The 51,844-nt window shown below is 37.4% G+C and overlaps 5 protein-coding genes across 8 annotated transcripts; 4 read left to right on the forward strand and 1 right to left on the reverse strand.

The window, feature by feature from the left end:
* The first annotated feature begins 9,756 nt into the window (after window positions 1-9,756).
* LOC122078336 (probable beta-1,4-xylosyltransferase IRX10L) lies at window positions 9,757-15,363 on the forward strand. The gene is made up of 4 exons (XM_042644278.1): window positions 9,757-10,393; window positions 12,516-12,904; window positions 13,050-13,291; window positions 14,531-15,363. Exons 1-4 carry the CDS (start codon window positions 10,252-10,254, stop codon window positions 15,042-15,044), a joined length of 1,287 nt encoding a protein of 428 aa, XP_042500212.1. The 5' UTR covers window positions 9,757-10,251; the 3' UTR covers window positions 15,045-15,363.
* Window positions 15,364-17,430: 2,067 nt separating this feature from the next.
* Window positions 17,431-21,511, forward strand: LOC122080105 (transaldolase-like). The gene is made up of 7 exons (XM_042646989.1): window positions 17,431-17,821; window positions 18,562-18,733; window positions 18,821-18,870; window positions 19,628-19,928; window positions 20,510-20,698; window positions 20,796-20,978; window positions 21,095-21,511. Exons 1-7 carry the CDS (start codon window positions 17,643-17,645, stop codon window positions 21,338-21,340), a joined length of 1,320 nt encoding a protein of 439 aa, XP_042502923.1. The 5' UTR covers window positions 17,431-17,642; the 3' UTR covers window positions 21,341-21,511.
* A 600-nt stretch (window positions 21,512-22,111) lies between these two features.
* LOC122078554 (peptidyl-prolyl cis-trans isomerase FKBP19, chloroplastic) lies at window positions 22,112-26,350 on the forward strand. Of its 3 annotated transcripts, none has more exons than XM_042644581.1 (11): window positions 22,112-22,417; window positions 22,538-22,593; window positions 23,340-23,471; window positions 24,045-24,130; window positions 24,227-24,277; window positions 24,377-24,457; window positions 24,596-24,640; window positions 24,936-24,991; window positions 25,520-25,595; window positions 25,690-25,831; window positions 25,928-26,350. In XM_042644581.1, the coding sequence occupies exons 1-10, from the start codon at window positions 22,221-22,223 to the stop codon at window positions 25,783-25,785; spliced, it is 876 nt and encodes a 291-aa protein (XP_042500515.1). In that variant the 5' UTR covers window positions 22,112-22,220; the 3' UTR covers window positions 25,786-25,831; window positions 25,928-26,350. The 3 variants fall into 3 exon arrangements, with proteins under 3 accessions (XP_042500515.1, XP_042500516.1, XP_042500517.1); XM_042644582.1 differs by having other exon boundaries at window positions 23,400-23,471; XM_042644583.1 differs by lacking the exon at window positions 23,340-23,471.
* A 762-nt stretch (window positions 26,351-27,112) lies between these two features.
* Window positions 27,113-32,859, reverse strand: LOC122080328 (chromophore lyase CRL, chloroplastic-like). Its single transcript, XM_042647276.1, has 9 exons — window positions 32,182-32,859; window positions 32,028-32,077; window positions 31,556-31,613; window positions 31,431-31,466; window positions 30,112-30,162; window positions 29,524-29,616; window positions 27,669-27,773; window positions 27,459-27,551; window positions 27,113-27,350 (listed from the first exon to the last, which is right to left on the reverse strand). Exons 1-9 carry the CDS (start codon window positions 32,344-32,346, stop codon window positions 27,207-27,209), a joined length of 795 nt encoding a protein of 264 aa, XP_042503210.1. The 5' UTR covers window positions 32,347-32,859; the 3' UTR covers window positions 27,113-27,206.
* Window positions 32,860-36,881: 4,022 nt separating this feature from the next.
* LOC122079562 lies at window positions 36,882-48,511 on the forward strand. Of its 2 annotated transcripts, XM_042646139.1 has the most exons (10): window positions 36,882-37,266; window positions 38,093-38,193; window positions 41,424-41,865; window positions 41,958-42,094; window positions 42,510-42,623; window positions 42,726-42,809; window positions 44,939-45,083; window positions 45,798-45,958; window positions 46,431-46,560; window positions 46,685-48,511. In XM_042646139.1, exons 3-10 carry the CDS (start codon window positions 41,545-41,547, stop codon window positions 48,014-48,016), a joined length of 2,424 nt encoding a protein of 807 aa, XP_042502073.1. In that variant the 5' UTR covers window positions 36,882-37,266; window positions 38,093-38,193; window positions 41,424-41,544; the 3' UTR covers window positions 48,017-48,511. The 2 variants fall into 2 exon arrangements, with proteins under 2 accessions (XP_042502073.1, XP_042502074.1); XM_042646140.1 differs by lacking the exons at window positions 36,882-37,266; window positions 38,093-38,193 and adding an exon at window positions 40,963-41,160.
* The last annotated feature ends 3,333 nt before the right edge of the window (window positions 48,512-51,844 follow it).

Consider the following 51,844-nt stretch of genomic DNA (forward strand, 5'->3'; position numbering starts at 1 on the left):
GTTTTAATTCTTTGAGGTTCTTATTTAAAAAAAAAAAAAAAAAAAAAAAAAAAAAAAAAAAAAAAAAAAAAAAGAGAGGAAAGAAGGGTAGTTATTGGTGTCCTGATTGTCTATGACACTTTTCATTTTCATTGTTTTCTCCATCTAAAATTGGAAGAATATACACTAACAAATAGAGTATTGGTACTCATACACAGACATACATTGGATATGTGCCAATAAATAAGGCAGTATTTGATTGAATTAGACTCTATTATTTGATACACGACTTATCTAGACCATTTTCTCTCTTTTTAATGGTTGAAGTTGACACAATATCCATCCACATGACAGAATAATTGTTGTGAGGTATGAAAAATAATAAAACCTTTTGACAATATTATTTCATCAAAATTTATTTTAATAATTTTCAAAGGACATTTGTTGTAAAAGCATACATAGAGGACATTTTCCAATGGTTGAGGACCTTCGCAGCTTTCATCCTTCATTCTTGATAGGTACTTTCTACCCAAAAAAAAAAAAATTGTAATAGGTACTTCTCTACCTAAAATAGGAAAGAAAAAAAAAACACATACCAAATATATATAATATCTAAAAATAACAAGGAAAAAAGAACAGTGTCTAATTGCATTTCTCTAGACCCAAACATAAACATGGTGAAAAAAACACTGCACTACCTCCCACCCCAATTGGCTAGCATACTAATTGCTATCGCATTGGCCATGCAAACGGATATGGTTCTCTTTTAGCTTAATCTTAATCTTGGCCGCACTCAGACTTCCACCAGTACGCATGAAATTAGCATTTTCTTGCAATTTCATGGTTTACTACTGAAGCGTGTGAAATCTTGATGCAAATTACAATGACTATGTTTATGATAACTTGCAATCTTCCATCACACAAACTTCTTGCTTAACCCAATAACTGTGAGAAGAAGATCAAATGTCTCCTATTATCTTAACCTGACAGATTGACCAAAGATCTTTGAGAAACGATGATTTTGATCCATGACAGAACAGAAAGAGGGGGAGAGAGGATAAACAAACAATCCAACTATATCTAATATAAATCATAGCGAGTGAAAAGACACATAGAAAAGGAGAAAGAGAAGGAAAGAGCAAGGCTATGTTTAAATGAGAAGAAAAGAAAAGATAAACATAATAGAAGAAAGAAATCATGATAGAAGTAACAATTTCTTTATGTGTTTTTTATCTTTCTTAGATTTTTTCTTTTCTTTTCTCGGCTTCCTAATAGCCTATATTAAACAGGGGAGAAACCGAATTAAGAGGTTTATTTTTTTATTTTGTAGGGGTGGTAAAAACTGAAATACAGAGAAGATGAGAAGGGAAAAAGAGAAGTTCAAAGTATAAAACCTTAGCAGAGGAGACTTTTTTTTTTTTCAGCAAAATTTCTCATGAGACCCCCACTTTGTTGCATTCACTCATTGCTTTCTTTGCAGAACCCATTTCAGAGCTGCGGAGAGGGCAGACGGGAGCTGAATTTGGGAGCTTCGGAGTGTTTGGTTTGGTAAATCAAATGGTGTATGTATCGGATATGAATGTCAATTTTTTGATAGACATTCTTCTGAATTATGTTTCTTTCTAGAAAATAGTTTGGTTGCCTTAAGGCTAGTGCATGTTTCTCACGGGTTGAAATATTGGCTTTCGTAGAGAACATCTTTCTGCTTTCTCCTTTTATACTAGGTGGTAAAAAGGTTATTCAAATCTGAGTTTAAGTGTTGAGGTGAACTCAAATTTGGAATACATCATTTGTAATATGGTCATCCTAGTAGAACCAAACAACTCCAAAAATTAAGAATTATCATTCTAAAGAATGTCATCCAAAAAATTTACCGAGCCAAACACCCCCTCAAACTCTCAAATCTCTCTTTCTCTCTATGTGGTGGTTTCCTATCAAAAATGAAAAATAATACGAAGGCGGGGCCGGCGCCAATCACGACTCAAAACGAAGATTTTTGATCTCTGACGAAGCCTGACGATATGATCGCTTCCACCATTCAACCAGCTTTTGAGAGAGAGAGAGAGAGAGAGAGAGAGAGAGAGAGTATAAAATCGTCAATTGGGAAATTTTTAGGAATAAAAAAAAAATTAAACAGAGGATATGAAATTGTCAACGTATATATAAAGTTCCAATTCATATTCACAGATTATAAATTATTTATATAAAATATGCGTAAGTGATGGGGTTGGAAGTTGGAAATTGGAAGTTCATTCTTAATAGTCGTAAAGATTTTTTCAAACACTCTTTCTTGACTTTAGAAGAATCTGAAATGGATTCTTATTATTCGAAAATATGCTTCCACTTGGTCATCTAATGATACTAATGGCCATAGACAAGAAATCTTTGAGGTTTTAATTAAAAAATTGTAATTAAAGATATCACGACTGTTTATAATGCTTTCATAAATCACAAGACAGATTTGAGTCATCCCTTGTCATGCTTTTTCTCATACAAACGTGGTTCTTACTCAAACTTAGAAGTGTACAATTACAGCTGATGTATTGGTACTCCATAACATGATCCATGCCAATAGACAGTGGGACAGACTTGGCATGTGATTTATCAAGACCATATTCTCTCCATCCAATGGTTGAAATTGACGTATCATTTTCGCATGTGACAAAAAGGTGTCTTTGTCAGGTTTAAAAAATAATCATCCTTATGAGAATAATATTTCGGCAAAAATTCTTATTCTTAATAATGTTATGAGAGAGTTTGTCATGTTGCCAATTTTGAGAGGAATCTATAGCCATCGTCTTCCAGCTTCCGTCATTCATTCCTTCCCTACTTCGGCTCTCTTTGGTATTATTTCTTTTTGTATTTATTAACTATTTTAAAAAAATTATTTGTGATAATAAATTATGGACCACAAATAGTATTCGTTTGGTTACTATTTATAAAATATATTATATAATGAGAAAATAGGTTTCAGTTTTCAATTTCAGCTTTGACATTTGAGCTTCGAGCAAGAGAGATGATAGGATTTAGGGTTTTTAATTGAAAAAGTATAAAGCATACTGAAGTTACATATTTACCATTAATTTTCAGTAGTTTAGCACACGTGCTAATTTAAGGTAGTAAAAATCAACATAAATGATTTGTTGTCACAAATCACAAATAGCTTGAGAGTAATTTGTGGTTTGTGATTTATTCTAATTTATTATAAATAGAAATAAGTGTTATAAATTATACCAAACACTTGTAAAAATAGAAATAAGTCAAATAAATACAAATATAAATCAAACCAAAGAGAGCCTTCATTAACTCATAAGTACTTTGAATGACCCAACATCACATGTCAAGTATATCTAAGTCACTTTCTTTACCTTTCTAATACTACTACTACTACTACTACTACTAATAATAATAATAATAATTAGTAGTAGTAGTAGTATTATCAATGTTGCTTAATCTTGTGCTTGGACGCAACTCAAGCTTCTTCCAATACACATGAAAGTAGCATTCTCATGCAGTTTCATGGTTTATAACTGAAGCCATGAGATATTGATGCAAATTGCAATAACCAAGATTATATAACTCCCAACCTTCCTCCTGACTATGCTTTCAAGAAAAGACAAGATCTTCTACCAAAAAAAGAAAAAGAAAAGACAAGATCTTCAACTGGCTGGTTTGTCCAACTAGGTAACTTCTTCACGGTTTTAGGTATTGATATCAGATTGACTGTACCAACTGATTAATATGTTCTCATCTAATATGGTATTGACTTTTTTTTTTTTTTTTTATCCTATATCGGCCTGATACGACCGATACATATTGGTCTCGATATCATAGGCGACCAATATCAGTGCTAATAGGGTGAACTAAATCCTTGAACCCTTTCTTCTTTTACTACTTCTTGTTTGATTCATAAATTATTTGAATGAAAACAACTTCTTCTCACCAAACTGGGGAAATAAGTTATAATCTTCTTTCAATCACCCTTTATCATTTTCTCAAAAGTTATTTAATGCATGAGTAAAAGAAAATTCAAAATTTTGTAAGCTATTTAATATATTTTTTTATGTGAAATGATAAGATTTTACCTTCATTGAAAGAAAAAGAAAAAAAAAATATTATACTAAAAGGACAAAAATATAAGATTACAATTTTATTCTAATCAACCTTGGTTACAACAAGATTTTGGCTATTCTAATTTAGGGAAAAGGGTGTCCAGCGGCTCCACCCTCTATCACTCTCTCTTCCTTCCTTTCGGAAACTACCTTCATACCCTTTCCATCCCAACCCGACAACCCCCAAAAAACGCTAGGGGCCTGCCTGTTCCTTTCTATTAATTTATTTGCACAAGGGTGATACTTAATAATCTCTAATCTTTATGCTTATAACAAATGGGCCTATTATTTCTTGGGCTTCATTTTAAGCTCAGCCCATAGGAAAGGAATGAGAATGTGCAACTAGAGATGGCTTGGTTTGGCAATGTATTTTGAATGAGAGAAAAAGGTTATCTAAATCATTGGGCATGGTATGCTAGTAGTTCCTTGTTTATCTTTCTTCTCTTCAAATTAAATGATTTTGCTACTCTTCCATATACAATATCATTTTGTTGCATCATATTAACGGGCTCTCTTTTTGTCAGCTTCCTATATGCTTTTTGAATGATCTAGGAATCATCCAATAAAAGCTCAACCTACAGCCTTAAGCCACCATTAAATTATCTTTAAGTATGGACAAAAGACAAAAAGGAAAAAATGATTTGAATATTTGATCCAGTAGTTTCTAATGATTTTATAATCAGGCTAATAAAAAAAAATTGAAAATGATCTTTGAGCGGCTCAGGAAGACCTACCTATGTGGACTTGGGCCCACCTTCATTATATACCTTAGAGAGATAATGTGGTTATCCCGATTATTAGATGGAAAGGGTGTGATTTGGATTAGTCAAATGTCAAATTTTAGAATATATTTTGATAAAATAAACTCAATGCATGGCATGATATTCATGCAGTATTAGGTAAAGTCTTCCAGGATCTCGAGGGCTCTTAATTTTAGGTTCTTTCCAAAAGAAAAAAATTAGTGCACATGGGGGTTGGGGGTTGGGGGTTGGGGGTTGGGGTGGTGGGGGACCTTTTACATTCATGCACATTTAAAGGTATTCCAACAACTAATGTTTAGTCTTGAGCCTGGAGGTAAAGAGAAGATGTTATATCTTTTAAAGTTCTATTTTGCTACATGATTATCTCTTCTTGTATTGAAGTGTGAAATATGAGAAGAAGAGATCGAGGTCTATCTATCCACAATATTTGGGTTCCAATTGAACTATCACATGACAAATATTTGGATCTCTTAGGGAGGCGTTTCAATATGGTAATAAAAGAAATGTGGCCAAAATTAAAGAAATTGCATTTAAATGTAGGGTAATTTACAATGTCACCCCTGGAGACTACCACTATTAGATAGACACTCTTGCATAATTCCAAATTACGCTCACACCCTCTACCGTCAGTCTCTGTTAAGTGAGGATTAAAAATGATGGTTTTACCCTTTTAACTTAAACACATGACCCTAAATCCTATCATCTTCTTCTTTGCCACACAAAGATTACTGATGAACAACTTAACCCTTCCTTGCCCTTAGCTCCGCCATTGCAAAATCTTTCGCCCCATTCACTATTGCTGCAACTATAGATAAATACAAATTGGTATTAAATAGGTGTTAACATATATGAAGAAATGATCAAAACACCCTAATTTCCTATATTAACCATTTAACAACATCGTCAACCAATATATTGTGCTTGGCTCCAGTATCTATCATAGCCCGCACAACATATCTATCACTTTGAATAGATGGAGGTCTATCTGTCCACAATATTTGGGTTCCACTTGAACTATCACATGACAAATATTTGGATCTCTCAGGAAGGCATTTCAATATGGTAATAAAAGAAATGTAGCCTAAATTAAGGAAGTTGAATTTAAATGTAGGGCAATTTACAACGTCACCCCCTAGAGACTACCACTATTAGAGAGACATTATTGTATAATTCCAAATTACGCTCACACCCCCTATCGTCAGTCTCTGTTAAGTGATGACTAAAAATGACGATTTTACCCTTTTGACTTAAACACATGACCCTAAATCCTATCATCTTCTTCTTCTTCGCCACACAAAGACTACTGATGAACAACTTAACCCTTCCTTGCCCTCAGCTCCGCCATTGCAAAATCTTTTGCGTCATTCACTATTGTTGCAACTATAGACAAGTACAAATTGGTATTAAATAGGTGTCAACATATATGATGAAATGATCAAAATGCCCTGATTTCCTATATAAACCATTTAACAACATGTCAGCCAATATATTGTGCTTGCCTCTAGTATCTATCATAGCCCGCACAACATATCTATCACTTTGTTCTAAAGATTCTAATTATAAGGATATGATTCAACAACATATATTTTTTTTTTTACCTTTGATTTGAATCATAATAGTTTGTATAACATTTTTATATTATGAGAAACATCATGGTATATTACAATTTTATTCAAAATCAAACCATTAATACTTCAAAAAAATTATAAAAAATTGGTAAAGATCCAATATGATTTTTTAAAACCATGCATACAATGCATCGGACTAATAGGGAAAAATGTATGTGGGGAAGTGTGATCCTTGCATCAGACATATTAGAGAGTAAAATGATCGGCCTGCCCCTCATAAAATGGAAATGACATACATGTGGAACCAGATCCTCTCAAGTATGCCTATCTTCACTTGAATCTCCTCCTCCAAACAAAGGATAAGGTCGTATTTTTCATAGAGATGAGGAGAAAGATAGACAAATAGGAACGTTGATGTAGGCCATGCTCACAATCACCACACCAAAGCAGAGATCAATCAATAGAGACACACAAGCATCCAACCGGGGGTAACCACCTCTTGTGTCTGGGCGTTGGAGGCTTTCCTATGTTCCGTTTATTGATTGATTCATCAAAGATTCAAAGATGAGGAATAGTTTTTGCTCTGTGGGGGATCAGTTTGCCTCGCTGGAAATCTGATTCTCTTCATTAACAAATTATTGATGGATTTTATCAACACACGATGCTGTCCCTATCTGACTAATCACTTCTAACTACCGTCATCACATCAAACAAACAAATAAAAATTTGAAAATTAACAAATTTTAAGAAAGGAAACTGCACGGAAGTTGGTATTTTTAATTGTAATTGAATTATCTATTAATTATAGGATTAATTTAACTTAACACTGAATTAATTTATATTATAATCCAAAGCTTTGGAGGTGGACATGGTCTTTGGAAGGCTTCATTGTGATCGTTGCTCACTTTATCGACATTTCACCGCAAAAATTCTATCAAAATTAGTGGAATTTTGAGAGGATTGAAGTGAGAGATATATGAAGCCGATAATAAATTATTTTCTTTTTTTCACTATGCACATTTCTTCACCCCAAACATCCACGTAATCTCATTTCTTACACTCTAGGAAAAAATTTCAAACTTTCTCGCAGTGTAACATCTCATCCCACCAATTTCTTGATATCCACGTGGGCCTTCTTTACGACAAACATATTTTTTTATTCCCACAATATAACAAACTTTCACCATTATTATCTCCATGGTTAGAAAACTTTTTTTTTATTTTTTTATTTTTTTTATGGGGAGTTGGTTGCATCGTGTTTTTTTTTCAGAGGCGATGCTTCGATCAAACAAGGTACACTACACCTTTTCACATTGTATTTCTTGTTTCAAAGTCATTGTTTCTCTCTCTATAAAACAATTAATATAATACTGAACGTGAGGAGGCTCTGTGTACACCTTAGGCTCAAGGAGCCTTTTTCCTTATCCATTATTAATGTTTTCATTCTTCTCCTTTTCTGAGTGATGAGGGATTGAGATTATGACTGCTTCATAAGAGAGAAAAAATAAATGGGCTAATACTAAAGACAAACAAACAAAAATTTTATAGTATAATTTAATTATAAAACAAACATGTGGTTTATAAATAATGTATGACCTAATAAAAAAATTAAAAAGAGATTTTGTGAATTTCACATGATTCATGGGCTTGAACTTGATAAGGTCGTTTCTAAAACTAGAATTCATGCTTTTTTACTCGACATACTTGCTTGAGTTAAAACTTGTTTTTCCAATTATACTTGTACTTTAATTTTTTTAATGCACATATTACCTAACAATGGTTAATTTTCATCATTTATTCTTCTCTTTTAAATATATCTTATAAGTATTTATTGACAAAACCCAAGTGCATAATTATTAATGTTGCATTAATCCTTTAATATTATATAGAACTCTAATGGTCACATAGATACCTTCAATCATATAGTGCATTTATTTAAAATTCTATCACTAAATTAGTGATTAATTAAAGGCTTAAAGGATTAAAGTACACCAATTTTTTTTTTAAATCTAATGTGTTGTTAGGCTAAATTAATATGTACATAAAAAAAATGCTATAAAATTGCATCACATTCATCAAATATCATACTTGTTTGACTGAATTGACCATAAGGTTGGTATAATGGAATGCAAAATAAAAAAGATATTATAATATTAAAAATTACATAATATGTTGTTAGGTCATCTAATACTTACTTTATAAGGTACATTTAAAAAAGGAATTAAAAAAATTATGAAAATATACCATCGAGGGATTATCTTGGTTTTTTAAAATGCTAGGGATAATGAGAAGTAAAAGTTGGTTGGGAAAATTACTTGATTACCCACTTATGGATTTCCCTTTACAAAATTACCCATAAAAAGTTTCAGTTAACAAAAATACCCAAAATTAGGTTTTCCTCTACAAAATTTCCCACTTAAAGTTTAAGTTAACAAAAATACTCGAAATTGAGTTTGGGTTTACAAAACTACCCACACAAAGTTTCAGTAATAAAAAAATACATGATTATATGTGGAAGATGAAGACTCACTATTTTGGGTAGTTTTGTAAACCCAAACCTGATTTGGGTATTTTTGTTAATTGAAACTTTGGGTGAGTAGTTTTGTAAATCCAAACCCAATTTTGGGTATTTTTGTTAACCAAAACTTTTTGTGGGTAATTTTGTAAAAGAAAACCCAAAAGTGGGTAATCATGTAATTTTTCCAAGTTGGTTATATTAAGGGGCACAAAAGTTAGGGTGTGGGGTAAATTATAGGAAAATGTAATTATTTGTCAAGAAATTAATAGAAAATAAATGAATAATACAATAAAAAATAAAAAAGAATTCAGTGAAAGATATGGACACATAAATCAATCGTTTTAAAAATTAAAACTGAATCGATTGAATCAATCCGTTAAGATCAAAATCGGTTGTAATTGATACTAATTCCGATCGGCTGTCTGAATCAACTAATAGACTTAGGATAAACAAACAATTATTCTACTAAGAAAATTGTTCCACATAAAGTCCCTCAAAGGAATTATGTCTAAAATCAAAACATGCACCAACAGAATAATTTAACCAAACACCTTAGAATTGTTGGATTTTCAGATCCGAGTGTCGGTTTTAGGTTTTTTTGGGTATCGATTCTATCGGATCGGAATCAACCAATATGACCCGATATTCGATTCCTTTAATCCTTGCATAAATCTGAACCGTTCATTTCCAACACTGGTAGCCGGGTCATCGTCCCCCACTCCCCCCTTCTCTCGTCAGAGATTCAAAAAGGATTAAAAGAATGATAAAAAAAATTCCCAGAGGAGCAGAACCCGCTGAACGCCAACCTTGAATTGATAGTTATATAATAACTAATGAGGCTTCAAATTAAAAATTAAAGAAAGGGTGAGAAAGAAGAGAAACTGAGAAAGATTGAAGGCTTAAGGTTTAACATCTCAACAGCTTTGTTGGTATAATGAGATGGACTGCTCATCAAACTCGATTACTTGGTGAAACAAATGGAGCTTTCAGAAACCAGCCCAGATTTCACCATTTCCCATGGAAAACCATAGCCAGACTGGATTTTAAATCTCTTCTCTATTTCTTAAACCCATTTCAATCTCTGTATTTTGTCCATCAAATATGTTAATCTCTACCTGTAAAGTCTCCAACATTTCTTATTCCTTAATTCTCTCCTCCAAACCCAATAAATAAGAAAACTTTCAACCACTCCTCATACGACATCCCAACAATTTCGTTTCCACAAATAAAGTCTCATTCTGCTCTCTGAGACCCATCTCCCATTTCCTTTTCCTGGGTTATTCTCCCCCACAACCCACCCCTTTTGATTATCTATGATCATTGATTGGGTTGGGTTCTCCAGGACGAATATGAAGGTTTCGACTTGTGCTTTCGTTCTTCTTCTTGCTTATGCTTCTATTTTGAGGATTGGTGCCGACGAGCTCCAAAAGAATCAGCTGACGGAGCGAATTTCAGGTGGGTTTCTCATACTTCTCTTTATCTTTCTTCAAAAGTTGGAATCATAAGCAACTTCTCTTTGAATTCTTTTGCCTCTAATTCCATTTTCGTTAGTTGAGCTTAAAGCTTATGTGGGTATCCTTTTGGTCTCCGGCCTGCCGCTTTAGCTTCCATTTGCTGCCCTTAGGTGATCAGATGTACGTTTTTCTTTAGTTCTGTACTCGAAATTTGTGGCCTTTTGAGGATCGTCTGGACTGGGTACTGTTTCATACTAGAACTGATAGAACACTGAAATTCAGAACATTATTTTGCTGAATTTCAGCATTGTGCTGGTTTTTGTAAATTGTTATTTTGAAGTCCTCCTGTTAGAACTGCAGAATTTTTTCCCTTGGGGGTTTGTACTTAATTTTGCTCAAAGTTGAAACATGGAGACTTTGGGTCCGGTGAACTTTCTTCTCTTCCCATATAAATATCTGATTTTTCATCAAGAGAGAAGGCTTGTTTCTGTGAGTTTGACTGCTTCCACATTTTCTTTTGCTCATATATCAATTAAGAGCTTATGCATATGGGGAATTCGTGGGGGCACATTTTGGGTTGTCTTTATTAATTCAGGAAGAATTGCATACTTTTAATATTGTCTATTTATATCATATATATCATCTGTTTAAACCATCGGGTCTTTATCTTAGTTCTCTAAAGGTGTCACTGGAGTTTAGAATCTTATTTTGGTATCCAATCAATTCTGATCAAGATGGGTAATGATCCATTATGATTGGTGTGGATCATACTGTTTCAACTGGTCATGATTATTCTATAATCATTGAAGATTGAACTTGGGCTGAGGTACTTGTTTTACTGATATTTTCTTATGTTAAGGTTTAGGTTTGTCTGAGTTCGTGTTCAACTAAAATTTTAAAGATCATGCTTTTCACTGGCTAAGACAAGTTGAATTTTGAGGCCTAAGTAAGAAGTTCAATTAGGTAGCTGAAACCGAGTTTCAAACCACTAGTAATGTTTATGATTGTGCCACAAATTAGTGATGTGCTGCTTCAACTATGTTTGATTGATGGGAATTTTTTCTCCAAAGGTTTGCTAGAACTTCATAGTAGAGGTCCCCCTCCCCTTCCTGCCTTTTGAATTCATTCAATGATGCTTTTGTCTTCCTTCTCAGATTTTTTAAAGTTTAACAAACTTTATATTCACTTTCTTTCCCGGTAGCTAAGCTGGACTTGAACACCTGATTCCTAGGTCCCAGTGCAGTTTTCTAATAAATTAGGTTTACTTATCCCAATAAAGTTTAGCAAAAAGCTTCCCACACGGCCATTTAAGAAGAATCTCCTCAATAGGCACACCTGGTTTTGCCATATGGAAGAGTAATGTGGCAAATTTGACAGATGGATATCTAGGGGATGGTCTGAATAGGTCATGCTTCAAATTCAATCATCTACCCTCCCATGTATAGCCATGCACCCTCTTGGTAGTCCTAGATTTTAAAATTCCTTGTTTTCCCAATAAAGTTTAGCAAAAAATTTCCCACACGGCCATTTAAGAAGAATCTCCTCAATAGGCACACCTGGTTTTGCCATATGGAAGAGTAATGTGGCAAATTTGACAGATGGATATCTAGGGGATGGTCTGAATAGGTCATGCTTCAAATTCAATCATCTACCCTCCCATGTATGGCCATGCACCCTCTTGGTAGTCCTAGATTTTAAAATTCCTTGTTTTTCCACTTGGAAAACTCTGATTGGTCTAGAATTTGGGATGTGAGCAGGGGACCATGGGTCTACCTTCCACAAGATTTCAGCCCCATTGGACCACCACATGGCTGATCTAGAGCCTGTTTAGGAGATTCTTTCCTTTATGTGCGTGTAGGAAAACCAGGTCCTGAACTTAAAATCTTTTGAAAATTTGTTTTGCCCCTTCTAAGTTTTGGCACAATCATGTTCTGAAGATTTCACTTGATCGTCACAATATTTTGATCCTACATTCCCAGGAATAAATTTCAAAATATTTTACTTTCAGCATGCATACATTCATTAACACCTGGAAAATATAAAATCTGGATGCCCTTTAAATTTTACCTGTTAAATTTCCACTTATGGGACCTGAGACCTTTCCCTTCTTTGGCCAAATTTAGGAAGCGCTGGTGATGTTTTGGAAGATGATCCGGTGGGAAGATTAAAAGTGTTTGTTTATGAGCTGCCAAGCAAATACAACAAGAAAATACTGCAGAAGGATCCCAGGTGCCTTAACCACATGTTTGCTGCTGAGATCTACATGCATCGGTTTCTGTTAAACAGCCCAGTTCGAACGCTCAATCCTGAAGAAGCAGATTGGTTCTACACCCCTGTATACCTCACTTGTGACCTTACACCCAATGGGCTTCCTTTGCCCTTCAAATCCCCGAGGATGATGCGAAGTGTGATCCAGCTGATCTCTACAAACTGGCCTTACTGGAATAGGACAGAAGGGGCCGATCACTTCTTTGTTACCCCCCATGACTTTGGGGCCTGCTTTCACTATCAAGTAAGATGTACAGATTCTTTCTCCCCATATCTCTTTAGATTTCCCTATGTCTCTTTAGAAGATTACTTGTATCTGAATGTCTGGATAAAAGAAGGTTTCTCCTCCATTGCTACTTGCTATATACCTTACTCATACATTTTTGTAGGAAGAGAAAGCTATTGAACGAGGGATCCTTTCTTTGCTCCAACGTGCCACCTTGGTTCAGACTTTTGGACAGAAGAATCATGTTTGTCTGAAGGATGGTTCAATAACAATTCCTCCATATGCTCCTCCACAGAAAATGCAAGCCCATTTTATTCCCCCAGACACTCCACGCTCCATCTTTGTTTACTTCCGGGGTTTGTTTTATGATGTCAGCAACGACCCAGAAGGTGGTTATTATGCAAGGTATGTTTCTATAGGATTTATGGTACTAGCAACTTGCAAAAATTATGAGGTAGTTTAGCATCAGTTAAAACTCTTGGTCTATCTCTTGAATACAGTGCACATGCAACACGAGAGATCTGCAGTGGGACCCATCTAGAGTGGTCCAGTTTGCAGATGATCTACTTGACAAGATTTTCCCATTTTTTTTTATGGTTGTTGCATTGACGGAGAGGCAAATAGTGTTGGCTTAACCATTAGCTTGTGAAGATGAGTCTTGAACCCAGAGTTGATATGGAACCCATAAGCTTTACAACTTGGAATGTGTTTGGATGCTCAGGCTGTCAGCAGCCAGTGAAGAGTGCTAGATATAAAACCAAAAGGTGATGACCAATTACTATTTGACAAAATATTTTTGTCACAAAGGATGGTCTAGATTTATTTTGTGACAAATACAGAGTATCACAAATGGCTGTGGCACTAATAATGACCCTTAGTTATTATTATGGTTGTTGGATGGTTTAGGAGGCAAATAGTTTATGGCTTAGTTGTTAACCGGTGAAGATTGATGTTGAACCTGGAGGTAGTATGAAATCCAAAGGCTTTACCAACTTGGGCTGTGCTGGAGGGCATGCAGCTAGGAAAAAATGCTGGCACAAAAGCCAAAATGTTTTACCCAACTGGGAGGTATGGCTGGAGTTGCTGGTGGTTTTTGATGTTACCCAAAAGTATTTTAAGTGGCATCCAACAAGATCCACTGGCCTGTGCAACCACACACAGCTGACCTGAATAGGTATACAGCAGTACAGCCCAAAAAAGTGAGGAAGCACTGGCAGTGTTTAGATGATCTACTGTTTTGTGGATAATTCTGTCCGATCTTGTATTCTTGGTTGGAATGTTAGGCAAGAAATGGCACGAGTTGGAAATGTTACTCAAACAAGGTTGCCATTATATAATTTATAGATTTTCTTCGTGTTAAAGGATTGAATGTTGAGTTCTTAATATTTCTTTCCTGCATGTCTTTCAATTTATATGGCATGCGATTATAATTATGTTCCAATGCAAGAGCTTATACCTTGCTGTGGACATTTGCTTTATGCATCAGATTTATTGTGAGTTGATTGATTAATGAATTTTTAGCTCTTCCTTTTATTGGGTTGAGCTTGTATCTTAACTGCAGCATCATATTTACTAACAGTAGGTTGCAGGATTGAACTGGTGAGTAAAAGATCATCCTCTAACTTCTGTTGTTTGATTGCACAGAGGAGCACGGGCATCAGTATGGGAGAACTTCAAGGATAATCCACTTTTTGACATCTCTACTGAACACCCCACAACATATTATGAAGATATGCAGCGTGCTGTTTTCTGCTTGTGTCCTCTAGGCTGGGCTCCGTGGAGTCCTAGATTGGTTGAAGGGGTGGTATTTGGATGTATTCCTGTTATCATAGCAGATGACATTGTGTTGCCATTTGCGGATGCAATTCCATGGGAGGAAATTGGGGTGTTTGTAGCTGAGAAGGATGTTCCAAACTTAGATGCCATCCTTACTTCAATACCACCTGATGTAATATTAAGGAAGCAGAGGTTGCTTGCCAACCCTTCAATGAAGCAGGCAATGCTTTTCCCACAGCCTGCTCGGCCGGGAGATGCTTTCCATCAGATACTGAACGGGCTTGCACGTAAGTTGCCTCATGACAAGAGCATTTATCTGAAACCTGGCGAGAAGATTTTAAACTGGACTGCAGGACCTTTGGGTGACCAGAAACCATGGTAGCAGCAGTGTTCTCTGGGATGCCATCATTTACCCTTTTTTTTTCCTGGCCTGGACCCGCCTCAATTGCTGTTCACATCAATTCCGATGGGATGCTGGCCTTCATTTCATTCATACCTTAAGAGTAAATGTAAATCCACATTTTATTGACAGCTTATTGAAAGCTAAAACGAGTACATTATTTTTTTTTTCTTTCTTTCTTTTTTTGCACATAGGTAGAGTGATAGATGTGTGAAGCATTGTGTATTTTGCCTTACTGGGTAATCTAGTTTGATCTGAATACTGATGTTTTAATTTGAAGCTCTCATAATATTGGATGAAAGAACTCTCTCTGCATGCCATCATCTATATGCCAATATGTCTTTGTTGAGAATTCAGTGGTCATTGCGAAAAGTGTCTCCTCGGGATTCCTTACAATTCACTAACCATTATAGAAGCTATTAATGTAGCAATCAAACTGAACATTAGGGTTGTGTTTTGGTTTGTATTCTTAGAACGGATTTTGGGTTTAGAACGTATTCTGAAGTGAGGAAATTTCTGAAGTGAGGAAATAGAGAAGAATCTGATTTCAGAATGCATACCAAACGTACCCTTAAGTGACTTGTTAACTTGACTTGCTTCCAAAACATAACAGTAGGGCCATGTTCTCGATAATCTGTGCACTTTCTTGGTAGTTCTGGAAATTTTAATGCTTTTGGAAGATTGTTTGGGCTGAAACTTGATAAATGAACACAGACATTGAGATTTTTTTTTTTTTTTTGAATGAGACTTTGAGGTTTGCTACTACAGTACTGTCCACAATTTTTCAAGCCTAGCTAAGCTACCATGTTTTTTTCTTTATTTGCAGGATTTCACTATTGGGTGGGTAAATCTTTGTCTGACATACCCTGAAACCTTCGGGTTTTTTTTTTTTTTTGATAGATTCTGAAACCTTACGTCAAATTCATTTTGGATCACTTCCTTTGGGGTTAATCCTTCTTTCCCATGCATTTCTTAGGGCTTTCAGATATGCCTAGTCATATTCCTGATTATCCAGATGCGACCGAATGTCCTTAGCAGATTTGGCCCTTACAATGGTAAACACTTGTGCCAATGTAGAGATCCCATCTAACCTGTTGAATCAGAAAATAGAACTTATTAAAATAAAGGAACGAAGAATCTAAATTTATAACCCAATTGTAGATGAGGTTAATCAAGAAGATCCCCATTGTTTGGATTATTTCAATGGCATATGATCATTTCATGGTTTTTTTCATTTTTCATTTTTATTTTAAACTGTAAATTGTGGTGAAGCATTTTTTGTCGTTTATGAAATAAATGAAAATAGTTTCAAAAAGGGATCAAGTTCATCAGAAGTTAATTAGTAATCGCGTAAAAAATACCCAATACCAAATTTATTTACTAGAGGGATTGGATTTTTTTTTTTTTTGGTGGGGGGTGGAAAGGGAGGGAGATGGAAAAAAAAATTTTAAAGCCATTAGAGGTAGGTGACCTATACTAGTATTTATTTATTTTCCATCTTAAAAAAAAAAAAATGCAACTATTTATAGTAACTAATTTTGCAAAAAGTTTCATGAATTGAACATGCAATTCATATGTGCATTTACCTTTTCTTTTTTTTTCCCATAAAATCATATACTCATGTACAAACGTTGCAAATTTTAGAACTTGGAACAAAATAAAACCAGAGAAGAACAAAAATGGAAAATGGGTAAAAATTTAAAAATCTTGTCTTATAAAAGAATGAGAACATGTGCTTATGCTTCCTTTCCTTTCCTATGAAATAGATCATTGACTCATTAGTCTTAATAAAAACTGAAATGCCTATGCCATCCTCCAAGCTCATTAGTCTTATAATAACTGATGGAAAATATCAGTTATTGGGGCTCTATTTTATTTCCCTTCATTTTTACTAATGATTAGGTGTGTGCATTTTTGAATCTGGATAAATTCTAAAGTTCCCCTCTTTCCTTAGTCTAGAGTTCCTTGTTCTAATCTACACAACAGTAAATGACACTACATAAAAGATTTCTGGTTGGGTTGTTGACATTCTTTAAAAGATCTAGAAAGCTGGTGAAAAAACAAATTGTAAATATTTCTATTTTTCTAATTTAATGATTTTTTTATTAAAAAAATGTAATTTTATTTTTTAAATTAAAATCAAATTATCTATTGAACAGTCAACGGTTCTGGTGTAATCGATTTGGTTGGATTTCGATAAACGGTTTCAATTTGGTTTCGAAACCCTTATGCCTTAGGTATAAACGTATAATTAGCCAAAATGGCCAGATCCATCCCGCGATCCGAAGTGGCCTCGTTTGGTTCTGACACCAACAACCCCCAACCAAATCTTCTCCACTTTACCTCTCTCCTCTTTTCTTTTTTACCCCCCAAGTCCCAAAACCCCCAAGCTCTCACCAACCTTTTGTTGCCTTCTTCAATTTTATTTTTATTTTTTATTTTTTGAAAGCTGCCTTTCTTCTTATCTTCCCTTCTTCTTCTCTCTCTCTACAATCAATCCAATATAAAAAGCCCTAGAGTGTCTCATCACTTCTTGCATTCTAATCTCGATCAGCGTTTCTCTCTTTCTCCTGCGTTCTAATGGCTTCCATTTCAAAGTTTCCAACCACCAATTTGGCTTCTTCTTCGTCCTCTCGCAGCTTCAGATCCTCCGAATCGAGACTTCTGGTTGGTTTCTCCCCCATATCCACTGTTAACAGAGGTTTCTCGTCCTTGAAGCTATCCATTCGAAGGAACTATGTGCACGATCGATCCTTGATGTAAGTTTTCTGCCACTTTTCTCCCTTTTCCCGTGCGTAGACGTATCTATTTCTTGTTCTTCTTCTACATCTATCCTTTACTCTGTGTTTGATTTAAATTTCCGATATATTGTTTCTGGGGAATTACATAGCACGCTTTCAGGTGTGGTAGATGATTGATCAACTGCTAATAATTCAAGCATAAATAAATTTACAGTGCTTACTGCTCACCATTTGTAGATTCTTAAATCGCACACTTCTCCTTCTTGAAGATCTATGTGATGTTTAATGAAGGATTAAGTTATTACTAAACAAAGAAAAATTGGAATTTGAAAACGAAAGATGAGATCAATTCGGAAAAGAAATGAAATACAATTGCTTGCAATAGAAAAAAAAAAAAAAAAAAAAAAAGGAAATAAAGATTGCCTCTCTTTTTTTTTTTTTTATTTGTTTTAACCATATTCTTTGCAAAGTAATAGAGAATATTCTTATTATGATTCATGAATTAATTAAAGTCTAATTTCTTTTCGTAATCGAAAGAGATGGATCGAAATTTCTATTGATATTGATATAACGAGTATTTTATTGAAGGATTAAGTTATTATTACTAGGGCTGCGACATGCTTTAGTCTTTGTATCTTCTGTTTCTTCATGGAAGAAAAAGTACTATTAGAACTTGTGATGACATGCATGTTATCTATTGCCTTATCCCTATTTGTACTGTTTTTCGTTTCTTCTGATGTGGTAACTTCCTACCGCAGTGTGAGGTGCTCCCAAATTGATGGGAATGGTGCCCAAACCAAGAGAACCGTTCTTCATGATCTTTACGAGAAGGAAGGGCAAAGTCCTTGGTACGATAATCTCTGCCGCCCTGTCACGGATTTGCTGCCTCTGATTGCAAGTGGGGTTAGAGGAGTCACCAGCAACCCAGCGGTAAATATTTCTCATTTTCTTTGGAAGCTGTTCAGATTCATCCTTTTGTGGTTCAATGTGACAAAAGTTCAATGAATCTCATTTCAGATCTTCCAGAAGGCGATATCTTCATCAAACGCTTACAATGAGCAGTTCAGGTAGTTTCAATAATATTTCATACAAGAAAAATGCAACCACTTATCATGGTTATTGCACTTTATATTCTCTTCTTTTGTAAAATCAGAGGCTGCCTAAGTGGGATGAAGCTCACTTACCAAGGTGCAACCTATTGCTTCTGACCATTTACTTATGCATTGTAAAAGGATGTCCCAGAATCAATGAAGAATGGCACATAGCCATTAAAAAAAATTCTACATATAATGTGGATGCGAGCAGAAAAAGAAAATTGTGTTGTTCTGATACTTTCTTGTCATGCCTTGGACTTCTTTGCATGAGCCTCAGAGCCACCCTGCTAAAATCTTCTTGAGGCATTTGGACTCCCGAATCCGGATTACAACAACTTGGTGTTGGGACTTGGGAGTGGTCCTCAACAACCATACTAACAACAGGGGAGAATTAATTTTGTGGGTGTAGAGAACTGACTTGACTGTATTGTCTAGGGTCCACTTGGTTAGAAGTGAAGTAAAATCAACAAAGTTTCTTAATGGATAAGTATATATTTTTCCTTTTTGCATTTGATTTTTTTTTCAATTCTTTTAGCAAATGGTAATTTATTCAACTTTACTAATTATTTTTCAATGGTCATTCAACTGAACTTGATATTCGTACACTTCACTTCTAACCAAATGGAGCCTGTCTCCAATCTATTCCCCTAGAAAGGGAGAAAAAGGGTTGGGGGACTCTGCCAAGCTGTTTCCATGACTTATGTGGCTGAGCTCAAACTGGATTCTGCAGTGAACTTATAAAAGCGGGAAAAGACATTGAATCTGCATACTGGGAACTTGTAATCAAGGACATTCAAGATGCATGCAAGCTCTTTGAACCAATCTACGATCAAACTGATGCAGCCGATGGCTATGTGTCTGTTGAAGTTTCTCCGATGCTAGCTGATGATATGGAAGGTACTGTAGAGGCTGCAAAATGGCTTCATAAGGTGGTTGACCGCCCTAATGTGTACATAAAGATCCCTGCAACAGCAGCATGCGTCCCTTCTATAAAAGAAGTTATTTCTCTTGGTATCAGTGTCAATGTTACTGTAAGTTCCTTCTCTATATGCTCTGCTCTTTGACATAAATTTCCAACTGAAGTAACATAAGGATCAACCTTGTCTTTTATGGCATTTAGTAGGTCATATAATCAACTGGTCGTTAATAGTCACTTAATTTTTTGGGCATCCTTCTACGTGTTTCATCACCTCCAGAGGAAAGCAACACATTTTGATGTTAATGACAATTTTTTCCCATACAAAGTCATGCTGACCTTAGACTCCTCTAAATCAAGTGGTCTTTGAACCATTCAGACAACCATTTACTATTTCAATGACCTTAGACTCTTAACTCAATTGATCTTTGAACTGTTTGGACAACCGTTTACTATTTCTTTGCAAGCAACTTTAAGACTGTTATTCTCCTGAATTCCTGCTGGTGTTGCATTCAACCAATTATCTTGCTAGCAGCAGTTGTCAAAATTTACTTCTAGAAGCTGAAAGGTCCAAATGACTAGTAATATTCACATGTTCTTCAAGATCTAGTTAAATTTCTGTTAGTCGGTGTCATGGAAGTGAATTCTCGTCAAGAAGGTACTCTGACAGTTATTCTTGCTTGTTCCATTGTACAGCTCATATTCTCCCTTGCAAGATATGAAGCTGTAATTGATGCTTATTTGGATGGGTTAGAGGCTTCTGGTTTGAGTGACCTCTCCAAAGTTACAAGCGTTGCTTCCTTCTTTGTGAGTCGGGTAGACACCCTCGTTGACAAGATGCTGGAGAAAAATGGAATCCCTGAGGCCCTTGATCTCCGAGGGAAGGTAAGTTCAGGCATGTGTGTACAATTACTGTTACAAAGGGAATTGAGCATTGACAACTGGGTTTTCTTATTTGTTTAATCTGTTTGACGTATTACAGGCTGCCGTAGCTCAAGCGGCATTGGCGTACCAGCTCTACCAGAAGAAATTCTCTGGCCCTAGATGGGAGGCTTTGGAGAAGAAAGGTGCCAAGAAGCAGAGGGTGCTTTGGGCCTCAACCAGTGTCAAGAATCCAGCCTATCCTGATACCTTATATGTTGCCCCACTTATTGGACCAGATAGTGTAAGTCACTTTATCTTTACCCCATATCTCATTTATTTACTAAACATAGATAAGAGTGTAGTGTCAAAGAGGAAGGGAATTGTGGATCTCTCATGGCTGTTACTCCATTGTCTCAGGTGTCAACCATGCCTGACCAAGCACTCCTAGCATTCATCGACCATGGTGCCGTCTCGAGGACAATTGACTCAAACGTCTCAGAGGCTGAAGGCATCTACAGTGCACTTGAGAAATTGGGAATTGACTGGAACGAAGTTGGGACCCAACTTGAACTTGAAGGTGTGGATTCTTTTAAGAAGAGCTTCGAGAGCCTACTTGTTACCTTACAAGAGAAGGCGAATACCCTTAAGTTGGTCACACTGTGAACCCAGTTGGCTTGGTCACACGACTTCCTCTTTTTCTCTTTGTTGTTTTGTCAGTAAAACTTAAAATAAAGGAGGTTTGATTCCTATTGTAAATAGTCTGTTAGTAGTACCATGTGAGGATTTTTATTGTGTTTGATCCAGTGCCTAATCTAGTGTATTTTTGGTGGAAAAGTGTTTTTCTCAATTCTCATATAAAAGGGTGTACGTAGTGCATGAGGCTCTCGCATGTGCGAGGTCCCGGGGCAAGGAAACTCACTGTATACAATCTGAAATATTCACTGTATACAATCTGAAATATACAGTGAGTTCTCAATTCTCATGAGTATAAATATTCTCTCAATCGCAATTGAAACTCACTGCATGAAATCTGAAATATTCCATCCAACTTTTTCCTTTTTTTTTTTTTTTTTGGCTGGGGTGAGGTGAGGTGAGGTGAGGTAGGGGGAGGGGGGAGCAGGGAAGACTATAAAACTAAAATACTAACCGTTATATGAGTCTGGTGAACATTACCATCCAATCAGCTCAACAGAGAAGAAAGGGTGCTGAGGATGTGGTTGGCTCTGCCTGTGTGAGCTATGTGCGTCAGTGCTTGTGGTGTTGAGTTACTCTCATCTCACAAGTCGTAGGGTCTTCTCGCCCTTCCTTATCTCAATTAGCGAAGGGGACTAAATGACCAATAAACACATACTACGGAATGACAATAACACCCTCAGTATACAAAAAAATTACAAAATCTCCACGTTTCTGCAGCATTCTTGAACTCGAGGCAGGAACTACCACTGTAATCTCCTCCTCATATCTTCTCTGGGGAGAGAGGAGAGTGTGCGTGGAGAGGAACTTTTAAGAAAAACAATTGAAAGAGAAAGTAGAGGAATAAGGAATGGCACTTCAATTGCCCAGCATGTCTCCGTTGTCTCCGACGGCGACGGGTCATTTTGGCCGAAGACTGTCGTCCAATCGCTTCGCCCTCAGATCATCCTTCATCTGTCCCTCTCTCCATCTCTTGCTTCCTCCTCCTCCCCCTTACCAACCCATCTCCTCTGCTGCGCCAAAATTCTCTACGCGTATCACTTTCAAGTAAGCCTTTACTTTCCGTGACTCGTGACTCTGGGTTTCATTTCTCTGGTTATTTATGTTTCTTGTTTGTGGATAATGGTTCATCGGTCTGAATCCTGAAAAATAATTGTGTTCATGTAGATATTTTTACAATAATAGAACCCCTTTTAAGAGGTCACCTGATAACTCCTGTCGAGGTAAAATCACAATCTCTCTTCCTTCCACTGCTGTATTTAATTGGGCTATTTCTTTTCTGGTTCCTTTTGTTCTTCAGTTATTCCTAAGATGGAATTGGCCTTCACTCACGTGTTGGTTGGATTATGGAAGCTGCGCATAATATTTATGAGTTTCTTGCCTTGATTGATTCTCTGTGCTCTACTGCTCTTCATGATTATTTAATTTTTTTTTTTTACTACACATTACTAATGTCGTTATTATCTGAGTGGGAGACCAGGGTGCAATACCCAATTCCAGACTGGGAGTCCATCTTGCCCTCTTCCTTGCTATTATCTTTTGCATTGATTTGTTGAAGAGGAACATTCTTCTTTCCTTTCTTCCCCTGGTTCCTGTTGTTTTCTTTCTGTTGTGAAGATAAATTAAGAAGAAGAATATATGAATGCCCATACGAAAATTCAGGCTTATAAGCCTGCCATAGCTAATGCCATGGATAAGTTACACATCAAATTTAGTAGCTCACCTCTTCCATATGACTCATCATGCAAGGGTAAAAACCCTTGTAAGATAATGTTTTGTTTCATTCACAATATGTGGTTCATATGGATAGTTTTATGCAGAAATCCATCAATGTGTGGTTCAAAGTGCTTTGAAAGGCTTGGAAGTTAGATTTATCAAGTGTTTGTGGTTGGTTATTGGTGGTAATGTGGAATTTTTAGGTATCTGCAGGATGAATTGTCTTTGGATTTTCCATGTATTGGTTTTGTAGACGAAAATGACTCCATTTCTAGAAATGCTTTTGAAAGAAGAGAAGTATTATTCTCAACAGTTGGGTTTATAGCAGCAGCCATGGGGGATGCTTTAAAGGATGGAGTAGCTGTAGCATCTGAATTTGCTGACAGTAAGTTTCGCTACCCTTACTTTCTTCTAATGTTCAATATTATTTGTGGTTGATGGCTCAAGGGGATTTCCATGCATGCCTCTGTGCGATGCAGTCTATGGTAATGGGAAACTTGACGGGCGCTACCAACTTGACGTGTTTCATCCCCATTCCCATCTTCATGCATGAGGATATTTGGCAATGTTTGTGCAATACGAGAAATGGTTGTGGCAATGTTTGGGAAATACGAGAAACGGTTATTGTTTATATTGTCCATTGTATGTGTATTCTTTCATATGGGCTAATTAAATTGATGCAACCTCTTGTATATCTAGATCCAGTAGGCTGTATTCTATCTGTCGAACCAATTGGCCACTTTTTCACAATCTAGGTAACATGTCCTGCTTCTAAACCTGATTCACATGAAATTCGGGCCATTTACTTGTCATGATTCAGGTAGGTTACAACACGATAGCTCTAGAACTATAATCTTGATTATGTTCTAATGGTCTTAGGCATAGCAAAAAAATATAACATGTTATTAATGTTTAAGGTGTCAAGGACTTTAACATTGACGCTGCATTTGATCATCAGTGCCAGCAATTCGAGGGAAGGATTACGGGAAGACTAAAATGCGGTATCCAGACTACGCAGAAACAGAATCAGGTCTCCAGTACAAGGTCATCTATCCAAAAAATGTTGCTAATGTCTACTTTAACAAAAGAACTATATTTTTGAGTTAGAGAGTCTTAAATTTGGAATTTAAAAGGATGCAGGATTTGCGAGCAGGCAGTGGCCCCACGCCAAAGATGGGGGAGACTGTTGTGGTAGGGCAGTGACTTTGATATTCTACCTTAGTCTGATGTTTTCCCTTGTTGTATGAGGAGAAAAATTTTAAGCATGTTCTTGCTATAAATGCATTTAAGGTCGACTGGGATGGTTATACCATAGGATACTACGGCCGAATCTTTGAAGCACGAAACAAGACAAAGGGTGGTTCGTTTGAGGTATTACAAGCTCCACAATTCTGATTCCTTTAATTTGGTTCTTCCCACCCTACTCAGTTGTTGAGCATTGTACATTTTCATCATCATTTGGTTCAACTCCCAAGCTTTTTGAATAAAATATGTGTTGTCAACACACAGGGTGATGATAAAGACTACTTCAAATTTACACTTGGGTCTCAACAGGTAAGAGTTTTCCCTCTCTGCCCTTTTTTTTCTCTGTTTCGTCCAATCATGGAGCTCTCTTTATGCTGACGGTTGTGAAAGGCTCCAACCTTGTGTATTTGGAAGGTTCATATTTTAATAATGTGTTATAGGTCAAATCATGGAATCGGTATCTTTTGCTTTTTAATTGCTCAGGAGTTATAGTTTTCATATTTTCTTCATTGTCTCATTTATGCCATACATTCCATCTGTTGATGGAATTTGGTTGGACAATGGAAATACTGTTTCCTAATAGAGCTGCCTAATTCATGAATAGGTAATTCCTGCTTTTGAAGAAGCTATTTTAGGCATGGCTGCTGGTGGCATTAGAAGGTGATATACCATGCTTTCTATATCCCCCTCCCCTCATTCATTCTGATGTTTGAGAGAAAATGTTTTATTAATGTACTGTTACAGCAATGTATGGATATAAAATGCTATACAAGAGCCAAAAATAAAACTGGAGATACCCACAAAAAAAGGAAGGACTTATTATCACTCACCAGAAATCATTGATGAATGTGTCCGTTGAAAGCCTTATCCAATCTCAAGATTCTTCTGTAGCTGTATCTTATTTCATGACAAAGCCTTTCTTCGATAGGAAGAATATGTGGCCTGTTTCAGACCTTCACAAATATGTATATGATCCAAACACACAAAAATATATGTTAAACCTCTTTGTTCTTTGCTCCCTGCTTTTAATTAGTCCTGATAGTGTTTCTTGCATACAACAGTGTGCATGCCATGATAATCAGTATAACAGTATTGAAATGGATATGTACATACGAAACATGAGAATAATCTCTAAAGAGACATTTTCTTGGAAAATATGCAATTCAGAGACATTTCATGGTCATGCAGGATCATAGTGCCCCCAGAGTTGGGATATCCAGAGAATGACTTCAACAAAAGTGGCCCAAGACCGACAACATTTTCGGTACTCGTTGGTTTATTTTATTGATCATTTTCTTTCCTAGTTATATTCCAAAAGTATAAAAAAATAAAACATCAATTCATCATCTATTTGACAGGGTCAAAGAGCATTAGATTTTGTGCTAAGGAACCAAGGACTGATAGACAAGACTCTTTTGTTTGATATTGAACTCCTCAAAATCATTCGAAACTGATCACCATCAAGTTCAGCATGCCTTGAGGAGATTGCCTCTAATCTAGGTTGACTTTCATTGTGTTGGGAAAATCATCTTTATTTCAATTCAGAAAGATTAGCTCCTTTGTTTGATATCAATATGTTCTTCTTCCTCCATGCAGGCCTTGGCATAAGGATCTACTGAGAGCTAGTTCATTTACACCGAAACCATAGGAACACAGTGAATGATTCATGCAACTCAAAAAGGTGCATTTTGGTTTTGCTCCTTTCCATCTAGCTTGCTGTTTCACATCAAGAGGCAACAGCATGTGCATGTCTCTCTGTCCCCAGGCAGAGCAGATGCAATAAAGAGGTGCAACAGCACGACATTGTTTCATTCATGTGGCAGGAGGGGAAACTTGGAACGCTACCCTATCAAAAGTGCCAGAAAAAAAAAAAGAGTGCTTACTATTTGTTTTACCATGAACCACTCCAAAATATGTATATTTATGTCATTCTCTCTTTGAATCATAGTTTTGCAAATCTCTTGTAGATTTCACAACATGCTTAAAAGTGGATCAGTCGAAGTTTTATTGTTTGTCTTATGGATCGGTTGCAGCAGATGAACGAACTCGATGAATGGACTTCTTCTGGCTGGTTTCTTGAAAAATGTTGTTCTGTTATCAGCAAACCTAAAACCTCTGAACTAGGGAACGAGTGACTGCAAGAGAGAGAGGGAGAGAGAGAGAGAGAGAGAGATGGCATTTCAAGCACACAGCGCCAGGCTGAAAGGCCACAGCCACCTCAGCTACCATTTCTTCCATGTAGGGGCCATGTCAGCCTCAGATGGCCAACTGAGCACTCTGCCCCCAGATCACCCTGCTTCTCTCTTGTCTTGGTTCATCCTCCTCTTCCTCCTTAACAGTCCATCTACTCCGCTAAACTCCACACACCACAGAAACCTAGTTGGTGATGGTGTGGGATACTTCGTAAACCACTATACCTCCATCACACGTTTTCTTCCTAAATCTGTATGTGATAACAAAGCGTTCACCCAAAAAAAAAAATTGATAAGAAAGCCACATTAGCAACTCCAATGGTGGCTGCTATAGGCTCAAAATTAATTAAATAGTAGGACCTGTTTGAACTTGAAACGGAGATCTGGCAATATTGACTGAATCCTGACGTTAGCAAAGGGCTGTCCCAGCACTAATTAGGCACAGCCAATTTCCTAGCCAAAACTACAGCCGCAACTGTTCCAGTGTGTTTTGGTTTTAAGTCAACATTACTTCACCAGGGTAATGATTATGAGTTCACAAAACAGTAAGCTGTTGAATCAGACGGATCGATCAGAGGTCAGTTGAATGTTTGCCAGAGAGGAAAAGATTCTGCTTTATAGATAAATAATCTATCTAAAAAAGTACTTCAAATTTACATGGCAAATGTAGCATCTACAAGTAATCATTCTTGATCTTGTGGGACAAATGAACCCTCTATCCTTGGCTCCATGGAAGCTGGGGAAGAGAAATTCAAAGCATACATGTCGTTGGAACTCAAGGAAGTTGCAGGTTTGAACTCGTATGGGCCTCCCTTCACTCCCCAAACCTGTTTAACATGAGACAATGGGAAGAGAAATATTCTTTTAACCTTGAATCCAAAACATACGAGAGGGAGAAAAAAAGATAAAGCAATGCTTGAGCAATAAAATCTAACTTGATTTCCATCATCATCATAACCCCTGTCCAAAGGGTGTATCTCGCCGTTCTTCAGAACTGAAAGCTCAGATGTGCAGTACGTCGCACCACTCTGTAGAAGAGAAATATTTATCAAAGACCAAATCTTGTTTGATGGAAATATTTCAGAAGTTCAGACAACATACACAAATGTCTTAAACTCCAACTAGAATTAGAGATGAAAGTTTACCCATGAATTTGGGAAGCCACCTGGCGGGGTTGAACCCTCATATAAACAGCGCTTTCCACGTTCACAGCGCTTGAGATAAACAGTTGTCAAATGTTCAGCGATGTCCTACACATGACATAGGAAATAAAAGTACAAAACCCTTGAAACTCCCATCACAAAAGTAATTTCTAAAACAATGATGGCAAATATTTCGTAGAAAACTTAAATCATGAACATGAAATGACTCTCAGTAGCAAAGAAGATGGCTTCTCATTAGTAATACCTGAGGGGTAGCAATAGGTCGTGTTCAGTTATGTTCCTTGGTTTCTGTCATACTCATATCAATCTTGAGTTGCCTCAACCCTAACCAGACCCATCTCTTAATTGAGTCAAAAATATCCCAGCAGTAGCACTACCAGTTTGTTAACAGGCCATGCTTTGTCTCAACCCAAAACAGCATATCATGTCAATGGCATCTAGTTTTATGTCTATGATTAGTGCCATGCATATTAAATTCATCATTCATGTCATCAGACTTGTTTGACACAAATTAGAATCAAAATTTCTCCACAAAAACAACAAATATAAGTCTCGAACCCCAAGCCTCATACATAGATATACATGATTAAAACCACCTCATACATAGATATACATGATTAAAACCACAAAGCTACACATTTCATCAAATACTGGACATAATATGTACATCATATATTTATTAGGTTTTATTATTAAAATCCGGTACTAAGAATTGGTTAGGCAGGTCACAAACACCCTCAACCTCGACCCAACCTGTGTGCCATGCCAAATAAGTGATTTTGTTGAGTTGAGCGTTATGTCATAATTTATTATTTTACAGGAAAAAAAATTCATGATAGAGAGGGAGAGGATTAGTTCAACATGTGGTTGACTGCAAAGAGAAAATCTAATCTTTTGTGATGTAGGGGATCTGACACAGGAACTTTCCTGGAAAAATTTTTTTTTTTGGGGGGGGGGGGGGCGCCGGAGGGTGGAGGTGAGAGGGGATCCCCACTTGGTGGTCATTTGGTAGTTGGTTTTAAAACACTGGCATCACTGGCAAAAGGTAGCACCTTCGCAAGATTTCCTGTAGGACGGAAACGAATTCTAGATGGGCATTCATCAGGGAAAAAGTCACTACTCGCTCGCTCTGATTCTCTGGTTTAGAAGGATAGCACATATTCTTCTGTTATACTGATAAAAAACCATAACAATTCTCCAATTTTTCCCCAACAGAAAATTGTATTTTTAGAGACAGAAAAATTGTAAATGTGGAAGTTTGACTTTATAGCCATTATCTCTGGCTATAAAACGATGATGACGTTTGACTTCATCATAATCATCATCATTTTTTTCTAAGAAAGGAGGCAACAGCTCCAGCATAGACTACTTCTCGAGAAACTCATCCATAACTGCCAGGGCTGAGTGGAGAAAAGGTGACATGGTTTAAGTCTTTTTTTTTTTTTTTTTTTTTGGTGGTGGGGAGGGGGAGAAAGAGAGAGAAAAGACAGAAGGTGTTCGCTATGTCATAGACAAGATGCAATAAGACTGAGGAATCTGGGTAACACTACTTAGGTTCACCCTCCAGGTTACCACAGACATCATTTTGACTACATCCTGGTGCAGGTCACTTGATTCTTTGATCCAACTTTCATCCGAGCATTGAAGAAGACAAGCAAGTTTTGAGCAAGAGATAGAACCCAAACTATTATTTGCCACAGTGAATGCACAGAAATTTCCAAATAAGATTGTCGTGGAAGTTAAAATCTGTACATACTTCAACCTAACCATGCAATAGCAGACTTCAATTCAAAGCATATTGGTTGATTAAAAATAAGAGTTGAAAGTACAATCTCACCCCAATAACTTCTTCAGGCAGTGGGCGCTGGTCCTTTGGCCGATCACAGAAGTTTTTGTACTCCTCCGCATCTCTTATGGCATATGAGCTAAGCTATTCACATGGAAAATCAGTAGAGAATATTACACTATTTCCTCTGCAAGCAACCAAAAATAAACTCGATTTTTATAACCAAAAATAATAACAAAAACTTTAAATTCCCAACTCTGTCTCCACCCCCCACTGCCTGGCCCTTTTCCTTCCACCTCGCAAACAGTCAAAAGGGAAAAAGAAGAGAAAAGAAAAAAAAGAGTTCTTCCAACTTCCAATAACTATCCAAGTTAAAGAGTATTTGCTTCGAAAATAGAAAAATACAGGTTCAAAATTAAGCAATTTCAACAAACACAACATGTTCACTGATAAAACAATCTCTGTTGATAAGAACACCAAATTTTGGACTTCGGCAATCAAACAATTTACAATAGCAATTGAAATTGGGCATGCAACAGATTGAGGAAATTCCAAACAAAAAAGAAAAGGAAATATGTGTAACACTATCGAACCCTAATTCTTCGTAAAAGTAAATCATGAAAAATGATTGAATCTCACCTCAACATCACATTTCATCTCTTTTGGACAAGGCTTCACCGTATAAAATCTCTGCCAAAGGGGAGAAAAAAAGAATAAAGTCATTTTTATTTTTTTTTCAAACAAATAAAGAAAGAGAACCAGGGGGAGGAGCTAGAAGTATCTTCTAACTGAGAAGCAAAACTCCCCCTGAAATCACTAAAAGTGCATTTGGATCCAGTATATTGAAGCATGAGAAAAAGAGGGCGGACCATGGCACAACTGTAAGTTTGCTTCATTGCGACCTAGTGGCCGCGGGTTCGTGTCGGGAAACAGCCTCTCCGCAAAGTAGTGGTAAGGCTGCATATATTATGATCCTCTGCAGACCCTGCAGGGGCGGGGCCGCAGGAGCCTCATGCACCGGTATGCCTTTTCTACATTGAAGTACGGTAAAAGGAATTGACAACTGGAATTTCAATTTTGTTTCTTTGCATCTCCTAAAATTCTTGTGATATCCTAACAACCACAATATGCTGGTTTTTGGTCATTAGAAAACTCAAGGGGGACCGTGTTTTCTCTTTTCAATTCCCAAAGCACCTTAGAAACACATCAAACTACAAGCCCACTTGTCATCTTGACAACTAATCCATTAATTTCCCCCACCACTCGCTACCCCCCCCCCTCACTCAACTTTCTAAAACACATCAAGCATGGGATCAATGTTTGATATACTCTTCTCAATTAGCAAAAGGGAAAGGCTTGCTTCACCAAGTGATAGCAGTGGTTAAGGAAATGCCCACAAAGCTAACACAGCTTGTGCTACTTAATCAAACTTCCCCAATCTCCAGGTGCATGTTTTCTTTTTCTCCTTTTTCTTCTTCCTCTTCCTCCCCCACCTCATTTGGGTTGGATAAAGAGGGAATGTGGAGATATCAGGCAATTTCACAAGAAAAAGGTAAAATTCTTTGTTAGAATTACACTATTAGACTCTTTAGACATTCAAATATTCTTGATCCAAACACGTCCTAAAGTAAAATCAGAAAGCATCACTCTCATGTTTTTCCATATGAAACATTCAAATGTAGGTCCTCTGACATGATATGATATTTCTATGGTTACCCTCCCAACAGTAGCTGTTCAAAACAAACAGAAATTTGAAGGAAAAATAGGTAATAACAGGATCCTGCAGCCCCCAAGAAGGATTTCTCTGGGCACCCTCTCAATAAACACTGGATAAATTTATGCATAGGCAAAGTGTTCCCAGTGCAACAGTTGGACTTCTTCTTCTTTTTTTTTTTTTTTTTTTTGCGGGGGGGGGGGGGGGGGGGTGGGGGGGGAGGATTATTAATCAACTACCATACCTGCCGAAAGGGCTTCTGAGGAGTTCTCGAGAATGCCTGCCATCAGAAACGGTTCCCTTTCAAAGTTATATACTTGTTTGCCAATGAAATTGATGAAGCAACAATGAATTGTAGGTAACACTCACTTGTTCCATATATAAGACCTTTGAACCGTCCATGTCTGCTGCCGGGCAAGTAAGCATTCTGCAAGAGAAAAATCTTGGCTTAAATAAAGATATTAATTTAGACAAAGTAGCTTCTTTGCATTGAGGAAGTTTATCCCCTAATGCAGTTTACAGCGATGGTTGCTGTGACAGTTTGAGAACAGTAATTATTTATTTGGGTGGATAAACAATTACAGGCACAGCCAGAGCAGAATTTCTTCTTCCTATGGAAACCATTTTTTTCGCTTCCAAACCAAGGCAGAAAAAGTAGGTGAGCCCACTTCAATGAACATTAACACTCACTATCTAGCTAGAAGTTTCAGTCCCAGATCCAAGTTCCAACTCAATTAGAAATTTCAATCATTAACTCCAGCGATTATGAACTAAAAATAATAAATAAGCGGTAATAAATTTGTAAACTTAAAAACGTGAAGATTAACTGATTAATGTATACCTCAAATTGAAGTAATTATCCGGATCCCTAGAAGCTTGGTCCCGAGAGAACTACAAAACCAGAAGGAAAGGGAGAAGGGTCGGATTGCAAACAGAAGAGAATTGCCGCAAGTAAAAGGAAAACGACAGAAAGAAAGAGGGGAATGTGGGTTTACCTTCTCACCACTGAGGGAATCGGCGACAATTCGGGCATGATCCCAATTAGTGGTGGACTTGGTTAGTCTCTTAAGCAGAAGTGCACCTCCAAGCAATACTAGCGTTTTGACAACCAAACCCCTGGCTCGGCTCCACCCTTTCGAATCAGAGTCCTCGCCCGTCATGATAATCCACTAAGAATGACAAACACAGGGGAAAACAGCAGATGAAGATTGAAAGACCCAACTTAGGGCCATTCAGCTTCAAACCCAATCACTCTCTCTGGTATCTCTGTGATTCTCATAGTATCGTTGAAAGGAAGGTGAACGAACCAAAAGTCTGGCAGGGTTTATCGAAGATCGTACGGGTTTTATCGGAGGAGAAGGTTGGGTTTGAAAAAGAGGATTCGCAGATGATTTTTCCAACTCTATCGACTCAGTTGGATTGAACAAACATCCATTGGAGGAGGGTTATGATCTGTGTAGGCTGGAGCTTATCGGGTTTTCCGTGATCGAAGTCCTTCCATTACTCCAAATTGATTTCAATTGCCAACTCCACTTACACTGCGAATCTCTTTTAAAACGAGGCAATTGAGCATTTTGAGTGTATATTACGCCCAGTCCCTCCACCTAATCACCTATCGATTCAGATCTGAGAACGACTCGATGCTCTGTTCTGTAGGCATTCAAATGGTTGATTGTGGATTGGTCTGTATATTATATGTTGTGTTTCGTCCCTTCTTTACTGCTTTTTTTGTCCACATCCACTTCACTTCATGGAGCGGTGAGCATTGGACGGCTGAGAGTACTCGGCTCGTATTTTAAAGGATTTCCAATCACCCTATGCGGTAATAGCAATTTTTTATATTAGTTTTGTTTGATTGTAAGGAGAATGCAAATTTTTTATATAAAAATAAAATTTTTTTTCTCAGAAAAAATAAATTTAGATGTTTAATTGCAAGGAAAATATATTTTACATGTAAAAAAAATTTCACTTAAGCATTAAAATTTCACTTTTTATTTTTCCACCAAAATAGGAAAGAAAAAAAAAAAACCCTAGTCACACAATCTCTCCCACTCTCGCGACTCTTACCCCGCTCATGACTCTCAATAATCTCTCTCTCTCTCTTTCTCTCACGTGACTCAATTGGGTTTGCTTTGACCAAAGACTTCGGGTTTGAGCCAGATGGAGCATTTCTGACATGTTGGGTTTGTTTTGACTAAAAGACTTTTGGAGTGGGCCATTCAGTCATTATCACTTGTGATCCATTACTGTTTTATTTGTGATCATCTTTTATATTATTTTAAATATTTACTTATGCTGCATTCATTTGATATATATATATATATATAATGAAATGGTTTATTTTGATTAGTGATAGAACATAGTATTTGATGACATTTGGTTTGATTTGGCACATACCTTGAATGACCTGATTCACATAACCAATATAAATTTTGAGGAGCTGGGTGGGTTCTGGATTGAAAAGTACTCTCCCCCCCCCCTCCCATATCTCTTTTGAGGACTTTGGTTGGATTATTAGTTTTTTAAAATTTTACATCATATTTTAACATCCAACCAAACAACTATGGTAAATTAATTTCACTTAACTTCTGTTGCAACCAAACGACTCAAAAGGGGAAAAAAAATCGCTTTACTTCCTTTCACTTCACTTCATTTCCCTTCACTTCCCTTCCCATTTTTCTTGCAACCAAACGCTAAATTGTTTTTTTTTTTTTTTTTTTTTTTTTTTCCATTCAAACTAAGGATGCAAGTTTAGCCAGGCAAACTTGAACATGCCAAAGCCCGACAGGGCTCAGCCTACAGGCTGGGTTAGGGTTGAAATTTCTAGGCCTAATGCAAGATCGATCGGGCCTGGGCTGAGACCTCAGGGCTGAGCCTAACCTTCCTTGACTATGAAATGATAAAAGTAAAGGTTATCATGGTCAATCAAGGCCAACCCAGTCCAATGGATCAATCTTGGATGTGTAAGGTTGGAATGACCCCGATAGTGCTGGGCTTGGGTTTTGATATCCAGCCCAGCCTAGGACTAGGCTGGGTTTGGGTTGAACAAATGGTCCAAGGGTTGGGTTGAGATTTTAAAAATCCGACCCATCCCGGGGATTGCACCTCTACATTCCACTATGTGCCCCAATCACTTGAAGGCCAAAGCTCCATCGTATGAGACTCTGTCCAAGTTGATTGTATGAATCCACCATAGAGGCACAATCAGGTCGGGCTAGGCTGATACCCAAGCCTAGTCCATTCAGGCTCATGATGGGCCTGGCTTGACGGCCCAACCTTAACCTAGCCCACAACATAGCCTCTACGGCCCAGCACTGCTGTTGGAAGCATTCGAGCACCCATCCCATATAATGGGTGAGAATCCTAGGGGCTCCTAGCCATCGGATGTGCATCACACGCCGTGTTGTTCCACGGAGTAGCCTTCCGCCCTCTTTCTCTCTTTATTCCTTGCAATAAATGACCTCAATGCTCTCTTATGTATGAAATTGTCACTTGCTCAAAGAACCCTCTCTCTATATTTTTTTAGGAAAAAAAAATTATATGGTTTGTACAAATGAACCTTACTATACAATTAACTTTATTTTGGTAAAACTTCGAGAACAATTAATTGGAGAACGAGCGTTAGCCTTATTTATAACCATCGTGACCAATAAATCTTTGAACACTTATGGGTGGGCATTATCAATATTTTTTCATTCCGGTTGCTTATTCTCTCTTGCTGGTTTTGTCATGACAAGAGAGTGTACTGATGTCGTGACAATGAGACTTCTGATCAGGCTATAGGAATCTCTTTTGGAAGGCTGGGGAATTGATAGTATTTTGACTAACTTAGATGAACTTGATACCTTACTGCATAAGGATACTTTTTTGAAGTGGCAATGGGCTACTTTTGCATGGAGAATGGAAATGGACCATATCCTATATAAACTTCACTGCTATGTAAATGATAGTGAGCAACTAGGACTTCTAAAACTCTAGACGTTAAAAACGTTGAACTTCAAATGTAGGATTGTCAACTTTATTAGCTAACCCAAGTTGTTTCATTCGAACAAAAAATAAAAAATAAACATAATAATTTATTAATTAAATTGAAAAAGGAATAGAAAAATAAATTTTGATGTTGGTTTTTTAGGTTAAAAGGATTCCACAAATTACTATGCTCAACAATGGAAGGCTTAGGGGGTGTTTGGTTCGGTAAATCAAATGGTGTATATATTGGATATGAATGTCAATCTTTTGATAGACATTCTTATGAATTATGTTTATTTCTGAAAAATCGTTTGGTTGCCTTGAGGTATGGGTGTCAATCGATCGGTCCAGCTCGATTTCGATTCGGGTTGAGTCGGTTTCGGTGTGGAAAAGTTGAAACCGAAACCGAACCAATAAGGAAATTCCAGTTTCGGTTTGGTTTTGGTTTCGGTGCGGTTTGATTTTGGTTTGTCTACGGTTTCTTAAATCGATTTGTAACCGGGTTGGTTTTGGTTTTTGGTCCAGTTTGGATTCGACTTTCCATACAAATGTATACAAAACTATGCAAATTTTGATTTTTTTTAATGAATTTTGGAGTGTTTTGGTTTCTTACCGGTTTGGTTTCAGTTTCGGTCTGGGTTTTGAGCCAGTTTCGGTTTGGTTTCGGGTTCATTCGATTTTCGATGCGGTTCGGTTTGGTTTTGGGGTTGCAATACTCCAAACCGAACTGAACCAACAATGCTTCGGTTCGGTTCGGTCTGTGTTGTTATCGGTTTGGTCTGATCGATTTTACCGGTTCGGTTTATGAATTGACACCCCTACCTTGAGGCTAGTACATGTTTCTCGCGGGTTGAGATATTGGCTTCCGTAGAGAACTTCTTTTCGTTTTCTCCTTTTATATTAGGTGGTAAAAATGTTGCTTAAATCTAAGTTTAAATGTTGAGGTAAACTTAGATTTTGAACACATCCTTTGTAATATGGTCATTCATGGGAAGTAGGGTGCTCACTTATGAGAGTCAATCTAGTGGAACCAAGCAGCTCAAAAAATAAAAAATTATCATTCTAAAGAATGTCATCCCAAAGATTTATCGAACCAAACACCCACTTAGAGAAGGAGTTATAAAAGATACATTTGCTTCAAGCTAAACTCAAATTAATGGGGAAGCACTTGTAGGCTCATAGCACAATGATAGGCTGCTAGCCAACAAGGAGTCTAGCATAAGATCAGGAATGATCGCATGATCAACTCGCCTACTCCTACTAGGCCTCTGCTGGCCTCTGCTGGTCTTTTGTGGGTCTTTGTTTAATCCTAACGTTTAGCATTTTATAAAGGGAATCCATTCACCACGGTGCATCGTGACCCAAACAATAGGGGCAATGGGGGGATTACATCTGGTCAGGCTCCTCTCTATAGAGCTTGGAGACTAGAGTTCAGCTATCCGTGCAGGAAACTTTGTCCGAAGTTATTTAATGTAGTTTACCAAAAATAAAGTTATATAAGGTAAAAGTAAAAAATTTAAATAGTACATTATTCAATGTAGTTTTTGTGCGAAACGTATGAATTTACCATAATTAGTCCATATTAATTATAAAATTATAATATTGTTTAATAGTTGATTGGATATGATTTTGGTTCGCGCGAACCTATATTTTATCTTTCATCCGAGGAATTGTCAGCGAGGGAAGGAAAATGATACAGAAAGCACGATAGTTCGGGAGCAAACGTCCAATTAACCGTCGGATTAGAATCGACATCGTCAATACAGGCCAACACTAAACATTTGGATTCCAATTCGGCAGTTCAAAGAGCGTTCTCATGTAAGCATTACTTCTGCTTTTGCGCTAAAGTCTGATATTTGCCTCATAGTCTCTATGTCCTATCGCTCTTTTTCTTCTCCTCTCTCGTTTCTCTCTGCCGAAGGAAACGGATAAAACGGAAACTCTGAATCGTGGTTATATCCAACACAGTCGCCCTATCCCTTCCCATTACAGCTTCCATCGCAAGTTTCCTGTTTCCCACCACTTGTTCTTTGTACGATTCCTTTTTCATGCGCTCCATGCTTCGATTATCTGACACTCTTGGGGTTGAGGAGCCATTGAATATGTTGCAGGTGCTATTCCTTACTCTTATTATTGTTTTGCATCACTAGGTTTTCTAGGGTTACGGTTCTTGGAGTACGTTCTTCTTTCTTTCTCTGAATTTACTTCTGCTTAGTGCTGTCCTCGTCGTTTGGGTTTCATGCATGGATATTTTTTATACGAACTGTAGCTTCGTTTTTTTGAGGAGTGTATTCGAGTACGCTCGGAATCGATTCAGCTTTCTTGCAGAGGGCTTTGTATATGTTTCTTTTATTGTTTGTAACCGAGTTCTGTGGCACTAATGTGGTCGGCACTTTGGGTTACGAAGGCATCTGGTCATGTCAGGGTAACCATGATTACAGGCACTGTTGTTGCTATGATCCTTATTGGAATCTCTATGAGACCATTTTTTGTAAATTCCCAATATTGTTTAGTTTTGTAAAGTTCGATTTTCCACCTTTTTCAGTTTGGTAAGTCTTGAAGTTTTGATTCTGCAATCATGTGTACCAGTTTCAGCACACTAATTTATTAACCACTTACCGGTTGCCACTAAGGGAAGGAACGACTTGTGTTCGTTTGAGTGGATTTAGGGCTGTATCTATAGTATTTATTAGAAGCATCCAGGTTTTTTCTTTATTCCACTGCAGAAACTAAACATTTCCTGTCCAAAAGGGGGGAAATCCAACAATAGAGATTGAATGTGGTCTGGTGGCAAATAAGAAAGTTGTGCTTGCATCATTTTTGCTATTTACTTTGATTTTTGTTCATAATTTATTGGGTTTTTTTGATAATATACAAACTGCCCTTTTTGCTAGTTCCTATCTTGGTTTAGACTTATTGATATGTTGGACTAATCAGATAATACTTTGCGAGTGGGAATACCTTAATCAAGTGTTCGGCAGAGAGTCATAGTAATTGACAAACTTGTCATGGATGGATTCACAAATCTCCTTGCGATGGTAACTTTCTTTACACAAGTAACTGTAACATAAATAATTGAGGACAGGATTGGCTCATATCCATTCCAAATGTCAATCGTTGATTTCATTTTTTTTGATGTTACTACTCTTATTCACATTTACTCTATCCAATTAGACAAGCCAATTAATTGTTTCTTTTGGTTTCTGTATAATCTGCTCATATTTTTATATTGCCACCCCCTTTTTTTTGCTTTGATTTGAAATGGGCCTAAAGGCCTGTAGTGAGAATGGATTTATTAGTGAAGCAAATGGGACATTTTATTTTGTTGGTGATAAGCAGTGAAGCTAGATTATAAGGGTCAGAAACAGCACTGGGAGTATCTCTAGCCCGATAAATTAGGACTTTCTGAGTTTGGTAAACTTGCTTTGATTTATCATGAATGGGAATAAATTTGGGAAACTTCTTCCAGTATGCTGAGATTCATGATTGGCTCGGCATTGTGTGATTGAATTTTTTGAATTGGGTATGTTCCTCTAGTTAAAAACGTTACTAATTTATTGGAGATGACTAAAAGTCCTCCGCAGAAGGAAGGCCCTTGTCCCTTGGCATCGGGTTTTTCATTTCTTCACTGCCTGATTTATTCTGTTTTGTCTTCCCTTTTTTCTGCCCCCCCTCTCTCTTCCAAGCTCATATTGTCTAGGGGTGAGATTCCAAGTAGGCTAGGTTGAAGCCAGTTGGGTGTTGTCTGGTGTTTGGATCCAGTTTTTAGGGTGTGAAGCAATTGCGATTTACCCTTGTTTCTTTTCATTCCCTCCATTTTTGTCCTTCCCAGCTCTATGTATCCACTCCCAGGTTGCAGTTTCAACATTTCTCTTATCTCTATTGAAATATTGCAGGATTTCCCTACAGTGATCATCCCAACAGCTTGCAAGTTCAGACTGGGCAAGAAACTTCCTGGATTTAGAATAGCGTAGTTCTGTCCATACAAATGAATTGAATTCTTTCCCAATAAACCCTAACCAAGCATAGGATCTAGGCTTAATGGAGCTGCTGAAACAGGGCAGAAATAGGCCCTAATTACTGTATCAAAGAGGGAAGATAGGGTACTGATTATATGAATGACTAAGCAGCAGAAAATAAACGCAGGAATTCTCAGAAAATCAGATTTAGGAATTAGATATATCAGCTGAAACCATAAACAAATTTCCTGATAAATGTAGGAGTGGGATTTTGCTTAATCTGGAATTTATTGAAAACAGAGAATGGAAACAATTGGGAGTAGTGGGAGGTAGTCCAAATTTAATGACCATAATTAATGGAAGTAAATACCAAAATCTAATAACCGAATGGAGAAATAAATATAGAGTAGAATGGAATAGTTTCAAAAATGACAAACCTGCTGAGATTTCGCACTAAACAGGGTATCATATAGAAGAAAATAGGAACCAGAAAACAGGGCCAGTGAATTTGGGCCTGGGCTTGCTGGAACTTGCAGATTTGGACCTTAGGCTCCAAATTGGGTCTAATTTATGGAGCCATTGAAGAGCCAATGTGTTAGAACTCAAGTTTTCAATGTTTGACAGCCATTTGCTGCCACTGATTTCTTTTCTTGGGATTTAATCACATTTTCTACAGTCTGGTCCAACCTGAATTCAAATTATTTAAAATGATCATCCCATGGCTGTTGTAAGCAAGCATATCTGTATTTAATGATTGTATTGATGATTCATTATTTAGGATTCTAGTATATTCTTGCCTGAAAGTTGATGCAATAGATTGCCAAATATCTGTTCTGCCATGTGAGACTTTACATGCTCATTCGACAACCAACATATTCTGAATGAAGCAATTTAAAGGCTTCTGGAGGAACTTTGGTGCTGATATATTATACAAATGTAAAACATGTTCTGGGTAGGCTGTCCTGTTCTTCTACAAGGAGAACATCTTTTGGGGAAAATTGTTTGGTTTGATGTTTCAGGATTATTTTTTGCACAAGTGGCTGGAGTAATGATGGGGTGGTGAGCATTTAAAGGCAGGTGGAAAGTTGGGGTGAAATTTTGCCAGTTATTATTATCACCTCCATCGCTCAATTTAGATCTGGGCCTCCTTTTTGGTTAGGTAGCATTTAGCAGGACTGACCCAGATTCATGGTGATCGAAGTCCCTGCCATCTTTGTTTGGAATATTAGTTGGTGTTGGAATGGAAAATCTTGCTAAGGCAGGCAAGGGTAAATTTATTGCAGAAACTGAGTATATTCATCATGGGAAGGCATCATCGTGGGTTGGTGATGCTGGACAATATTGTAGTACCCTTTTGAAGTATTAAAAGTTATACTTTTTTCTTTCTTTTACTTTGGGAGTTGAGTCTTCAATTGTCACCTGGTGGACAACCTTGGAATTGACCAAAATTTGCCAAAGATCTTTTTTATTCCTTCTCCTCAAGTGTACCTTCAGATGTTCTATTATTTTCTTGGGATGAAGTAACTGCTGAAACTTCTCATAACGCTTATGACTCTGGTATCTTCTTACTTCCAATCAAATTCTTTTCTATTTTAAGAAAAAAAAAAGTAATCCGCTGTGAGTTCTGGCATCCCAATTAGCAAAAGTGCTTTACTCCCTGTCTCACAACCCCCCCAACCAAAAAAAGAAACAATTTCGGTGGTATTAGCAAACGTGCTCTACTCTCTTTTGTAACTTATACTAGGGGCAGTTTTGTACTTTCACCTGTATTAGGGCTTCTCTATATGTAATGTATAAATAGGAAACGCGGTGGTCTAATGGACCTGATCACGAATATCATTTTCACTCCATCTCTTGCAATCTCTCTTCTCTGTCTTGCGTTCCTCTTCCTCTTGCAGGTTTGATGAGAGTCTCTCTTGCTCTCTCATCAGGAAGGAATGCCCACCCCACAGTGGTCTTCTTGGCATGATCAACTCATCTTCTGATACTTTGTTCCAGTCACCAGTGTCCCAAAATTCATATCATCTGAACTTTTCAGTTTTCTTAGTATGTTTTGTGCTTTTTACTGAAAAGTTGGTTCTCATTTATAGAGAGCATATTATTGTGATATGATTGATATGAACGTTGGAATATGTAGAGAGTTTCAAATATTGTTGACAGATCTAGATTATTCTTTTTCCCCTCGACTCTTACACTAAAACTGCTTGCATATTTTTGTTTTAGAATTATACATTTAGTGAAAGGGAAAGTATAATGTCTTAGTGATTTGTGATTGAATGAGGTAATGAGTCTATGTTTTTCCAATGAAGGTCTCCAGTATGCATGAAGAAGAGGGAAGATACTCCTCAATAAGGATCAGAAAGGCGCATCGTACTATTTTCTAAAATTCTGCCAAAAAACATTATTGCTATTTTAGGCACTTACCGAAGAATGGCAGCTGGTCAGCAGAAAAGGCGATCGAATGCTGGCAATGTTGTGTGTTGTTATTTGCAGGAGCAGTATAGAGCAAGAAAGAGGAAGAATCCGAAATCAACACAGAATCTAGTGGAGATAGACTCTCACATTGCTCTTAAGTTGGTTGAAAGTCAAGTGAATCCTATTGCCAGGAGGGAACAGATTGGGATATCTTGGAGGGACTTGGATCCTTTTATTGAGTCTGCTCCTCATCGCTACACACCCTTAGCAGATGTTCTTTCTCTTCCTCAGGAAATTTTTGAGTTAGAGAATCTGACAAGGGTGCTTTCATATGAGGTATTTATGGTTTCCATAGGTTTCCATATTTGTGTTTCTTATGTTTTTTATTGTCTCAATATATTTTTTTTATCTGCTTTGGAATTTGTCAGGTTTGGGAGATGAATCTATCCGAAACTGAGAGAAATTTTCTGACTCAGTTTCTTCCTCAAGGGATGGATCAAGAGCAAGTTTTGCCTGCGTTGCTCAAGGGGGAAAACTTTCATTTTGGAAATCCTTTCCTTAAGTGGCAAGTATCGATTCTTAACCAGTTCGAATCAAATTTTGATGTGGTTGTTGGTGATTTGATCTCTTGACCAAGTACATGCAAATTTTGGTAGGACTTCATATTTTTATTTCCAATTACCAAAGCTCTTCCTTTTATACAAAAGGAGATCACCATAATGGATCTAGGCTTTAATATTCCAAATATCACCACTTCTTGTGGTCGACGTAATTGTATGTCGTAAAAGAGTACATCTTTACTTCTAATTATGGGCAATCTGCCAATGGCTTAGCCAGTTTGAATTATTTTATGGTGGTGGTTGTTATTGGCAGCTTTTTGTTGGAGGCATATTTTTTCTATTCTACATAACTAAGTTCTCAATCCTATGCAAGAGGAGAATACAGTGATAGGCCTGAACTTCATATTTTTAATGTTGCAGGGGGGCTTCACTTTGTTCTGGCAATCTTCACCCAGATGCTGTTCTTCACCAGGAACATTGTTTCAAGGCCAATAAGAGGGCATACTACCTGGAGTTACAGAATTATCATGATAAGTATGTTAAAGTGATGTCATTAAGGTCTTTCTATTTGTATTATTCTAGGGTTGTGCTCTTTTGCATGTTTGTGAGGTTGTAATATCATTATACTTCTGGCAGTATTCTGGAGAATCTGCTTAACTTGAAAGAGAGATGGGCTAGCGGCAAGGATCCTGCAAAGCATATTGTTCAGAAGACATGGAAGTTAGTGTTCTTTTGTATCTTTTTATGGCTGATATCTTGATTTCCATAGCAGACCTCAAAATTGAGTGCTGGCTGTGATCCATTGTGGCATTGATTGAGTTAATTTCAGTTTATAAATAAACGAGAAAACTCTAGGCACACCTGTATCATATAACTTGTAACATAAATACTATACTTCTACCCATTTGTATCCCACTCCTTTCTCCCCCCACCCCCACCCCAAAAAAAAAAAAAAAAAAAGGATGCACACAAGCAGACTAATTTTCACATTTCTTGATAAGACTGTAATACGGAAGCATTCACTTGATACCCAGCATGTTGGAAGGAATTCTTTTTGTTGGCATTTTTGGATAAATTGGCTACTTTGTTCATCGAAGGATGTTGATCTTTACCAAGTAACAGTTTTAGTAAAGATGGTTGGCAAACTGAACATGCTAAACATACGTGCTTTCTGGCAGGAAAGTATTTTCATGCTATTCAGGAGAGGGAAATAATGGTGAGATTTTTTTTTACTTAGGACAAACTTACTTGTAGTTATGCAAGAACTCAATAGGAATATTCATATTCTGATCTACTTGCATACACTTTTGTGGTGTTTTTGTGAATGGATCATATAGTATGCTACTCTGGAAGTCAAAACATTTTTTGTAGCTAACTTTAGATGTTTGGAATGAAATCACATTTAGATTGGGAGGGTAACCCAGGCTCTCTGCTAATTGGGCAGGCCTACCCAACCCAACGTAGTAGAGTTTTCTTATGGACTGGCCTGAACTTCTACTAGGCATATTATATTAAAGTCTTCCCCTTTGACTTTGGAGTTTGTGGTTTTCGGAACCCAATTGATGCAATCAACGGTGTGTGACACCTTTTGAAATTCTTCATCGTAACACTGTAAGTAACCTATTAATCTGGTCATCAAGATTGCATGCAGAGAATGACATTTCCTCACATGCAAATGATTCTAGATTATGCAATCCACTGGAAAATCTGGTAACTACTGGTGAATCTTGGTCTTGGGTTACAGAGGAGAAAGTATGCACTAGTAATAAACAAAGTATATCATTGAAGAGATATGGAGAACCACAAGAAAGATATTTTTGGCTTCCAACCCCACTTCCTGAGAGAGGTTTCTTTAGTGCTTGATGGCCAACTTAGTTTGTCTCTCCAATTCTGGGATTTTGAATATTTCTTCATGGAAGCTAATCATTTTCTATTTGAATTCTACGATGAGAAAAATCTAGTAAATGATATTTTCTTCAGAAGTACATGAATTGGAATCAGATGCACTCAATCTTGAGGGTAGTTTCGCAATGAGATGTTTATTCTGTTATTTTCTTGCTTTTTCCAGAATATTGCCTTTCTTCTTAATCTTTAGTTTCATAACATCAAATACACGTGTGATGATAACATTCTCTGTATCTCTCTCTTGACATCATAAATTTAAGATTCTGAAGCCATATTTATGACAGGAAAGTGAAATCATGTCATGACATGAGCTGGAATAGAAGGAAAAAAAAAAAACATCATTTTTTTGCACAAGCACATCATGCTATACCCATTAACTAGCATAGTGCATCTGATTTTTGTGGCATAAAAAAATTATTTTTAGATGTTGCTTCATTATTCTATATTAGTTTGGAGATAGATGGCTTTCTGTTTTTTTTCTTCCAACCAACTTCTTCATCCGATAGCATGTTAGGACTGGAAATATAGTGCCTAAGAATGCCTTTTACTTTAATCAAATGATTTGTTCTCTCTCCCAGCTTTCAGAATATTCAGCACTGTATGATAGATGTAGGACAGACCTGGAGGTTGTAATGCAGGCATTCTGTTTTTAAGTTTTGTGTATTCTTGGACGTTTTTAATTTGTTGGATCTTTTTTTTTTTTTTTGGGTCCTGGAAACCGTAGATCTGTCCTTAATTCTTCTTTTTGTTGGTTTGTGCTCTGGTGATTCTATATTTTGTGATGTAAAGTGAGGGAAAATGCTGAAGGTGTATTGGGAATGAACTTCTCAATTTGTTAGCAGTCTATTAGTTGTCCTGTTTTTCTAAGATTAAGTTACATTCTTTATATCTGGCTGCTTGGTTATTGTGGTGAAGGCTTCTAATTGGTGTTCTTGGGCTTGTAGGAAAGGATTCCTCGTGGACAGTCAGGGGAATTCATTAGCTGTTTCAGAGAGAACAAGGGCCATAGCAAATTCCAAGAAGGAACAAAAACCAAACAAATTTCACATTCGATCTGGCGATGGTGCCAAGTATATGTCTTATTTCAAGGTTAGAAGATTATTCATATTCCATGAATTGTATGCTTGGGAGGAGCTGCACTGTACTTATTGTTATTGTTGTTATTATTGTTGTTAATTATTACTATTGTTGATGTTGTTGATGACATGATGTTCTTCTGTTGGGGTTAATAATTTATTTTTGTTCAATTATGCTTTCACATCTCAAAACTTTTCTCAATGCATTTCTTAAGTTTGTAATGGATTAGCTGGTTAGCTCCAACCATCTTAAGACTCTTGTAGCTTGTCCCCCCTCTCACCCTCCCCATCTCAGTAAATTACATTATGATTCGCAAATGAGGAAAAGGAATGCGGAGCAGCTTTGGGTGCAGTCTGATTGGATTCAACTATTTGAGAGTGTTTTCTAACCCCCCCCCCCCCCCCCAAAAAAAAAGAAAAAAGAAAAAGGAAAAAAAGAGAGACTGGACCAATCAATTTGATGATTGAGTTTTAAGTTTTAACTGACAGAATGTTCCCTAGTTCTTTGGGTTTTAATATATTAATCCTCGAGGAGATTATTACTTCAAAATAAGTACAATTTTCCTCCCTCTAATGAGTTGGCTGTCTCTATAGCTTCTTTAGTGTGTAAATTTATCTAATGCTTGGTTTCATATAAAGTGTTCATTGTGGAAGCTGTAGAGTCAGTTCCATATTTCTGGTCCTCGAGATTGAGATTCTTCTGCTGATCTGCTTTTAATGCATTTAGATTAGCAGGAAGCAGCATCGACTTGTCAAGAGGATGAAGCAATCTGGCGATGGAATTCAGTCCAAGTCTCTTAATCGTGTATTGGGTGACATTGATAGTTTCCATGTACAACCATACAAAACATTCGAGGAGGAAGAAAGGAAGAAGTTGCACGACTACTGGTTAGTTTTCTCAAAAGTAACGAACTTAAATCTTATCCAACTCTAGATACTCGAATTTTAACTTTTGATAGGAAAATCTTGTTGTAACCAAAGCTGGTGAAAAATAAGTTGTAGCATTACTTTTTTGCCCTTTTAGTATAATTCACTTCTTTTAATGAGGGTAAAATCCGGTCATTTCACATGTGTACTTGAGAGAAGCGTGTAAGACAATGACAGCATTTGAGAATGACTTAATGATGTCACTTTCAAATTATTTTGAAAACCCTTTTCTACCTTTGCCTTAAAGAACTTTTGGGAATAAAGTAAGGGGTAGTCATAAGAAGGTTACGACTTCTCAATTCACCATTTTGGTTACAACAAGATACACCCTATTTTGATATTCCATAGAATTAATAAATAATTAATAATTAGATACTCTTACATTTGTCCATTATATGTACTCTTCTTCCCCCCTAAGCTTGTTTATGCGTAGGTTGGTGTTGGCAAAAAGAGATCTCCCAGCAGCTTTCTTAGACTGGAAAGAGAGACAGTTAAAGCAGCAACAGTGGAGGTGTTCCTTGAAGCAAGAGATAGTAGAAAAGAAAAAAAAATCACTGGAAGAGGTTTGGCTCTCCTCTCTTTTACATAAACATTTCTTATATAAAGCCAATTCATTGATGTTGTGATTGCTGTGATTTTTGCCCAGCAGTATCATGTTGATTTTGTTGACTGTTGGTTGGTGGTCAGGAAGAAGAGAGGGATTATTGTGATGACATGGTTGCCAGACAAAGAGGAAATGGAGAAACAGAAAATGAACCTAGCATGGATATGCAGAGCTCAGAAGATGATGATGAGTCTGTTCTTCTATCAGCACACTATCAGCCTCTGAACCGAATCCCTTCACTTGATGGTCACCATGATCCCATGGAGACACATTCTGAAGAGGGCAGTCAAGAAATCTTGAAACCTGACGGTGCCCCTCCAAATATGTCAGAGTTTTTAGGAAACATGAATCCTACAGAAGGTGCCGTTTTGCATGAAGTTGAGGAGTCTTCTTCTAAAGATGTATGGCCAGTCATTGGCACTCCAGATTTGCACTGCCATTCTAATTCTGTAAGCCAAGGATATCCATTTGTCAGTGAGTTGTCACTCCAACAACCAAAGCCTATGGAAGAACAGGCAACTGGCTTGATTGATTTAGAATCTGACATGGCTGAGCAAGATGCCAAGGAAGCATTGCAGCATGGACCATCCAATTTTGTGGGGCCAGCTTTGCATATGAGCAATGGTGGGTCATTCATTGGTTCTTACACCAACGAAGATTGCAATGGGCTGCTTCAACCAATTTTCAAGGGCCAGGGATTCTTGCCATCTTACTCTCATGAGCACAAACAACAACCAATGTTACAGTTTTTGGCAACAAATAATGCAGCACTGGAAACTGGTCATCTTCCTAGGCATTTCCAGGAGCAGCAGCAGCAGTTGTTGGATCAGAGGGAGATGAGAGAGAAAGAGCTCTACATGCGGCAGGTCATCCAGAAGAGCATGTATTCAGGTGGGAATAGATACCCTGTTCCAGGCCGAGAACTCTTCTCACTGGTCGAACAGCAGGGTTGGGCCGCTGATTCTGCACACATATCAACCCCCATCCAGTCTCACATGGCTGTTGAGGGATTGTTGGAACAGAACTTGTTTCAGGATGAGCATCGGGCTTATGGTGGCTGGTCTGCTCTGGATGTTTCTAGCTCCTCAGGACGGTGCCTGGGAAATGGAAGCGGTGCAGATGAAAGCCTATTCAGTGTGCTTTCCCAGTCCAACAAATTGCAGCCCCATTCTTACAGTCAGGTGAGACTCACAGAACAGTATACTCCTGGAAGGGCCTTTATGGGTGGGGGAATGATAGGAAACAGTGATGTATTCCCTCAAATGGCCCACCAACTTAATTACTTTAGTCGTGAAGCAACTGCTACTGCTATCCGGAAAGTAAATAATATGCCGTGGATGAATACACAGCATCAGGGTGCTGGTATACATGATTCAATCGGGAAATCGTCATTTTTGAGCAACTGGGATCAATAGGGAGGATCCTGTGTAGCCATGGATTCAAGTTGCCAGTACATGAATGTGGTTCAAGGCAACATAGGCATGTTGATATACAATGCAGTGTTTCAGGGCAAGCAATGGAGAGGATCTTTTGTATCCCGACATTCCAGTTACAGTGCATCAATGTGGTTTAAGGTATGATAGGCAAGATAAACAATGACCCTTTTTCTTGTTGAAATAGTGTAAAGCAAGTTGAACAATGACGCAGAGTCCGTGAGGTGAAGCAGTCTGTAGCCCCAGTAATTGATCATTCTTTGGGGTAAGGGTGAAGTAAAGAGAGTTAGAAAGTCTGGAAGCTGAAGATGCAAAGCATGGACGGCAAGGTTCTGTACAAATTTATACAATTAGTCGGCCCAACTCCGGATATTTATTTTGAGGGTGGGATTGGGAATTGGGGTAAAATTATGTCCATGATGAAGGAATAATGGAGAACTCAATTCTGTTGGAAATAAGCAGCTTATACTTGTGCAAGTTTCCTTTTTTTTTTTGTATTTGTTACCTTTTTTATGTAGATTGGAGCGTGGATGGGGATGGTGAGTGGGGAGGTAGTTTCAGTGACATTTTTTTTGAGAAAATCTTCCTGACACCTTGTGGGGGTGTCAACCAGATTGTGACCCGACTTTTTTCCCCTCCTTCCCATACTATAGACTAAACTTTCTTGATTAAGGGGTACAACCATAATCCATCTATCCCCATCTCTACTACACAATGCCCTTCTTGTGAGGCACCTCTGCAACTTCTCTCTCATCTTGATCTTGTACTCCTCTCAATCGATGACTCTCCTCACCTCTCCTCTGTGCTTATCTCTTGAGGCTGTAGTGTTAGCAATGGTGTCATTGACAATGATGAAAAACTGTCTTCTTAGCAGAAAGGGGATGCAGAAATAATTCCTATCATATCTTCCTCTTCCTATTCCGATTGCATTTTTACAGTTAAAGATCTCCATTCACGTGGTGGGTTCATCTATTTGCAGAGGGTTTGGATTTTAGATTCAGGTTCAAAAGTTCTAGTTAATGTCTAAAGTTATTATTTGTTCTCCAATGTATATAATGGGGTTCAAATCCTCGCTGTTTTTCGGGATTACCTTTCACAGTGTGTTGATAGGTTGCTAAACTTGTAGCATTCCAACAGATTGAGGTTGTTTTCTATGTCATCTGATGTACAAAATGTTTGAATTTCATGGAACGAGAGGGTTTATGTGAGGATGTGTGTGTGTGTTTTTTTTTATGTGGGTGTGGTGTTCAACCAATTTTGAAAGTTGATGTTCCCATGGTAATGTTGGTGGTATTACTTTTGTTGATTTTTTTTTCCAGGCAAGAGATCGTGCAGGGACCAATGAAAACATGTGCAAGGGCATTAATATGAATATAATTTTTTATTTTACATGGTGGGGCAGTAATTTGTGCATCCAAGTGGTCATGCTACCAAGCACATTTTTTTAATTATTGGGAAAAATAAGGCTGCCAGACTATGTGAGGCTCAGACACAAGAAGGACAAAATGACCAATCCTACGTCCCCATGAAATGAAAAATTGTATCCCCATTGGATGATCATTTGTGTGCGCACTCATTGGCACTGCACTAATGTAGGGCTGGGGAGAAGTGAAATGTGTGGGTAAGAGTTAAGACGCCTCTTGTAGCGAGATTCTAGCCCTGAAAGCCTTGGCTTGATCCTGTAAAAACCCCCAGAAAACGAACCATCAGACTATTGAGCATTTATTATATGAAATTGAAGAGCCAACAATCATAAGCAGAAGGAAGAACATATTAAAGGCTCAATTTATTTGAGCCATTATTCCTCAAAAGAAAAGCCAGTAAAGCTCCAATAGTAGAAGCCCTAGGAGGACTCGTAGGAACTTACCCTAGAAGTAAGAACTCAAATGGGCTTCCCAACCATAGAAAAGCAATTCAGTTTATTGATATCAGCAATGGCCAAAAACCCTAGAAAAGAGTGACAAACCAATGAGAACTGGAGCTTCCAATCAAAGACAACCCTCATGCAATTTAGTTCCCATCATTTATGCTCACTCTCATAGGGATTAATAATGTTAATCTGCTGGAGATTTTAGTAACAGATGCTTAGGGATTGCTCAATTAGGTAATGCAAACATGATTAATTAACAAGTTAGAATAGATTTGTTGATACTAAACAGAAGATCAAACCGGAACATGGCTTCGGTCAACGACCTAATCCACGACGTCCCTGGCGAAAAACTGCGGTTTACTCAGGGAGGGCTTCAATTTGTTTTTAATTAAGCTGGATAAGCCTACTATGATTATTGATTAGGGGTATCAAAACCATATTATATGCTAGCAGGCAAGAGATTAAGCCAGTGGTTGACATTGTCTGGGAAAACATCAATCAATATTGCCAGATCCAAGGCAAGAATAGTAACTGTGATGATGAACATTGCTATGGGTTCTCATTTCTCAGATTAAAAATGCCAGATGAGAAAAGGCTAGATCTGATGAACATTATATACTACTAGGAAATTAATTAACCAATTCAATTCAAATAGAAGGAAGAACATGGAACTAGGAGGTCTCTTCAAATTAATTATTAGGAAATGATAAGCTTTGCCTTAATCTCACAAATCCATCCAATAGAATAAGCTACTTAATTGGCGTTATTATCATCCAATCAATGATCCAAATCTTTCTCCTAGAAGAGCCACATGAGAGATTGAATTACAAATAAAGATAGACCAGACCCTACAGGAGGATGAGGAGAAGGTGGTGGTGATGCACATGCAGCCTAGGATGTGCAGCTTATCAAACAGGAGTGGGGTGATTGAGTTGGGACCAACCGTGTTATTGTATATTTAGATGGGGAGGACCCTGAAAAACTGCCTTTGTTGTTTGGGGTTTCGTGCAAAACCAACAATCCTACATCGGATTTGAATAATCCGATGTGAAAGCTTAAAAGGACTTAGGCATCTTCTACTTAAGGACTAGATTTTAAGGGTGAGTTCTACCCGAATCCCAACAGGTGGTATCAAAACTAGGCATGACAACTCCCTCGACTCCTTCGGGGGAATTTTTGTTTGTCCCAAATCACCCATATTATTCAGAGGAGGAGACTCTGTCATCCAAGAGAAAAGTATGAAATGGTGTTAGTTCTTTTTACAGTACTTTAAGTACAGAAAGAATTGAAAATGAGAGCTGAGATTATATAATTAATAAACAGATTGTGATACCATATAGACTGATTTGCTAACTACTTGGTGTGGATTGGAATCCTTCAATGTTAATGATCTAGCTCATGGCCTATTAGAACTAGAAGGCATTCTTTTGTCAACCTCTTTTGATATGAACCCATCTGATTCTTTTTTTTGGTAAAAGAAAGATCTTGCCCTGAGACTAGGATACTGGCCTGAGGCCCTGAAGCCACCACAGTGCACAAAGCACAACCTCCTCCACTTATCCTACCAAAACCTTTTCTTTTTATTTTCTCCCCCTTTCTGTCCCCACTAAATGGAATCTTATTCATGATAAAAAAAAAAAGAATAAACAGATATATGTGAATTGCCCTGCCCTTCTAGATCCTGACTCCAGATCCTCTACCTATTGAAAGAATGACAGATCATCAAACAGAAAATAAGTTAGGTGAGTCAACTCGGTCATGGGTATGTTATTAATGTAACAATCTTGGCTTGATAGTTAGATATAGATGTATTGATTGAGAGAGAGAAAGAACCCACCTTTCTCTCTCTCTCTCTCTCTCCATCTTTTGCTCCTCTTCTCCTGCCTTTTTCATGGATTCTCTGTCCCCTGTGAAGACACCTCATTTCTGTTTTGTACTTT

This window comes from Macadamia integrifolia, chromosome 5 (genome assembly GCF_013358625.1).
Source record: "Macadamia integrifolia cultivar HAES 741 chromosome 5, SCU_Mint_v3, whole genome shotgun sequence".
In the NCBI taxonomy this organism is placed as follows: Eukaryota; Viridiplantae; Streptophyta; class Magnoliopsida; order Proteales; family Proteaceae; genus Macadamia; species Macadamia integrifolia.

Coding starts and splice junctions, on each gene's coding strand:
- LOC122080105 (XM_042646989.1), top strand. CDS start 17,643: ATGGCTTCCATTTCAAAGTTTCCAACCACCAATTTGGCTTCTTCTTCG. Junction 17,822..18,561: donor GTGCACGATCGATCCTTGAT/GTAAGTTTTCTG, acceptor TTCCTACCGCAG/TGTGAGGTGCTCCCAAATTG. Junction 19,929..20,509: donor GTATCAGTGTCAATGTTACT/GTAAGTTCCTTC, acceptor TCCATTGTACAG/CTCATATTCTCCCTTGCAAG.
- LOC122080328 (XM_042647276.1), bottom strand. CDS start 32,346: ATGACGGGCGAGGACTCTGATTCGAAAGGGTGGAGCCGAGCCAGGGGT. Junction 29,617..30,111: donor AGATGAAATGTGATGTTGAG/GTGAGATTCAAT, acceptor CCATGTGAATAG/CTTAGCTCATATGCCATAAG. Junction 27,774..29,523: donor TGCCTGAAGAAGTTATTGGG/GTGAGATTGTAC, acceptor TGTCATGTGTAG/GACATCGCTGAACATTTGAC.
- LOC122078554 (XM_042644581.1), top strand. CDS start 22,221: ATGGCACTTCAATTGCCCAGCATGTCTCCGTTGTCTCCGACGGCGACG. Junction 23,472..24,044: donor AGCATCTGAATTTGCTGACA/GTAAGTTTCGCT, acceptor TTTGATCATCAG/TGCCAGCAATTCGAGGGAAG. Junction 24,641..24,935: donor TTACACTTGGGTCTCAACAG/GTAAGAGTTTTC, acceptor ATTCATGAATAG/GTAATTCCTGCTTTTGAAGA.
- LOC122078336 (XM_042644278.1), top strand. CDS start 10,252: ATGATCATTGATTGGGTTGGGTTCTCCAGGACGAATATGAAGGTTTCG. Junction 12,905..13,049: donor GGGCCTGCTTTCACTATCAA/GTAAGATGTACA, acceptor ACATTTTTGTAG/GAAGAGAAAGCTATTGAACG. Junction 13,292..14,530: donor GAAGGTGGTTATTATGCAAG/GTATGTTTCTAT, acceptor TTGATTGCACAG/AGGAGCACGGGCATCAGTAT.
- LOC122079562 (XM_042646139.1), top strand. CDS start 41,545: ATGGCAGCTGGTCAGCAGAAAAGGCGATCGAATGCTGGCAATGTTGTG. Junction 42,810..44,938: donor ATTGTTCAGAAGACATGGAA/GTTAGTGTTCTT, acceptor TTGGGCTTGTAG/GAAAGGATTCCTCGTGGACA. Junction 45,084..45,797: donor AGTATATGTCTTATTTCAAG/GTTAGAAGATTA, acceptor TAATGCATTTAG/ATTAGCAGGAAGCAGCATCG.